Raw genomic sequence first — 72,089 nt, 5'->3', positions numbered from 1 at the left:
CAGTGTTTTGTTCTTTTGTACGTAGGGTTGATATGAAAGGCACCTAACAACAATAACAACACCAAAAAAAATTTTTTGAGTATCTGTGAGGGCAATCAACTGGCTTATGCTATGTGAAAAGTGGCCAACTTATCCAAAATTCCTTTCTATGACAATACTTTTTTAAATATATCGGGAGCACTACTTAGCCCATGTACTTTAAGTTGACCTGATAATCAAGTTAAAATCAGATATTTCTTAGGAAAGTTCTAAGGCGAAACCACTAATACTAATAAAAGTATCTTTGCTCACATAGTATATACTAATGTTAGCCCAATTCTTTAAGTCTTCTTTGCAAAACATCTCTGAAATATTCTTAAGACAATGCTTTAGTGACTACAATATATATATATATTTTAGTACTTCCAGCTATAATTTTGAGAAATATGGAAGTGCACTGTCAATGGGGTTTGTCTGAATTTAAAGAAGTGCTCCAGCTGCAGTGCTCTGGGCAGCAAGGCAAAGGATGTCGTATTCCAGCTTCAAGGAACTGACAAGTAAAACATGAGTCTTCCCTCGCCCCAAGGTCTTTTAATTGTCTAGTCAGGGCAAGAAATGCAAAGTGCTAACAATAGTATAAGTGATAATTCTTTGAGGGTTCACTATATTCTTTTATGACCAAAATCATAAAATGTGCATTTCCGTGCATGTAATTATTTTTCCTAGCAGATTTGGCAGTCGAATAAATTATTACTTTTCCTCAATACCTTTATGATATCAAATAAAGGACTGTGTAACCCAGTGAGAACTAAATCTTTCATGCAACTCTGTACCTAATTAATGGTATGACCTTATTCATAAATAAAAATAAACATTTATTGTGTATCTGTTTTGTGTAAAAGGCACTGTCCTGGGTGTTGGGATATAGCAGTGAACACAACTCAAACCAAAATACACCAGACAAACAAAATAAAATAATTATCACACAACGTGATAAGTTGTATGATAAGGGTAAGCCCCACAAGCTATGGGAATGAGGAGCAGTGCACCCATTTCAGTCCGGGGTGCTCAGGGAAGCCCTCTCAGTTAGCTGGGGGAGAGTGTAGGGTGAAGAGAGGAGATGTTCAAAACCTCAGGAGTAAGAGACTATGGAGGGTTTGTTCGAGGAACTGTGGGTAGCTCATCATGTCTTAGTCCTGGACATGATGGTGTCACCAGACAGTAAGAAAGTACATGGGGCAGGGCTTGATGATAGTTTGGGTTGGCACAGGATGTCCGACAAAGAAGATGACAATAAGTGTCAGACACTTTAACTGGTGAGCTATTCCTGAGATAGACAGAACAGGAATACCAGGTTTCTGAAGGAAGATGATTTCAGTTTTGAATATTTTGGGTTTGAGATACATGTAGGACATCCAAAGGAAGATGGAAAATAAGCTACTGAAGTTAAGTTTATGAAGCTCAGGAAAGAGATATGAACTAAAACAGAGATGGTGAGGTAAATGGAAGTTCAGGAAATAAAGATACTTATTTTAAGTAGGTCCAACCCTGAAGAGTAAGAGCTAGAGAAGTAACTAGAGAGAAATGCCAGTTAAGAGTGGGTTTGCTATGGGAAAATTTTGAACACCTTGAAATGCTGTGACAATGGAAGCAGAGTTGGAGGTGGTAAAGATTCAGGAAAGAGGCAAGAACTGGTTGGTAGGGTGAGGTCCCTGAGGAGGCAGAAGGAAATGGGTTCACAGTGTTGGTGGGATGATTAGCCTTAGACAAGTGGGGCATCTCTTCTGTTGTGAAGGAGGGAAGCAGGGGAGGATGGGCTGTAGATGCTAGCAAGTGTGCAGGAGGAATGACAGGGAACTGTAGTAGTTTTTCTCTTAGAGAAAGAAGTCCGTTGTATTAGTTATCTATTGACATGTAGCAAATTACCCCAAATGTAGCCAGTTAAAATAATGAACACTTACTATCTCACAATTTCTACCTGGGGCTAACTTAGCTGGCGGTTTGGCTCAGGGTCTCTCATAAGATTGCTATCAAGCTGCTGGACTGGGCTGCAGTCAACTCAAGGCTTAACTGGGGGAGAATCCACTTCCAAGCTCTGTTACGTGGTTGCTGGCAGGCCTCAGGTCCTCATCCCATGGGCTTCTCCGTAGTCATTCTGAGAGTCCATGTGACATGGCTGCTGGCTTCCTCCAGAGTGAGTGATTCAAGAGAGGGAGTCTGACAGAGCACCCCAGGTCAAAACCACAGGCTTAGGTGTTAAGAGCCTAACTCTCATAAGTAACACACTATCATTTTCTGCCAGATTCTATTCTTTGGAAGGGAATCCAATCCATACTCAAGAAGAAGGCAACTAACCTCTACTTCTTGAATGGAAGAGTATCGAAGACTTTCTGGACATATTTTTAAAAGTACCACATCTACCTCATCTGCCAAAAGGAGACCATACAAAAAAGGTTTTAAAATATTGACTTGCCATAAAATTATATTTTTCTATGTCCTACAACAATGATATCCATCATTTAGGTACTTTTTTTTTTTACTAAGGAGGCCCCCTCCTTCCATTTCTGTAAAGTAAAATATGTTAATGACATGTTTGTGCATATTTTGAGGAAAGTCAAAGTGACTCAAAACTTTCATTACAAAGGCCTCAGTATCACCCCTGTTTGGCAGTGTTGGGTACGAGTTATGCAAGACAATTAGCAGATAAGATCTTTTCATTTTCCTTTGGTAAGAAGTTAGACTCAATGGAATTTGCCAAAGTTTACATTTGTACTGCCTGCCAAATACACAAACAGATGGGAAAAGTCTAGGTTATATTTGTACAAGATATCAAAAACCTTTTGTTTTATGTTTTTTTGTGGCTTCACTAAAGTTTTCATAATTTTCAAGAAGATGATTTGAAACGCCATTTTAAGAGCTAAGGGGAACATGCGTTGTTGTTGTTGCCTTAATTGGGCCCGTCATTATACACGCTGTACAGAGCATGATCAGTGGTAACACCTGACAGAATCAGCGCTCCTGTAAGGGGCCAACACACCTATTAACAACCTCTCCTCTTTTATGTGCTCATAGGACATTTTAGTTGTAACCTCTGAACCAGAAAAGGCAATTTTACTTAGTTTCTTGGAGAAAGCAAGGGAACAATATGATAATGTATATTTGTTCATGTGGTATGCCCAAGCTAATCCAGCAGCTGGTATTGTCAATGAACACTGGTGTCTTTTTGGGAGACAATAAATAAATAAATAAATAAATAAACCTTTTGATTGATCTAGAAGTACCTGTCTGTATATAATCTTAAATGTGTGAAATTCGGTCCCTGTGCTTTCAGGTTCCTTTCTCCACCACCCCCAATTCTAAATTCTTTTCCCCATATTGTACAATATTCTCTTTTGGCTATTTTCTTCCCTAATCCAGTTTTATGTGTCCTCTCATCTGTCATTAAAATAACACAGTTATTTAGCCTTCTTTTTCAGTGTGTCATGTTGACAGGTATTGGAATCATTCTCATTTTCATTATCTGAACATTTAGAAGACATGGTGACAAAAGGCACAGTGTTAACAAATAAAACTAACAGTATCTCAATACAAAGCACACTAGTAATCCACAGGCAAAGTAAAACATGGACTGTTAACACTTGTGATTATAATACATTAAATTGCACACTTCAGTCTTATACTTGAAGTAATGAAGCAATGAATGACCCATTATTGTGAACTACAAATAATGGTTGCCAACATCAGTGATTAGGGGAGAAAACAACAACAGTGACTATAAAAGGTAGATAATCTATGTTGTATACACTTGACACTAAAAAGTGTTGCTTTCAGTCCATAATTTTTGGGCCACTGTATGAGTTTGTATTTTTCCCCAATCTTCTACACCCATCACCATTAGGACATTTTGCATTCCAGAGAAGGATTTGCAGAGACATGGGAATTTCAATGCTAAAATGGGGCAGTCCCATTGATCATGCTACACTACAAAGGTCTTCATACTGTAAAAAAGTCATTATCCTCAAAATAGACTTTAAACTTAAATCCACCACAAAGGATAAAGAAGGACACTACATAATGATAAAAGGGACAATTGATCAGGAAGATATAACCATTTTAAATATTTATGCACCCAGTGACAGGGCTGCAAGATACATAAATCATATTTTAACAGAACTGAAAACTGAGATAGGCACCTCCACAATTATAGTAGGAGACTTCAACACACCACTTTCAGAGAAGGACAGGACATCCAGTAAGAAGCTCAATAGAGACATGGAAGACCTAACTACAACAATCAACCAACTTGACCTCATTGATTTATACAGAACTCTCTACCCAACTGCTGCAAAGTATACTTTTTTTTCTAGCGCACATGGAACATTCTCTAGAATAGACCACATATTAGGTCATAAGACAAACCTTTGCAGAATCCAAAATATCAAAATATTACAAAGCACCTTCTCAGACCACAAGGCCATAAAAGTGGAAATCAATAACAGAAAAATTAGGGAAAAGAAATCAAATACTTGGAAACTGAACAATACCCTCCTGAAAAAAGACTGGGTTATAGAAGACATTAAAGAGGGAATAAGGAAATTCATAGAATGCAATGAGAATGAAAATACTTCCTACCAAAACCTCTGGGACACAGCAAAAGCAGTGCTCAGAGGCCAATTTATATCGATAAATGCACACATACAAAAAGAAGAAAGAGCCAAAATCAGAGAACTGTCCCTACAACTTGAACAAATAGAAAGTGAGCAACAAAAGAATCCATCAGGCACCAGAAGAAAACAAATAATAAAAATTAGAGCTGAACTAAATGAATTAGAGAACAGAAAAACAATTGAAAGAATTAACAAAGCCAAAAGCTGGTTCTTTGAAAAAATTAACAAAATTGATAAACCTTTGGCCAGACTGACTAAAGAAATACAGGAAAGGAAACAAATAACCCAAATAAGAAACGAGATGGGCCACATCACAACAGACCCAACTGAAATTAAAAGAATCATATCAGATTATTACGAAAAATTGGACTCTAACAAATTTGCAAACCTAGAAGAAATGGATGAATTCCTGGAAAAACACTACCTACCTAAACTAACACAATCAGAAGTAGAACAAACTAAATAGACCCATAACAAAAAAAGAGATTGAAACGGTAATCAAAAAACTCCCAACAAAAAAAAGCCCTGGCCCGGATGGCTTTACTGCAGAGTTCTACCAAACTTTCAGAGAAGAGTTAACACCACTACTACTAAAGGTATTTCAAAGCATAGAAAATGACGGAATACTACCTAACTCATTCTATGAAGCCACCATCTCCCTGATACCAAAGCCAGGTAAAGACATCACAAAAAAAGAAAATTACAGACCTATATCCCTCATGAACATAGATGCAAAAATCCTCAACAAAAGTCTAGCCAATAGAATTCAACAACATATCAAAAAATTAATCCACCATGACCAAGTGAGATTTATACTAGGTATGCAAGGCTGGTTTAATTAGAAAAACCATTCATGTAATCCACCATATAAATAAAACAAAAGACAAAAAACCACATGATCTTATCAACTGATGCAGAAAAGGCATTTGACAAAGTCTAACACCTGTTTATGATAAAAACTCTCACCAAACTAGGAATTGAAGGAAAATTCCTCAACATAATAAAGGGCATCTATGCAAAGCCAACAGCCAACATCACTCTAAATGGAGAGAGCCTGAAAGCATTTCCCTTGAGAACGGGATCCAGACAAGGATGCCCTTTATCACCGCTCTTATTCAACATTGTGCTAGAGGTCCTAGCCAGAGCAATTAGGCTAGACAAAGAAATAAAGGGCATCCGGATTGGCAAGGAGGAAGTTGAATTATCTCCATTTGCAGATGATATGATCTTATACACAGAAAACCCTAAGGAATCCTCCAGAAAACTACTGAAACTAATAGAAGAGTTTGGCAGAGTCTCAGGTTATAAGATAAACATACAAAAATCACTTGGATTCCTCTACATCAACAAGAAGAACATCAAAGAGGAAATCACCAAATCCATACCCTTCACAGTAGCCCACAAGAAAATAAAATACTTAGGAATAAACCTTACCAAAGATGTAAAAGACCTATACGAAGAAAACTACAAACTACTAGTACAAGAAATTAAAAAGGACCTACTTAAGTGGAAAAACATACCTTGCTCATGGATAGGAAGACTTAACATAGTAAAAGTGTCTATTCTACCAAAAGCCATCTATACATACAATGCACTTCCGATCCAAATTCCAATGACATTTTTTAATGTGGTAGAGAAACAAATCACCAACTTCCTATAGAAGGGAAAGAAACCTTGGATAAGCAAAGCATTACTGAAAAAGAAGAAGTGGGAGGCCTCACTCTACCTGATTTCAGAACCTATTATACAGCCACAGTAGTCAAAACAGCCTGGTACTGGTAAAACAACCGACATATAGACCAATGGAACAGAATTGAGAACCCACATAAATCCATCCACATATGAGCAGCTGATATTTGACAAAGGCCCAGTGTCAGTTAATTGGGGAAAAGATAGTCTTTTTAACAAATGGTGCTGGCATAACTGGATATCCATTTGCAAAAAAATGAAACAGGACCCATACCTCACACCAAGCACAAAAACTAACTCCAAGTGGATCAAAGACCTAAACATAAAGACTAAAACGATAAAGATCATGGAAGAAAAAATAGGGACAACCTTAGGAGCCCTAATACAAGGCATAAACAGAATACAAAACATTACCAAAAATGACGAAGAGAAACCAGATAACTGGGAGCTCCTAAAAATCAAACACCTATGCTCATCTAAAGACTTCACCAAAAGAGTAAAAAGACCACCTACAGACTGGGAAAGAATTTTCAGCTATGACATCTCCGACCAGCACCTGATCTCTAAAATCAATATGATTCTGTCAAAACTCAACCACAAAAAGACAAACAACCCAATCAAGAAGTGGGCAAAGGATATGAACACACACTTCACTAAAGAAGATATTCAGGCAGCCAACAGATACATGAGAAAATGCTCTCGATCATTAGCCATTAGAGAAATGCAAATGAAAACTATGATGAGATTCCATCTCACTCCAACAAGGCTGCCATTAATCCAAAAAACACAAAATAATAAATGTTGGAGAGGCTGCAGAGAGATTGGAACTCTTATACACTGCTGGTGGGAATGTAAAATGGTACAACCACTATGGAAATCTATCTGGCGTTATCTTAAACAGTTAGAAATAGAACTACCATACAGCCCAGAAATCCTACTCCTCAGAATATACCCTAGAGAAATAAGAGCCTTCACACAAACAGATATATGCACACCCATGTTTATTGCAGCTCTGTTTACAATAGCAAAAAGCTGGAAGCAACCAAGGTGTCCATCAACGGATGAATGGTTAAATAAATTGTGGTATATTCACACAATGGAATACTACACATCGATAAAGAACAGTGACGAATCCGTGAAACATTTCATAACATGGAGGAACCTGGAAGGCATTATGCTGAGTGAAATTAGTCAGAGGCAAAAGGACAAATATTGTATAAGTCCACTATTATAAGATCTTGAGAAATAGTATAAACTGAGAAGAACACATACTTTTGTGGTTACGAGGGGGGGAGGGAGGGTGGGTGGGAGAGGGTTTTTTACTGATTAATTAGTAGATAAGAACTGCTTTAGGTGAAGGGAAGGACAATACTCAATACATGGAAGGTCAACTCAGCTGGACTGGACCAAAAGCAAAGAAGTTTCCGGGATAAACTGAATGCTTCAAAGGTCAGCGGAGCAAGGGCGGGGGTTTGGAGACCATGGTTTAAGGGGACTTCTAAGTCAATTGGCAAAATAATTCTATTATGAAAACATTCTGCATCCCACTTTGAAATGTGACGTCTGGGGTCTTAAATGCTAACAAGCGGCCATCTAAGATGCATCATTTGGTCTCAACCCACCTGGATCCAAGGAGAATGAAGAACACCAAGGTCACACGACAACTATGAGCCCAAGAGACAGAAAGGGCCACATGAACCCAAGAGACAGAAAGGGCCACATGAACTTAACATCATCCTGAGACCAGAAGAACTAGTTGGTGCCCGGCCACAGCCGATGACTGCCCTGACAGGGAGCATAACAGAGAACCCCTGAGGGAGCAGGAGATCAGTGGGATGCAGACCCCAAATTCTCACAAAAAGACCATACTTAATGGTCTGACTGAGACTAGAGGAATCCCGGCGGTCATGGTCCCCAAACCTTCTGTTGGCCCAGGACAGGAACCATTCCCGAAGACAACTCATCAGACATGAAAGGCACTGGACAGTGAGTAGGAGAGAGATGCTGATAAAGAGTGAGCTAATTATATCAGGTGGACACTTGAGACTGTGTTGGCATCTCCTTGTGATGCATCAGCCTTCACTTGGTCTGGGAACATCTCAGCACAGGAACCTCAGGTCCAAAAGATGCGCTCTGCTCCTGGCACTGCTTTCTTGGTAGTATGGGGTTCCCATGTCTCTCTGCTCGTTTTTCACTTTTATATCTCAAAAGAAATTGGCTTAAAACACTACCTAATCTTGTAGACCTCATCAGTATAATTGCCACTGATCCATCTCATTACATCATAGTGGTAGGATTTACTATGTATAGGGAAATCACATCAGAAGATAAAAAGGTTAGACAATCATACAATCACAAAAGGGGAATCATGACCTAGCCAAGCTGACAGATATTTCTGGTCGATGGAATTCAATCCATGACACCCTGATTGTTTGTTTGATGGACCAACTCGATTGCAGTGGCTGAATTATGGCTGAATTGATGGTGCCATATACGCCAGTTAGAGAAGATTATCTACTTTTCAGGTCAGAAGACACTTTATAGATTTCCTGATTCAAGGACAAAATAATATGTAATCAAAACTACCTGAACACAGCTAGTCTACCAACTAATGATGAATGTATAGAGATCAAAGTTTATTAGTAGTTACCAGGGGTGGGAGGGAGAGGAAAAGAAGGGTCATTGCTGAGAAGGCACTGAGCTTCTGTTAGGGTGATGGAAACATTTGGAAGGGATAGTGGTGATGGTTGCCCAACATAAGGAGTGTAATTGGTGTCACTGAATTGTACATGCAAAACATGTTGAAATGGTAAATGTTTTGTTATATATACTTGCCACAATAAAGCAACAACAACAATAACCAAACCCATCCTGGAGGGAGTTTGGAAGGACTTAAGGAGCCCTGGTGGCACAGTAGTTAAGAGCTATGGAGAGGAAGGAAATAAGGAGAGCTGTTACACTGGTGGGAAACCCTGGTGGTGTAGTGGTTAAGAGGTTGGCTGCTAACCAAATGGTTGGCAGTTTGAATTCACCAGCTGCTCCTTGGAAACTCTATGAGGCAGTTCTACTCTGTCCTCTGGGATTGCTATGAGTTGGAATTGATTTGATGGAACAAGTTTGTTGTTTTTTTTTTAAAGGCGCCCTGGTAGCAAAGTGGTTAAGTGCTCAGCTGCTAACCAAAAGGTCAGTGGTTTGAATCCACCAGCCACTCTGTGGGAGAAAGAGGTGGCAGTCTGCTTCCGTAAAGATTATAGCCTTGGGAACCCCATAGGGCAGTTCTACTCTGTCCTATAAGATGGCTATGAGTTGGAAATGGCTCTATGGCAACAGGTAATGATAACTTTTGGCAAAATGTGACATATGGCTCTTGCAGGTACTGGAAAGAGCTTGGGTATTGGGGTTAGAAGATTTGCATTCAAGTCTTAGTTTTAGCCCTTATAGCTACACAAATTTGGGCAGGTCAGAATTTCTTGGTACCTACTTTCTCATTTGTAAAAGGGGAGCAACGATATCTACCACCCAAGTTAGTGGAAGATTGAAGCTATTGTTTGCTATAATCACATTCATTGGTAAAAATCAAGTGTCACTTACCTGTCCTGGGGCAGAACTGGCCTTGGAGATGGAGGTGGATTTGGGTTGGAACCTCAAGCTCAATACATATTTGACAAACGAATGAAGAGACAAGCAAATGAAAAGTACACTGTCTCTCAAATCCTGGAAAAGCTTTCCTTCTATTCCCAGCTATCTGGAATATTTTCTTTTTCAAAAACTATTTGAGTTCCACATCTTCCATTATTAAGCCTTTGGCAATTAAGCCTTTCATCAGATCTGCAGTACTTAGCTTCTAAGTTTCATATTTGCAGATTTAAAAAAAAAATAGTTAGCATAAAACACAGGGGCAAAAGAAGTTATGATGTTGCAGGGTCACTCATGAAGGCCATCTAGCCCAGTCTTAAAGAGATCAAGTAAGCCAGGGAATAGGGAGACAGAAGGCACCAACGCTACACCATGGAGGGCATTTCTCTTTGTTAAGACGTTGAACTTAAACCGATGCACTATGGAAGAGTTGAAGGTATCTATGCTAGAATAATTCCTCTGACAGCTCTTGTATGTGCTTTTGTTTCTACTCAAATCCTACTTACACAGAATGAAGACTAGTTCAAAAGCAGTTGCAATAGTCTGGTAGAGAGAGATGATGAGTTCAGCTGTGGTTACTTTTCATGGGATTACAGATTTTCAGATATTGGAAAGCACTTCTTTCACTCTTTAAATATTTAAATAGTTCATAGTTAATAAATGCTAGCTATATGCTGGGCACTGAGTACAAAGGAATAAAGAGAACATTTAATTACTGTCAAAACACAGGGAAAAAGAAAAGTAGGACAAGTGCTACGATGTAGGTACAATCAAATGCTTAGGTGTTCTGACGGCACCAGGGAATACAGCCCTGAGAGTTAGCCAGGGAAAGAAGGTACAGACACAGAAGACACAGAGGTATCTGGGCACGGGGATGTTGTTGTTGTTCGGTGCCGTCGAGTCACTTCCAATTCAGAGTGGCCCTGTGTACAACTGGTCCTGCGCCATCCTCACAATTGTTGTTATGCTTGAGCCCATTTTTGCAGTCACTGTGTCATTCCATTTCATTGAGGGTCTTCCTCTTTTTCACTGAGCCTCTACTTTACCAAGCATGACGTCCTTCTCCAGGGACTGATCACTCCTGAAAACATGCTCAAAGTATTTGAAATAGTGTCTCGACATCCTTGCTTCTAATGAGCATTTCGGCTGCACTTCTTCCAAGATAGATTTATTCATTCTTCTGGCAGACCATGGTATATCCAAAGCATAAACATAAAGGGACTTGGTCTTTTCAGTGAAATGTAAATAACCCCCCTGGCTGGGGCATGCATCGTGGGGGCGGAGCATGGAGAGCACAATGCCGTTCAAAGCAATGTGTGTTTTTCCTTGGAAGGTGTTTAGGAATTACAAAAAAGTTTTAAGCAGGGATGCAATATTGAGTTTGTGTTTTCAAAAGGTTTTCCCCAGCAGATGAATGGATTTTCTGAGGAAAAGACTGGGCTAGGGAGATGGAGAAGCAATGATAAGAGTCTGATTTAAAGGTGGTAGTTGTAGAATGGTTAGAGTTCAAATTCAACAATTACTTAAAACCCAGAACCAAACTCATTGCCATCATGTCAATTAGAAGAGTAGACTGCCACATAGGGTTTCCAAGGAACAGTTGGTAGATTTGAACTGTCGACTTTTTTGTTTAGCAGCTTAGTTGTTAATTACTGGGCCACCAGGGCTACTAAGAATTACTTGGTGAAAATTACACCCAGTGATTCCATAGTACTCAGAGCACGTATAAACACATGCCCTTCCCCCAAAGAAGACTGCAGGGAAAGTGTCTTAGTTATCTCGTGCTGCTATAACAGAAATACCACAAGTGGGTGGCTTTAACAAACAGAAATGTATTTTATCACGTTTTAGAAGGCTAGAAGTCTGAATTCAGAGTACTGGCTCTAAGGGAACTCTGTCTCTCTCAGCTCTCGGGGAAGGTCCTTGTCTCTCTTCAGCTTCTGCTCCTGGGTATCTTGGGGATCTTCATGTGGCATGGCATCTGTCTTCCCTCCGTTTATGCTTGCTTGCTTAATCTGCTTTTATACCTCAAAAGAGATTGACTTAAAACACACCCTACAGTAATACTGCCTCATTAGCATAACAAAGAAAACCCATTCCCAAATGGGATTATAACCTTAGGTATAAGGGTTAGAATTTACAACACATATATTTGGGGGACACAGTTCAATCCATCACAGGAAAACATGGTTGAGTTAAGGTGAAGAGGTGAGGCAGGAGTCTACGAAAAGACCGAATGTGTATGGTTAGTCTCTCCCCCTGCCTTTTTTTGAAATCATGGGATAGAAATTCTAAAGACACATGTTAAAGTTTGGATATGTGAGGATGAGAGCAACAGTGAAAGAATATCATGGGCAGAATGTGGATGAAGGGTATGGAAGAGAATAGATGAGTGAAGGGGCTGCCACGTAGAGCAGCAGCCAAGAATAATCAACTGAGTCATTCATTTACTCAAATGTTTATTGAGTACCAACAATGTACTAGGGACTCTGCTAGGTGCTGGAGATACAGTGATGAACCATGTGTACCAAATAAGCTCTGATGTTAAGTAAAAATTCCACTTGCTAAAAAAAGTAAGAAGGTAAGCAAATCCACAGCAACTTCAACTCATGATGTCCATGCCGGCTGAGGCCTCAGGCAATGACAGAAAAGATCACAGCAATAGCAGCCCATGGCATTGCCTATAGAAGGGAGTCTCACAGGGTAGTGGTGGTTCAGTGATGGAATTCTTGCCTTCCATGGGGGAGACCTGGGTTCAATTTACGGCCAATACATCTCACGTGCAGCCACTACCCATCTGTCAGTTGAGGCTTGTGGGCTGCTATGGTGCTGAACAGGGGAGCTTCCAGACTAAGACAGGTTAGGAAGAAGCCCTGGTGATTTTCCAAAAATCGACCAATGAAAATCCTATGGATCACAACAGCCTGACCCACCACTGGCTGATTATGGGGATGGTACATGACTGGGCAGTATTTCGTCCTATTGTACGTGGGTCCCCATGAGCTGGGGACTAACTTGGCAACTAACAACAGGAACAGCAACATACTGGAGTCTCAGGATCACATAGCGTCTTAGGCTGGGTTATGTAGAGAAGTAAAACCAGTAAAGTGTATAAATATATATAGAAAGAAAGATTTATATCAAGGAAACAGCTCATGCAATTGTAGGGGTTGGAATGTCCCAAGTCCTTGGATCAGGATAGAGGCCTTTCCCAATTCATGGAGCCACAGAAGCAGAGGCAGGGCTCCCACTCACGGCTGTGAAGGTCAAGGAATTCCAACGTCTTCAGGCAACATTGCAAGGTTTCTCCTGATTCATGTAGCTGCAGGGGGACCAGTAGGCCGGGTAGCAGGACTCTTGCTTGGAGGCCGTGAAGATCTACGAATCCCAAGACGGACAGGTAAGCTGCTAGCTCAAGTCCTGAGAACCAGAGGTCAGACAAGAGACAGCTGCTGGATCCAGAACAAGCCAACAACTTTTGCCAGGCAAGCAGGAAGCAAGTAGGTAGTGGAAGGTGGCGAGATGAAGGATGAGGGGGCAGTAAGCCACCACAGGCCCCATCCCCACAAGTACTACTCAGCAGATTCCATTATGGGGATAATTACATATCAAATTTCAACAGGGAAGTGATCACAACATTATACAACTGCCAAAACACTGAGGATCATGGCCCAGCCAAGTTGACACACAATCTTAACCATCACACATAGTCTACACCAGAGCACCCATGCTCTGGAGTCAGCCAGGCCTGAGTTTAGATTCTGCTCTATTGTGTAGGTGTGTGGCCTTGAGAAAGGAGCCTAACCTATCCGACCCTCAGTTTTCTCATTTGTAAGATGAAGATAATGGCAGCCACCTTGTAAGGCTCCAGTGAGTATTCAAATGAGGTATATACAAAGGCTGAATAAAGTGCCTGGCTCAGGGTACGCACAAAAATAATTGTCATCATCATCACTTGGTGTATACACTTACAGCCACGGTTGAATCAAAGACCTGGCCACTCCAGGAGATAGAGACCTGCTCTGTATTCACTGAGGCCAGTGTGGGTTGAAGCTGCACATAATGTCAGAGGCAGCTACCTTCATATTGACCTCACGCAGAAGGGCACCTTGGGATGCAGATACTACGAATTTGCTTATCTTCCTATTTTTATAAAAAAATAAAATTTGTTTGTTGTTAGGTGCTGTCATGTTGGTTCCTACTCATGCGACCCTATGTACAGCAGAACAAAATACTGCCTGGTCCTGTGCCATCCTCTCAATCATTGTTATGCTTGGGTCCATCACTGCAGCCACTGTGTCAATCCATCTAATTGAGGGTCTTCCTCTTTTTCACTGACCCTTTTCTGTACCAAGTATGATGTCCTTCTTCAGGGACTGATCCCTCCTGATAACATGTCCAAAGCATGTGAGATGTAGTCTCACCATCCTTGCTTCTAAGGAGCATTCTGGCTGTACTTCTTCCAAGACAGATTTCTTCATTCTTTTGGCAGTCCACGATATATTCAATATTCTTTGCCAACACCATAATTCAAAGGCATCGATTTTTCTTTGGTCTTCCTTATTCATTGTCCAGTTTTCACATTCATATGAGGTGATTGAAAACCCTATGGCTTGGGTCAGGTGCAACTTAGTCCTTAAAGTGACTACTTTTTAACAGGTTGAGGAGATCTTTTTTAGTGGATTAGCCCAATGCAATGTGTTGTTTGATTTCTTGGCTGCTGCTTCCTTGGACATTGAGTGTGGATTTAGAGATTCAGTCTTTGTTTATCATGATATTGCTCATTGGTCCAGTTTCAGGATTTTTATTTTCTTTATATTGATGTGGAATCCAAACTGAAGGCTGTGGTCTTTGGTCTTCATCAGTAAGTACTTCAAGTCCTCTTCACTTTCAGCAAGCAATGTTGTGTCATCTGCATATCGCAGGTTGTTAATGAGTCTTCCTCCAATTCTGATGCCCTGATCTTCTTCATATAGTCCAGCTTCTTGGATTATTTGCTCAGCATACAGATTGAATAGGTATGGTGAGAGATACAACCCTGATGCACACCTTTCCTGACTTTAAACCATGCCGTATCCCCTTGTTCTGTTTGAACAACTGCCTCTTGGTCTAAGTATAGGTTCCTCATGAGAACAATTAAGTGGCCTGGAATTCTCACTCTTCACAGCATTAACCATAATTTGTTATGATCCACACAGTCGAATGCCTTTGCATAGTCAACAAAACACAGGTAAACATCCTTCCGGTATTCTCTGCTTTCAGCCAGGATCCATCTGACATCAGCAATGATGTCTCTTGTTCCATGTTTTCTTCTGAATCTGGCTTGAATTTCTGCCAGTTGCCTGTCAATGTACTGCTGCAATAGCTTTTGAATGATGTTCAGCAAAATTTTACTTGTGTGTGATATAAATAATGTTGTTCAATGATTTCTGCAATGTGTTGGATTACTTTTCTTTGGAGTGGGTACAAATATGGATCTCTTGCAGTTGGTTGGCCAGGTAGCTGTCTTCCAGGTTTAAATTAAAAGGAAAAAAATTTTTTGCTTAGCAAATGGAATCTTTACAATGTCTAATAGAGCTGAGGAAACCCTGGTGATATAGTGGTTAAGTGATACAGCTTCTAACCAAAAGGGTGAGAGTTCGAATCCACCAGGTGCTCCTTGGAAACTCTATAGGGTGGTTGGTTCTACTCTGTCCTATAGGGTTGCTATGAGTCAGAATTGACTCAATGGCAATAGGTTTGGGTTTTTTCGGTTAAATAGAGCCGAGCTATGTTATTCCAATTTCTTAGATTAGGTGTTCAAATTCTTTCACTGGGAGTTTAATGAAAAATAATTTATATGTCTATTGAATCTATTATAACTACCAAACTCCAGTGATGAATTGGTTTATGGTGCAGGTGACCTTCACGCTCTGAGCTAACGTTGGAAAATAGCCTCATGAGATGAGTTGGGCTAGAGCTCTGATATCAGCCCAGCACATTTCTGCTAATGGACCAAGTATCCTAGGGTTCGGTCAACTGAAGAAAACAGTAGCATGTATTGAACATGCTGATTAACTAGGTAGGAAGATACTCAGCGCATACATAGCAAAGATGGGCAAGGCTGTGTCCCTGATGCAGTACTGAAATAATTGTGGAGCCCAAGGGACCAAGCAAAAGCAATACAGTCTTGGTTGTCAGAGCAAGTCTGCTTAGTTGGGTTAGATTGAGTTTATGGAACTGAGGGTTTGTTATTTAGGAATTGTTTCAGAAAGCAGACAAGAAGAGCTATTGTAAATGTAGGAGATGTTGAATCTGTGCCTGATTTTATTACAATGAGTAAGATCTATGTTAATACGAAAAAGTAGAATAGCAACACGATGATTTTTCCGATCACTCGCCTGGCATTTCAGGCCTCTCACAACAATCTCCAGCTGACCTTACATTATCATCTCTCTCTCCAAAGGTAATCTTTAAAAGACCGGAATAAACCTAAGAATAATTCCTTCACTTGGTGCAATATTTAACTATGGAACTGTAAATGCAGAGGGTAGAAACTTTAACTTTTGTATTCCCAGTGGGAACCCTTGACTTTAGGCTGACATTGCAGAGGAAACCTGGGCTTTAAAAACAGCCAGGCTTGAGTTCAAATTCCACTAGCTGTGTGGCCTTAGGCAAGTTACCTACTATTTCAGAAATGCTGGACCCAACCTATAAAATGGCAGTAAGCGTTCTTCTCCAGACTACCTGCCAAGCATTCAGTGGGAAAGCAGGTAGAGCATGGAGTGCAAGGGTCACAATGCAGGCTAGCTCCCTTGCCCTTTGCCTCACTAAACCACTGGACAGTGCCTGTCAGAGTCCTGAGTTCTAGACCTGGCTCTGGCACTTACTCATAGGGTGTCTTTGAGTAAGCCACTTGCCCCAGTGGGCTCCAGCTGTGAGAAGTGGATCCGTGAGCACCAAGGGTCTCCTGGCGCTGTGACCCTGTTCACCGTCCTGAAGCACACCTAAGCAGCCTCGCTCCCATATTTGCTCAGACAGTCTCTGCTACTACTGGCATAAATGTCCTTCTCTTTTCTACCTCTCCTAATCTCTTCTATTTCACTGGCCCATTGTCATCTTCCTACCTCTGCAGACAGTATAAAGTTACTGGGACTTGATTGGAATGAGCATGTAAACTCAGTGGGAGTACCAAGAGAAAAACCAAACCCAACCCATTGTTGTCGAGTTGGTTCTGACTCACAGTGACCCTATAAAAAAAAAAAAGAGGGACGTAAAACCTATATTTATCCCTTTAGTTGACGCATTTTGATTTTTTTGACAGCAGGTGTTTTCAGTGTGGGAATACATGCTCACCATCCAATGTGTTTATGTTTTTGGTTGGTAATATGGATTTGGAGAAATATGGACTAGGAATACAATCCACCAGTGAGGCTAGTGGCACTTTGAGGCCATTGATCTGTGGTAGTAGGACAATATACCAAGAAGAATTAAACAGAAAATTTATTGTGGGTGCCTTTCCATTAAGTTGCATGGAGAACCTTTGGTTTTCCAAATATGACACAGAAAAAACAAGACAAAAAAAAAAACACTTCAGGGCTCCCTATCACACAGGGAAGCCATAATTATACTTGCAAGCCTCATCTCACAGAAATGAAGGAAAAAAGGCAAAAGTTTATAAGACTAACACATCCAGGTAGCACCACCTAACAGAATGCTCAACCTACGCAACAGTGAGGCTCTAAATCTGGTCTACTGAGCTTTGCGCACTTCCAGAGGGACTCACCTTGATGCTAAATGCATTAGAACTGGAATAACGTATTACTAAGAGATCAGCTGCTAACCGAAAGTTGGCAGTTTGAATCCACCAGCTGTTCCTTGGAAACTCTGTGGGGCGGTTCTACTCTGCCATATAAGTTCGCTATGAGTCAGAATTGACTCAACAGCAACAGGTTTGGTTTTGGCTTTAAGAGGTCCAGAGGCATAAAAAGTAGCTCATATACCATTATACCAGTGGTAATGAAAGGGTTATGAAGTCATAAGCTATGTGTCATGGATTGAATTATGTCCCCCCAAAAATGTGTGCATCAACTTGGTTAGACCATGATTCCCAGTACTGTGTGGTTGTCCTCCATTTTGTGATTGTAATTTTATATTGAGAGGATTAGGGCGGGGATTATAACACCACCCTTACTCAGGTCACCTCCTTGATCCAAGGTAAAGGGAGTTTCCTGGGGTATGGCCTGCACCACTTTTATCTCTCAAGAGTTAAAAAGAAAGGGAAACAGAGAGTTGGGGACCTCATACCACCAAGAAAGCAGCACAAGGAGCAGAGCAGGCTCCTCTACCAGGGGAAGATTGAGGAAAAGGACCTTCTTTCAGAGCCAATAGAGAGAGAAAGGCTTCCCCTGAAGCTGATGCCCTCCTGAATTTGGACTTTCAGCCTACTTTACTGTGAGAAAATAAACTTCTCTTTGTTAAAGCCACCCACTTGTGGTATTTCTGTTACGGCAGCACTAGATGACTAAGACACCGTGTTTGGGTTTATCTTGGGCCTCTACATTTACTTATTTGTGAAATATTTGTTGAATACCTACTCTGGGTCAGTCTTTCTTCTAGATGCAGGGGATACATCAGACAAAAATCCATGCCCCCTAGAACTCACATGCCAGGTTAAGACTTAACAACAGTATCCAAATTAATATAGGCTTACACCTATTTTACCAACTAAAGCTCTGTCCCTTAGTCCCCAGTCTGCTCGGGGCTAGTCAACAAGGATTTAACTTGTGTCTACCAAGTACCTAGTACTGTGCTAATTTTGCTTAGATGTTGATTTCAATACAGGTTCGTTGGTAATAAAAACACCAAAATTCGCATTCAGTTTTGCAGTAGGATGACCTAATACTTTCTGAGCGTGTAGTGACTACTGTGAACACCTCTATCAGTTTGTCATACTGTGGTGGCTTGTGTGTTGCGGTGATGCTGGAAGCTATGTGGCCAGCATTTCAAATACCAGCAGGGTCACGTACGGTGGACAGGTTTCACCGGAGCTTTCAGACTAAGCCAAATTTGGAAGAAAGGCCTAGCAATCTACTTCTGAAAATTAGCCAGTGAAACCCTATGGATCAGAACAGACTATTGCCTGACTTGCTTGCTTTGGATACATCATCCAACAGCCACCCCCGCACCAAACCAAACAAAACAAAAAACAAACCCACTGCTGTCGAGTCAATTCCAACTCACAGCTACCCTGTAGGACAGAGTAGAACTGCCCCATAGGGTTTCCAAGGCTGTAAATCTTTATGGAAGCAGACTGTCACATCTTTCTCCTGCTGAATGGCTGGTGGGTTTGAACTGACAACCTTTGGGTTAGCAGCCGAGCACTCTAACTGGTCTTGGGGGGCGGGTGGAGTGGCTCAGGGAAGGTTTCGAGTGGAGCTTACAAGTCAGACTTCTCCAGTGAGTGGAGGGGGTGGAAAGGCAGATCTCCAGGTACTGTTTCATGGACTCGTTTCTCGCTGGCCATATGACAGGCCGAACATCTGTTCCCTTGTCTCTGGGGATGGTGAGAGATGTTGGAAAGAGCAGGTAATTCTGCATATGAAATTATAACCCACTAGGCGGCCGTTAGATGAAAGGGTCTGGCTCTACAATCTCTCTTTCCATGAAGTCACCATATGCTCACTTTTCAGCTAGAACACCATTCCGGAGCTGAGCTGCTTGGCAGCTGGTAGCCATTTTTGTTCCGTGAAATTAAAATTACTTTTCTTTTCTGTTTATAAACATAATCAATGGTAATTGTTTTTAAAAGTTGGGAAAGGCAGAAAAGAATTAAGAACAAAGAAGTAAACAGGAAAGTTACCATCCAGAGTACGTTCTGGAATATTTCTCTTCAACATTTTTCACTGATACAGGTACATACGCACACATTCACACTGACAACTGGGCCCCTTCCAGTCCATAGGGCCTTTGTTAGGGCAAAGAGAAGAAGGAAGTGGCACACTGGGAGATTTCCAGTGCCTGAGTAGGTGTTTTAAACACTTGCAGGGTGGCATCTAATAAATGTTTTAAAGCTAATGTGGAGGTTTAGTCGGTTTTCAGTTTCTGTGAGCTAATGGATGTTCCAGTCTGTGAAAAGCTACGAGCCCCATGGAAGTCTGAGCCATGTATGAACATATTATTATTATCCCTTATGATGACTTTAGAGGTGAGTGTGTTTTCTTACCCTTGTTTACAAAAGAGTAAGTTGAGTAAAAAAAGATCCAACATGTTAACGTGTAAAGGACAACACACCCACGTAGGTTTAGGTACTGTTTTGTAAAAGGTCCTGTTTACCTGGCCTCACCAATTCCAGACACCAGGGTGGTAACCTGGTTTAGGTACCACTCCTTAACAGTAACAAAAGTCGCTTCATGAAAGTTGATCGAGACTTTATAAGGTGAGTGCATGCTGCTGGTGACATGGCCTCTCTTCTATTACTGTCCTTGATGTGCACAAAAGTTTGGGAGCAGGCTCCATTGAGCAGCACCGTCCCTGAGTAATAGGGGGAGAAGAGTTCAGGAAGAGGAGAAGAGAGCCAAGTAGGCTGGAGGCCACATGGGTGACCGCCCAGAGACAGGGAAACAACTGATTGCATGTGAAAAACAACAACGACAAAAAAACTTAAAAGAACGGAAACGTCCAATGTGGATTTTTAAGTTCTTTTTCTGAGTTTGTGCATTTACTGATGCTTTCGTGAGGATAGAATTTTCTGAAGGAACTCAAAACAGTGTTGACTCTTTTGGTAGTCAAGCTGCTTTGTGCACGAAGATGCAGGACAGAAGGAGGACTTCCCCAGGCATAGAACTGAGGGACTCATGGAATCCCCCATAGATTTTTAAGGCCAGGAGGCTCCAGCTAAAGTGTGACCTCCAGATAGATACAGTGAATTACAATTAAAATGTAAAAATAGTGAAATGGCATCGTGCTCATGTGAGCTACCAATCCCTCCTTAGGCTATTTGAATTTCCTGTTGGGCCTCCCAGACCACCTTGTGTTACCTGGGAAACCTTCCTGAAACCAACATATCCTTTTATGCCTTTGATAATATTGTTTCGACTGCTTGGAATACCACCATCTCCTTCCCCATCCTAACCGATCATCACCTTCTACTGAAATTATACCTGTCACATACCTACCAGATTGTGCTGCGATGGCTTATTTACCTGTCTGACTCTTAGTTGATGACTCCCTGGGATGCAGGGACTGTGGCTAGCTCAGTGGTTGGCATACAATTAAAAAAAAAAAATCCCATTGCCATCGAGTCTATTCCGACTCACAGCGAACCTATAGGACAGAGTAGAACTGCCCCATGGGGTTTCCAAGGCACACCTGGTGAATTTGAACTGTCGACCTTTTGGTTAACAGCCATAGCTGTTAACCACTACACCACCAGGGTTTCCAAAAAGCACTCAGTAATTTATTGATTAACGCAAAATAAGCACTTAATCATTTGTTGATTTAGTGACTGAACAAAGGAATAAATGAATGGATGAAAGCCAAATTTAACTCCCGCCTCTTTCGTAAATTTTCTCTTTATCGACCTATGCTTATAATCCATCTTAGCTGATTAACTTCATTTCTAACATATCCTATGAATACCGCCATTCCTCTTACTATGTTTCTTGGGTACTTAAGTGCAAGACCTAAGCAATGCACATTTAATGCTGGCAGCAGCCCCGTGGTGCTGGAGCACATTCTGCAGCAGTCTGCCTTCCTCGTCTCGCCCCTTTAGACTGCAGGCCCTGTGAGCCAGGTGTCCTGTCTTTTCTGCCCATGATCTCATCTTTTTGCGGCTACCATCTGGCAAAGATATCGGGAAAGGAATTCCTGTCTGTCTGTACTGGGTGACGAGGAAGCTGTGGCTTGGGGACTTGCCTAGTATCACACACGCACTCTCTATCAGTCCGGGCTAAGACCCGGGTCTTCAGCCCAGTCCCAGGGTCCTTCACCTTGACAAAGCCCCTTACGAATAATTCAGGGCAGATGTTAGTGTTCATGGAATTGCAAGAAGCTGCAACGATTACCTAGACAAATGTTCTCATTTTTGAGATCAAACCTAGAGAGGGGAAATGGCTTATCCAAAGTTGTGGAGCAGGTTAGTAGAAAAACAGATTTGAGTCATAAAAGCACAGAGAGCGCTTGGGATTTAGTCCTCACCCTGACATTTAGTTCTTACTGACTGATACATAATATAAAGCATAAACCAAGTTGATACTCTCTTTACTGTCATTGTCCTTGGCCTATATGCAAAGAATAGTTTTTTCCTCACTAAAAACTTCTCTATCCCATTTGACGCCCTTCCCCCAAAACAAACAAACAAACAAATAAACCCATCGCCATCAAGTTGATACTGACTCATAGAGATCCTATAGGACACGGTAGTAGTCCCATAGGGTGTCAAAAGCCCCTAGGGTTTACAAGGCTGTAAATCTTTATGAAAGCAGACTACCACATCTTTGTCCTGTGGAGTGGCTGGTGGGTTCAAGCCACTGATCTTCTGGTTAGCAGACAAGTGCTTAACCACTGCACCACCCAGCTTCATCCATTGGCCCAGACATCCCTTACTGAATTACTTTATCATTGTTCTTGACTTGTGTTCTTTTGCAGTCTCCTGGACTGCTTCTCCCAGCAGCAGGCCTCTCCACCCCCACCCACCCTACCCCCTTGCCCTCTGACAGCCTCTCACCAGCCTTTCATTTCCTCAAGGCTACCAAGTCAGCCAATCAGGATTGCTTGTCTTCATTCCAGCTGTGCTCCACACAAAAAGGCCACTTCCTGGCTGCTGTGGTGAACCAGCTCTGCAACTGCTAAAATATCAATGTATCCCTTTGTGAAAAATAGCACGGTGAAGACTCTTGTTGTAAATTAAAATTGCCAGACAGATGGAAACAATGATGTAGAGGAAATAAAGCAAAATCAAAATTTTAAAGCAAAGGAGGATACCCTTGTCTCCGCTTTCCCCATCAAAACGCTGGGCTCTCACAGTGGAAAATATATTCACCATCTTGACCGGGTAGATGGGATGGATAACAAGGCAGATGAGCTGTGTGGCTTTGCCAAGTGGGGTCCACTGGATAAGAGGAGGAGGGAAGGGCAGGTAGACCAGAAAACAAAAGTAAGCCATGTGGATAAAGGGAACAGGGGATTCCTGTAATTAATAGTTCATGTGACATGGTGGTGGAAGAGGGCTGAAGGATGTTAAGAAAAAAACCCAGATAGCCTCAAATGCAAAGAACTGAGTTTCCCTCCTTTGTTCAGTCCTTCATCAAAGCACTTAGCACTATATGTTTTAATCATATGATTTCCCAACCACACTCTGTCATTGTCATCAATGTACCCCTGGTGTTTTGCACAGTGCATGGCACAGATCGCAAAGTTCAGCTCTATTTTCTAAATGAATGGATGAATAATTGGAAAGGGCAAAGGTAAAGAGCAACAACTGACCCTTAACATTTGCAGCATAATAAATGTCGATATTTTTATTCTTTTTATGATGAAGAGAGTACAAAGGGTTGCGAACAGAGAAATCACAGGATGAAGAAAGAGAGTGTACTTTTTTCCAAAACACCCCTAAGCTACACATAGAAGGAAACTGGAATCCCAGGGCAGTCTTCCCTACCCAGCCAGTCAGGACCAATCCAGGTTGAGTTTGCCAGTAGCTCCTTATGGCTACAGGGCATATGCCAGCCTTCCTAGGAGTCCTAGGCATTTCTCCAGGTGGCAACCAAACCCCCTTCTCTGCTGCCCGGAGCAACCTAGCACTCTCTTCTCTCCAAGCTCCCAATCTGAGCTCGGTGCTCTGATCCTTTCTCTTCTTTCTTCTTTTTATCCTACTTGAGACTGATTCTCACAGGCTCCTCTGGCTCCGGCACACATTTTCATTACTGGGTTTATGAAGATTCTTTCTCTGATTGAGGAAATTCTTCCAATCCTCTCAGCTCTGCTTCCAAACACTTCCACCTCCACGTTGCACCTCCCATAGCCCTTGTTGCTAGACCACAGAGGTCCGCACTTGAACTTCTAAGCATGTAAGCCTCGTGTGGAGGGGGATATAGAAGCATGTCCCCTCAAGGCAGGGGAGCTGCCCTTGGTGAAGACTCTGGGTTTCATTTAACAGATACAGCTCTGGAGAACCTAGAGGCACCCCTCTCCAGGCTCTGGCCCTGTGCCCCACCACACTGACACTTTTCAAAGGCACAGCTCAGCATCAGGCCTACTTGCAGCTCATTTTGCCATGAAGGGAGGAGCAAAGTTGTGATAGGCGCTCCTGGAGCCAGGCTTTTCCCTAGCTGTGGGCATTCACCCCGGATATGTGATGTGCAAGGAAGCCATTGTCAGTCATATACAATGGTTGCTATGGAACGTGTTGAAAGTGAGAAACATGGTTTAATTGTGGATTTTATTATAAGTGAAATACTAATCAGGAAGGCCCAGGAAGCTGGCATTGCAGCTACCAGCTCAGGGAGAGGAAAAGAGAGCAGCAGAAACAGCTATAGGTGTCCCAACTGCTGCGAACATATATGGACACCTTCAGGTCCCCTGCCCCCTTTTTCTTCACCCAGGTTTGATTCGAGGCAAACCTAAACGTTTGCAAATTCACAGTCATAGTCAGTCATCCGGCACATTATGAACTTCCACTGGCGATCCCTGTGGGGAGAGAGTCAGAAAGCTAATGTCAGCGAGAAAAGACACCAAAGGAAGGACGCCTGCTGGGGGAAAAGCAACGAAGGACAGTTGGAGGATGCAGGAACTAAAGGGACACCAAACTTCACTTTGCTTTTAGAAGACACCTGACAGACCATCAGCTGGGAGGTCAGGAGTCCTGGACACCTCCTCACCCTGTTCAGGTGACTAGGTGATGGGTGTGGAGATCCCTGCTCATCACTAGGGCTCAGTTCACCACTGCTCCCTCCCCGAGGTGCCCCGAGGGCATACAGGTTAACAGCTTGGAGAAATTTATTTAACATGGTCTCCATTTCATTCTTAAGAGCCCTTTTCTAAATAGGCCCTCCCTGGGTGAGGCAGACAGTTAAAGCTTCAGCCAATGAAAATCCAACGGAGTTCTGCTGACACACTCGTTGTCATGTGTCAGAATCAGCTTGACAGCAACTGTTTTATTTTTTTTTCCCCGTTTGCTCATGTATTCTTTCTTTACTGAGTATTTACCAAGAGGTAAGTTCTGCATTATGCACTATATGTTTCCCTTCAGAAAGCACCATTACAGAGAAATGAAGTGAGGGGAAACAACTCTAATATCTCTTAACATGGAAAAGAAACTGCCTGCCATTTTGCACAGCAGGAATTGGACTGCGTATCTGTTGCAGAGGGCAGGATGGGGGTGGGGGTGCACAGGGTTGCTCAATTTTGAATAACGTGGTGTGGCTACATTTCAAGGAATGCTCTTCGCTAAGGGCAAGTATATGTTCTTTACTCATTCACTGAAGAAAAAACACACTGAGTGCCTTCTCTGCATGGCCCACCTGCGTCCTCGCCTTGTTTAATAATGATAACAGCCATGACAACAATGGCTCTAACAACTGGTCACTGCGCACCTCCAATAAGGCCGGCACCGCACTAGCTGCCTCGCCTTAACCCTCACACGGATTCTTCGTGGAGATGCACTTCGAGGCTATTTAGTGCTGTTTTTAAATTCTAGGCCATATTAAATACATTAGCTCCCACTGAGTAAGATGGCATTTCGTATGGAAAGACGTTGTGCACCAACGACCAGGCTCCCTCAAGTTCACCCCGTTCCACTATCTAACGAGCTGGTGTAAATCCTACTCGGCCGGCAAGACATTCTCTATAACTTTTCAAGAATTCATTTGCAGTGTGAAGTGATTGCCACCTGACAAAAAGTAGGCCAAGCCAGCCTCTAACACCTGTACTTACCCAGGCCTTTCTCTACACCGACAGGTGGAACCCTTGTTTTCTCTTACTGTTTTGTACCTGAGATAGGATTGGGAGCTGGTTGCGAAGAAAAGGGAAGGAAAAGAGCTGATGCTGTTTATTTTTTAGATAATTTAAATTCTCCCGTTTCGCTCCTAAATATGGTTAGTAAGTTTTATGGGTTCCTTCTCCCCAGCCTCCTCCCCTTCTTTTCTCTCTCCCCTCCTACAACCCAAAGTGGGGGTCACACAGGGCCAGGAGACCAGAGAAAGTTCTTGTCTTCTCTTTCTGAGGACAAAGCGCTCTTGGAAATGAGTGAGGGGATGAGCTTAGAGCATGATGGGACACCACATTTAGGATTCTCTGCTCTGGAGCAGGCCTAAGGTCCATCCTCATCTCCAGGGGTGACTGCTCCGTGAGGTGGGCTCATGAGACCTGCTCACTCCCCTTCGCTTCCCGTTGTTGCCAAACCCCAAGTTAGTTCCAGACCAAATAGAAAAATAAATTAGGGAACCTGAGATCAAAATTCCATACGTGGAGTTAGTCTCTGGATCCTTTAAGCCCACACCCATGAGAAAGACGTACCTTTCCACTGCAGAGAAAGTGGTCGCTGCTCCTCGGATATAATAATCATAATTGTAGGAAACCATGTCTATCTCCTCACCATAGTGGCCTGGGTACTCTGTTGTCAGCCTATATGGAGAGAACAAAGCATTAGAGGATGAAGATAAAACACCTTATGACTGCAGGGAGCAACCAGGAAACATGAATGTAGCAGAGGGAAAGTTTGAACGTCTTGGGAGACCCAAACTGGGGTTATATGGCCTCCACCATTCCAGGCTGTGAAAAGACTGACAGCTCTCCTCCAGCTTCTCACCTTTTTCCTGCTGTTAAACTCCGCACTGAAAAAGGTGCAGATAATTCCCAGGCCTTGAGGAAAATATTGATTAAAGTCAATATCAGTATTAGCCTCATTCCGCTGAAATCAACTACAATGGTGTTTTCAGACTGTGAATTATGACCCATTAGTGGATCATGAAATCAATTTAATTCATTACATCTAGCTTTAAAAAAGAAGAAAAAAGAAATCAGAATGTGTTGCATGCAAGAAGGCTAAATTTGTGTGTGTGTATAAACAAAGTGTGTTTATATAATGTACATATCATGTGGTAGTTTAAAATCTATTTCTTACTGTACATCATGATCAAAAAAGTGTTTGAAAAATATTATAAGGAAAATGTGAGCTCTGTAAGGGAAGGGATCTACCCTTTGCTATTGTTTCTCTGGCACCTGAAACAGTAATAGGGACATAGGAAGTGTCCGCTGAATAAATAAATGACCTTGAGAGTCACATAATCTCAATTTACTGATCTATAGAAGATTTTGGATTCACCAGCTCCTGCAACCCTGTCGGCCAGCAGCCTACTGACTGAGCTGCAGAGTTTGGGTTTGTCAGCCCCTGCAAACACGTGAGTCAGGAGAAGCCTCTAGCCTGCCAGCCTCCACAATCGCATGAGCCATTTCCTTGAAACAAATTCCTCTCTATCTATTTATGTGTGTGCTCCACTGGTTTTGCTGCTCTAGAGAACCCAGCCCAAGACGTTACAGGTTTATTGTTGGGACTAACACAAATACGTGTAATATACTGGTATGTGGTAGGTACTGAAACGTTAGGAGCTATTTTGTTTATTCTTTCTTCTCCTCTTCCTTCCTTCTTTCTCCTCGGAGGTTATAGTCAGTCCTGGGCCTCCCAATGAGTAGGTCCATGGTGATCCATCCTGGAGTAAATCTACCCATCTAGCTCTTCCCAAAATTCCATGGTTTCCATAAGGCACTGAGGACCTTCAGAATCAAAATAGTCCTTTTGAGGACCAAAAAGGTTTCCCGAAGTTTTAAACTGAATCCCCCAGGCTGCTCTGAAAACAACTACTTAACGAATGCAGTTTTATCTAATTTGGGTTCACCAAGTCATTATGTATTGATAATAGAAAGATCTTCCCCTATGAAGACTGAATAATCTTTCTTTTATTGTAAAGATTGTCATAAAATCTAGAAATGATAGATTTTTAAACTGTAAGGGCTCAATGGAGGATTTAAGGGAAATCAATGGATAGCTCAAGAACACCTGGAGTTAGCTAGAACCCTGGACTAAAACCTCACTCTCTTGATCTGTAAGTGTTCCTTTTTCAGTATCATGCATCTCTACCTTTCCTTAAGACATGGTTATGCTATATTGGGGTGCCAAGTCCAACCAGAGTGAGCTGCCTCTGTTTTTGCTTAATGTGGCCATGAAAGGAAATAAGGCCCATGAAGGGAAAAAAGTTCCGAAATCCATTTTGTGTTTCTAAAGAGACCAAGAGCCAGGACTTCCTCTTTCAAGTGAAAAGTCAGAGAAATATCTCATAATTGGACCTAGTAGGGTCGCTATGAATCGGAATCAACTAGACGGCACTGGGTTTGGTTTGGTTTTGGTTTAGGGCCTCACTTGGGCTCCCATTGGTTTGTGATCTACTTATCCAGAGAAGAAAGAGGAGTTTGCTGAGAACATGAATAATGTAAATAGGATTGCAAAAGATTGGGCTGGGGTGCGTTTTCCTTTTCAGAGAGTGCAAAACATTTTCCATAACTTTTTAAGCCATCTTTGGAGACAGTATAAAAAAGCTAAGGAGCAAACATTTCTATTTCTGCTAAGACAGCATCTACACATGGCAGTGCTGCAGTAGGCTAAATGCAATCAGCAAATCTATTTAGAAACAGTCAGGCTAGGTTTTTATTTTCTAAGTTTTCTTCACCACTCTGATCTGCCCTCAGATTACCTAGCCAGTTAAACACATTTGAAATAGAGAGGGAAAGAATTGCATTTCTTTAAAACATCAGGCAACTTTAAACTTCAAAGGGGGAAGAGTTATCCAATGCTCTCCTTTACTAGCATTCTCTATTCTTCATTTTTGGTGGTAACCAGACACAGGCCCTTGCCCAGTTGGACAGTTTGTGTTGTGAAGCCTCTCTGTGGAGGATTGCTATTCAGGGCATTTCCAGAACATTCTTGAGAAGGTGTGGTACATGTCTATCTGGGTCCCAGTCAAGTTTTTGTTTTGTTTGTTTGTTTTTTGTTGTTGATTTGTTTGTGGTATAAAACCATGACATCAAGTTTATAGTGTTTTATTGAACCCTAGATTAAGGGGGACGGAGGGAGAGGTTGGATGTTGATGGAAATCACCTTTACTTTGTGAAACCAAAAATATACGGGCAGAAATGACCCCATTCATTGACAGACAGTGAATGTCCCAAATACCATCCTTAGCAAAAACTGCTGTTCAATATGGCCCAGGATTCTGTGTCTTAGAACTAGATAGATGTGTCTCCACTGACATCTTGATGATATGACCAAAAAAAAAAAAGTCACAATAAGTGAAAGCTCCTAGTAAGAGTTCCTCAGAGACAACAGAATTTAAACTTTCAGAACTAGACACTGAGGTAAGGGCCTAGGAACTTGCCAGGAAACAAAGAGACTAGGAGGGAGCAGAACAACCAGGGTTTCACACCCCAGGCCCCTGGACTTTCTGAGGGTGGATGGGGAGGTTTCAGTGTGGGTGTAGCTCCTTGTGAAATTACTAGGCCACTTCGGGCAGCTTTTTGGCAAAACACTTTTCATACTGAGCTCTACCACACATTCCTAGACCAATTAAAACAATCAAACGAGCCTTCAGCTTGGCACAGTGAAGGGTAGGGCAGATCAGGAAGGTGACTTTATTCGATTTATTCAAATGAGTCTATTATTTAAGCTCATTTATCCTGAGCCTTATTAATTCCTTTTCAAAAAACTACTCTCCCTTTCTTTCTCTCTCTGTATCCATTCCTCTTTCCACTTTTGGATGAGTGGCTATTCGGGGGAAACTTCTCACTTCACAATCCTTTTTCTTTCTTCCACAGGCAAGACAGATAGGCAGATAGATAGATAATTTCCAAAGCTAAGTGAGAACGATAACATAGAACCACTGGTACAACTCTTTGGGTCAAATGAGGTTGAACAAGATGGAACAACTTTAAGTAATATCTTAGTTATAAGCTGAAAAAGGCCCATTCGAATTAAATAAATTTTTAAGATTGACATAGGATTTTCTCACCTAAGATTCTTAAAACACAGAAATTATCAACAGATCCAACTAGACTCTCAATAAATGTTTGCTGACCAATACAATCGCACAGACTGGGCTGCTGATCGATGTCCTAGCTCCTTTGTGATGAGGATAAGGGAGCACAGAGCCAAGCCCTGACATGTGCCACCACATTCATTTTAAAAAGAAGAATACAGATACAGTCTAGTTACATGCGGAGGCCAATTTTACTCACCATCAGAGGTCTACCTGAGAACAGATTAGGTTTTTAATCATTAAAGGCAATGGTATTTTAATCTATTTCTCAACAGAAAGTGACTCAGTTTAAGATTTAGCGAAAACTCGTCTCGCATAAGCCCTATTGATTACTAAGTGGTTGCCCCAAAAGCCAAATTTCATAGCTCTGGGATCTGTTTGTTACAATTGTCTGACGAGCCAGCAATTCAACCAGTTGCAATTGAGTTGATTCTGACTCGTAACGACCCCGTGTGCGTCAGAGTAGAACCGCGCTCCACAGGGTTTTCAATGGCTGATTTTTGGAAGCAGACCAACATGCCTTCCTTCCGAGGTGCTTCTGGGTGGACTCGAACTTCCAACTGTTCATTTAGCAGCCAAGCGTGTTAACTGTTTGCATCACCCAGGAACTCTTGCCAGAAATTAGGACAAGTGGTTTACCGAGAGTCATCCTGGAGACCTATGTTGCTGGATGTGTGCCGCGACTGGTGTGCCATGGACAACTGGACCTTGTCTCTGAGAGGAAGCTTTCATGTCCCAAGTCAACAAGTGTCACATCCTCAACCTCATCCTACTTTATGGGAATACCAGAGAAGCACACATGCAGGCTCTCTACCATAAAAACTGGAAAAAAAAACTCAGCATTTGTATGTTAACAAACCAGAATAGGATACTTGAGGTTTTTGTTTCTTAATAACAATAGAATGAGAATGTTTTCTAAATTATTAAGAGCTAAGCTCAAGCTCAAACAACATCTTGAAAAGCTGCTTCTGGATGATCCCATTTCTTAATTCTGTTTTGCTCCTATTATCTCTACTACCCAATTATCACCTTATTTTCATTATCTTATTCTGATGTCCTATTATTTGTCAGCATCACATATTTAGCATTTTATTTAAAAAATAGAATACTATATAACCTCTTGTTTCATGATGATGACCAATATATTGAGGTTTTTGCATCATATGTACCTTTTATGATCTGGATGGAAGTTCCTTAGTGGTACAAAGTGGTATAAACAGTTAATGTGCTTGGCTGCTAACTGAAAGGTTGGCTGTTTGAGTCCACCCAGAGGCACCTTGGAAGAAAGGCCTGGTGATCCACTTCCAAAAAAGTCAGCCACTGAAAACCCTAAGGAGCGCAGTTTTACTCTGACAAACATGGGGTCACCATGAGTCGGAACTGACTGAACAGCAACTGGTAATTTGGGTTTTATGACCCAGATCAGCAGTGGGCATGGGGGAGGAACTCAGCGTTTGTGGAACTGATGTGCTGATGTTGGCCTACATTCTACATCGAGGTAAATAGAGGATGTCCCTTCCCGACAGTCAAATCATTGAGAAGTCCACTTGGCCAGGGCAAAGTCACAGAAGCTTCACAGACATATCCAAACACCCTGAGAGACCAAACTACTGATCTGAGGGTTGGGGATCATGGTCTCAGGGGATATCTAGCTCAACTGTCATGACATAGTCCATACAGACTATGATCTACATCCAACTGCGGTAAGCAGCAGCTGGAGTCTTAAAAGCCTTTGAGCAGCCATCTAAGATATTATCTACTGGTCCCATCCCGGCTGGAGCAAAGGGGAATGAAGAAAACCAAAGACACAAGCAAAGATTAGTCCAAAGGACTAATGGACCACAACTACCACAACCTCCGCCTTACTGAGCCCAGAACAACTAGATGGTGCCCGGTTATCACCACTGACTGCTCTGGCAGGGATCACAAAAGAGGGTCCTGGACATAGCTGAAGAAAAAGGTAGAATAAAATTCAAATTCACACACACATACACACAAAAGACCAGGCTTGCTGGTCTGACAGAGACTGGAGAAACCCAGAGAGTATGGCCTCTGGACAATCTTTTAAGTCAGTACTGAAGTCACTCCTGAGGTTCTCCCTTTAGCCAATGATTAGACAGGTCTATAAAAACCCGTTGGACAGGAAAACTGGACAAATGCAAACAGGGAACCTGGAGTGGAGAAGGGGAGAGTGTTGACACATCGTTGGGTTGGCAACGAATGTCACAAAACAATTTGTGTATTAACTATTTTGTGAGAAACTAATTCACTCTCCAAACTTTCACCTAACTCACAATTAAAAAAAAAAAAGAGTATGTTTGTGACCAACCCTTTTGCATGATGCCTTTCTAGGTGAGGTACAAGGAATGAGAATATTTCAGTCTGGACTACTTTGTCCGTGGCATGGTATCCTCAGTAGGTGCTACATCAGAACCTGTTTGAATTATTGCTGCAAAGATAGGGAGAATAAAGCCCAAATGCAGTTATGCGTAAAGGAAGGCATCCACATAGGAACAGGAACCCTGGCTTCCTTTCCCGGGAACTGAGGAAGCTGGCCGAGGGGAACTGAATGACAAGCAGCTCTGCTAGCACCGAAGCGCCCTCCTCTGCAGGCAGCTGAACCTGGGGGTGCATGGAGGGGAGTCCAGTGCTCACATCTCTTCTCTTTTGGCATTGTGAGTGTTTATAACTTAATCGTCCAAATATGTATCACAACACAGGACAACATAGCCCCAGGGATATTTCTGGCTTAAATTTTCCACATTTCTCCCTAAAGAGCTGAGTCTCCTGCTCACTGCCCAGGCCCAAAGCACATTTGTTTTGACTCACGCTGGCTTTCACCAGCAATGCTACATCATGGTCGCCCTGGGCCTGGACATTGATGGGACAGCTCCACCCCCAACATCTTCCAGCAACAAAAATAATCACTTCCTTCTCCGTTTCCCCACTAGGCACCTACCGTGCTGTTTTCTAATGCTTCACCTGTATACGTCCTATTTCCTCACCTGGGTTGATGCTCAACACTATGCAAATAGCCTGGGATTTGAAGGCAGAAGGACTTGTCTGAATCAAGCTTGGACCTTTGGACGAGTGACAGCTTCTGGGCCTCGGTTCCTTCATTTGTATGACAGTATCATAATTTTGTGTGTGAGGATTAAATGAGCAAACGCGAAGCGTGAAGCACGAAGCACAGCACAAAGCACAAAGCTGAATAAGTAAACGTTGTTATTGTTGTTGTCGTTAGTGTCAGCATCACACCTAGAAGCTCAGTGAAGTGCCATGAACTGTACTTATTCTGTATCTGCTGACACGCATTGACTAATTGGCTGATTAAATAAAGTAACAAATGAAGGAATGAATGATCGCCCCTAGAACCGAACAGAGGAGGGCCGACTACATAGACTGAAGCAACAGATTCTGTCTACAGTCGAAACATTTACTCTGTTTTAAGTTGCTGGCCTTGGATTAGCCAATGCATACCAGCCACGTCTCTGAGATTTCTGCCTTTGAAGTTTGAGCATAGGGAGGGGGGCATCACCCACAGGCAGGCAGCAAATCTATGTCTAAATTATAAATATGGCACAGTAATTGCGACAGCCACTCCAATGGATGAAAGGGACGAATGATTTTGCTCAAGTTCAGAGGGGTTGCTGTCTGCAGAATGAGTGCGCTGTGCATCGTGAAATGCAGGGAAACGGCTGTTAGAAGGACCCAGGAACAGCGAGAGCCATAGCAAGCTGCTTTAAAGTGGAACATCCAGTCCCGTGTGCTCAAAGTGTACATGCCTCCACCTCGGTAAAAACAGCTACCAGCATGCTCAGAGGAGAGCCTTTGGGAGAGGTGCCGCAGCGGGCCATCTGGGCAGGCCTGGGATGCTGGACACCACACTGAGGGGCCTGTGAGGTCATTCCTGCCCCAGTCAGGACTTCGCAGGGAGTGGACATGCAACCACTCCCCATCTTTTCTTAATTTCTGAAAAGCAAGGGTAGGAGAGAATGCCCTTGATTGAGTGCGTTGTCGTGGGGGCAAGCTGCTGCTGCTGTTAACTACAGCCAGGTAGGAATGAAGAAGAAAAACTCCGTAGCTTCTGAATTGAGCGCAAGGGAGAGGGGAGTGAGGCAGGAGACAGGGCCAAGTCAGGGTCTCAGCACTGAAGGAAAGCATGAAGGTCATCTGAGCTGATTCTAAAGAAAGGCTTTTTTTTTTTTTTTTTTTCAGTAAAATATAGTATCTGATGAACCTAACGGAAGGCCATGAATCTGGAAAAAGCTATCTTAAGAAGGAAATAGGTGCTCAATTCAAAACTGCCAGTTCCTGGGTCACGGCCGGGAACCTGGGTCTCGGCCAGGACAGCCCCAGCCCTGCTGGAAAACAGTCTGGTGTGTGACACGCAGCAGCTGGAGCTGTTTGGACAGGGGAGTTATTGCAAATGGTCTCTGAAGGGTTGTGGCTACTTCTGTGACATGTGTTTGTGGTTTGCAGACCACTGCGCTAAGCAGTCGGACTCTCTCTATATAAATAAATGAGTGTAAAATTCACATACTTATCCAGTCCAGTGGGGACCGTTCAGTAATGGCATGTCCACATCTATCAGGAATTCACTTTTCTGCCAGAGTTCAGTGATGGTATGATCTCTAACGAGAAGCCGTCCAGACTGAAATGAGGCCGGCACCTTGGTTCCCGCCAAACAAATAAACCCCACGCTGGCGTGGGAGACAGTTGGATGGTTTGTTTTTTTCCTGCACAGAGTGCGACATTTCTGAATCCTGAAATGTTTGCAGGTGCGGAGACGCTCCAAGCTCGCTTAACTCAAAACGGCACAGGCTTACTACTGCAGAACGGCCTTCAAAGAGGGGAGGGAAAGAGCTGCCCCCGTCCACATGTGTCCAGCTCTCTGGGAGGTAATCAGGCTAGTTAAAATGAGGTAAGGAGTCCTCGAGTAGCGCAAACGTGGTGGTTTGAACCCACCCAGAGGCACCTTGGAAGACAGGCCCGGCGAACTGCTTCTGGAAGTTCACAGCCTTGGAAACCCTACGGAGCACAGTTCTACTCTGCACACATGGGGTTTTCCTGAGCTGGAATCAACTTGACAGCAACTAAGAAAAACAACAACAACAACACAGAGATGCAAGGGAAGGTTTCAAATAGGACAGTTATCAAAAGTATTCACTGTGGGAAGGTGTGGAAAAACAGTTCCCACTCCATGGGGCTGTTGAAGGATCACATAAAACAATGCAGGTGGAGGCAGTCTTTATCAGCCACGAAACATCATCATGCGAGTCCAGGTTTCACCATCGTTACTGTTCCTAGGGACCTGCAACATTCAGTTACTAACTCCACAAATTTCTGAAGGGCCTATTTTGTGCCAGGAGCCCTGGTGGCCCAGTGGTTAAGAGCTCAGGCTGTTAACCAAAAGGCGGGCCGTTCAGATCTACCAGCAGCTCCTTGGAAACCTTATGGGGCAGTTCTGCTCTGTCCTAAGGCATTGCTATGGGTCAGAATCGACTAGATGACAATGGGGTCGGTTTGGTTTTTATTTTATTTTGTGCCAGGCGATACGCTGAGGCTGAAGGAATAAAACCTCATTTAAACCTAGAGGCTTCATTCAATCTAAAAAGGCACATAATATAATGGCATGACTCAGGTAATGTAAAGATGCCACTAAAACATCTAGACATACCAGTGGGGTGGTGACTCACACGCTCCTTACACTTCCAGCTCATTCTGCTGCTTCTCAAAGTTTCCCTCTGAAAAAGTACCCTTTCCTCTGACAACAGTGATAGCTTTCGGCTCTGTTAGAGTTGCTCGCTGCCTTCCAGTAGGTCCCTGACTCACGGCGACCCACGCACAATGGAATGAAACGCTGCCCCATTCTGTGCTATCCCCGTGATCAATTGCATATTGGACTGTTCTGATCCATAGTGCTTTCACTGGTTAATTTTCAGAAGTAGATCACCAGGCCTTTCTTCCTCGTCCATCTTAGTCTGGAAGCACTGCTGAAATCTGTTCAGCATCATAGCAACATAGAAGCCTCCACTGATGACAGATGGCTGGCATCTGTGCATGAGATGCACTGGCTGGGAATCAAACCCAGGTCTCCTGCATGGAAGGAGAGAATTCTACCAGTGAACTGTCAAGGTCCCCATGTTTTCAGCTCTAGCACCAAGCAATCTGAAGTGGAAGCCATCCAAGGAAAAGCCTACCATAGAGGGACTTGCTTCAAAGTTGACTTGCCATATTTTTCTGAGTAATTCTCTCCCCGAGTGATGTGTCTGGATGTCTGGAGGAGGAGGAAGGGGGAATGCCATTGCAGACCAAGGGCAGGAATAGATCTTGGCCGTGCTCACCGGGGATCTGAATGTCTCAGGCAATTTAAGAGAAGTTGCTAATCTCTGTCAATTATTAACCTCGGGAATGTGTTCCTGATTATAAAGCTCCGTGCTCATTAAATTCTTAGCGTCTTTCTTGGTGGGCTGCATCTCAGGAAGAGGAAGCAGGAGTAACCCAGAACCCAGGTCTCAGTATCCAAATAAACGGGATAAACTTTAAACAGCAAGGTTCGGACACCAACCACAGATGTCCACAGAGGATGTGGATCCGGGTGAGATTTAGATGTTTTTCTCTTTATCCCACCCTCACCACCACCCATCTTCCACCTCTGCTGTTTGACAGGGAGCTTCAGAATCTTGGTGGCCTTATCACCAAAAGCCTTGGACCCTCAGCACTCCCTGCTGCTGTTCCCTTTGGCCAGGAGCCAGTCCCCTGGCCGGTAACCATGCAGCTGACAGATGCAGCAGCCACTCCCATGGGCCTTGGCAGAGACCCCGGACCCCAGCAATGAGGAAGGCAGCTAACCCGGCTCTTGCCTCTGCAGCCCAGGGGGAATGACTTCACGCACATCCTGACAGACTGTCCAAGTGGACACTTTTCCCATTCCTCTGCAGGATCAACTCCAGTCCCAGGACTGCTTCCTGCAGGACCATCTGACCCTTGATGGGCTGACTGGCTGGCTGAAGGGCCAGTGAGTCAGTGAGGAAGCTGGGTTTCTCATGCAGCTGGGAGGGTAAAGTGGACCCTGTCCAAGGATGGGCCAGCTCTGTGTGGTGACCGTCTATGTATGCTGAGGTTTAAATGCCAGGCATGTAAGATTATCTCATTTAATCCCCAGGACACAGCTAGGAAGTTGGCTGAAGTTTTTCATTCATTCATTCATTCCACAAACATTACTGAGTACCTACTATGTGCCTGGTATTATTTAAGGGGCTTGGTATACATCAATAGTGAGAACTCTGCTTGTACAGAGCTTATATTCTAGGGCACAGTTGACATGGTGGGTGGAGATTAAAGAAAACTTTATAAGTAAGGAAATTATATTTTCAGGACCAACTTATCTTATTCTGGGGTCCTTCCAGAATCATTTATCCAACCACTCGCTCAATACTTATCAAGCATCTGCTGTGTTCCGAACACTGTACTAGGCTCTGGGGACACAAAGATCAATAAGCCCCATCTTTGGCAGAGAGGGAGCTGTACACAGGTAGTTAAGCCACATTGCTTTGTGTGCTGTGACAGAGACTTCTGTGAAAGGCAGTGGACAGACACCCACACCTAGTCACCTCCTGCCCCAGGCTTCCTGGCGTCCCCACTGCAGCCCACCTAGGGTGACTTCTCTTTCACTCCCTCTTCTGTTCCTGAACACACTCCTCTTGGCCTCCCAGGGTAACTCAACCCTGATCTCCTTTGGAGCTTAAGGGCGAGCCTGGCTAATGTGGCAAATAGATGAACTGGGTACTAGTTGGAGCACTGGTGGTGCACTGGTTAAGAGCTCGACTGCTAACCAAAAGGTCGACTTGACGGCAATGGGTTTGGTTTTGGTTTTGGATACTAGTTTGTTGATTGCCCTTTCAGATATTCCTTTACATTTGAAGTCGCTTTTAATGTCTTGCATCAAAGGGAGGCAGGTTTCATTGTGGGACATGCCATTCTGTTCGCGGATTGATGAATAGAAGGCTGGGGAGGCCAAGCTTCTCAAGCTGCAGTAGGCAGCTCTCACCAACTCTCCTCTTTCATCCTGGCTGACTCATCTTAGGAGCTTTCATTCAGTTCTGGGCATCTGGATTGTCCTTTGCAGAAGCATCTTCGGAATTAAGAAATTTTTAGGATTCAAAACGCCCACAAAGATCTTCTAGTCTTGAGGGTTTGAACGTGTGATCCAGGGTTCCTGGCAGGGTGTCCATGAATGGCCTTCAGGGAGTGTGACAACTCCTGACATTCTCTGCAAACATTTATGTGAACATGATGAAGCGTGTTTTTTCTCCCTGAAGACAAGTCCTACAGCTTTCATCAGATTCTTAAAAATTTCAGAGACCCAGTAAAGATTGCCATGATTTTAAGTGATGGATTTGAAGCTCCTCAGGGAAGTAAGTGTGCCTGGGGTAGCACAAGCAGTTTGCCATTGGTTGCTAATCTAAATGTCGGCAGTTCGGACCCACCCAGTGGCTCCGTGGAAGAAAGTCCTGGGGACCTGCTTCCATAAAGATTACAGCCCCAAAACCAGGAAAACCTGGAGCAGTTACACCTTGTAACATAGGGGTCGTCATAAATCAGAACTGGCTCAGTGACAGCCAGGTGGTTTGTTTTTGGAGAAGTCAAGGGATTGACCGGAGACAGCAGTTACAGGCCGAGGCAGATGTGAAGGGAGCAGGGCCAGGAAGGAGCTCCAGCTTCCTGTCGCCTACATCACGCCTCACCCACTCCCTTCACCGCGGAGGTCTTTAAGCTCCTTCGATGCCGGAGCTACCGCAGATGCACTGCACGCCGGAGTCATGCCTGCGCCGTCGCCACGGTGAAGTAGGAATGGCTATGTGGATGTCATTTCGGAGAGCTGAAGGAGGCGCCTGCTCCATCTCACAGCTTCTGATATCAGCTGACTTTCAACTCTGAGTTTACTATTTATCATTTAAAAAAGAAAAAAACACCATGCTTTTGGACCTGCTTATCCTTTTTTTTATCCCTAGAGACACCGTGCCCCGCTTTGGCATCTGTGGAGTAATGCTGATTACAGAGAGCAGGCATAGTCCTTGAGGCTGCTCTTCCAAGCATCACATTGTAAAGAGATAAATCACTAGAGCGAGCCAACCTTCGAATGTTGATGCTGTTGGAAACCATTGTCGAAGGCCAAAATGCCTAATTTGTTTGCAGATGAAAGAACTTGGGACAAGTTATGTAGTCAACACCCAGTGTAAGTTACCGGGGTAAATAAATATATACACTTTCTTGTAGTCAATTTGGAAACCCTGGGTGGCATTGTGGTTAAGTGCTATGGCTGCTAACCAAAAGGTCAGCAGTTCAAATCTACCAGGTGCTCCTTGGAAACTCTATAGGGCACTTCTACTCTGTCCTAAAGGGTCTGGACTCGAAGGCATGGAATGGACTCGATGGCAATGGGTTTGGTTTGGTTTGGTGGGTAGTCAATTTTTGAGAGAAAGATGTGGCAGTCTGCTTCTATAAAGATTAAAGATTACAACCTTGGAAACCCTAAGGGGCAGTTCTCCTCTGTCCCGTGGGGTTGCTGTGAGTGGGAACTGACTCGACGGCAGTGGGTTTGTAGTCAACTACGAAGCTGGGTCAGAGAATATTGTGCACCAGCCCTGAGAGAGGGACAGGAACAAAACCTCCCAGCCTGGCATTATAAATTGATCTAGAAAACAGTAGTCTTTTTCTGTCTATGTGCTATGGTTGAGACTCAGGCCCAGGAAAGGGTTGGTTTCCCCCAAAGAAGGTTTCTATCATGTTATGAGAAATTAGAATGGTAGAGTGCAGAGAGATTGAACAGGAGCCAACAGACGTCAGCGTTAGACTTGGCATACCCTTGAAATAGCTGGGTGACTTTAGGCAAGTCATTCCCTTGCTCTTCTTTTCTTCTTCTGTCACAAGAGGGGTTTGGGAGCATCAGGTAGGATAGCCTCTAAGGTCTTTCCCAGTGTGAACATTCTTCTAGCTTTTCCTTTCATTCATTCATCCGTTAGCTCATTCGCCCCCTTATATGGTAGCTGCTGCATTCCTGGCTTGTTTGCAACAGCCTAGGCCTATCTGAAGGCAGAACATTATCATCCCCTCCTCCTGTCCGAAGAATCTGTGTGGGGTTGGGGTGGCTGCCAGACTTACCAGCAGGAATATGGGCATCTCTTTCTGTAGCGACAGCAGTAAAATTGCCACTCCCGATCCAGTACCGACTCGAAGTATCGGCTCTGGAACCCTGCAACCAGTCCATTGTTGGAGCACGTCTGGTACCTGAAGAGAACAACCCGAGGAGCATGAGGACATTGATACACAAACAGGCCCCTTCCCAAGACCCAGCTTCCCACAATTACTGAATCATGCCACTATTCCACTGGCTCTAGAATCCTAACCAAAAAGCCAAGCCCACTGCTGTCAAGTAGGTTCCAACTCATAGTGACCTAACACTTCATTATATTTTTATTTAAATAATAAAGACCTTGTTATATTTGTAAAAATGACATGCTCACCATTAAAATTCAAACAATTGAGAATCCTTCAAATGAAGGAAACGTGGGGAACACTGTTCTTAATATCTATGAAGACATAATTAGATGGAAGAATGAATAAATGGATGGATGTGAAGACATAAAATTTTATAAATGCAGGATTGTGTTATTCATTCCATTTTAAAATAAAAGATAACAGAATTCAGTTTACCTGAATTTTAAAATAAAAAAGAGGCCAATGAGAAACACTATGAATTGATGAATATCAAAGAAATGTTTCTTCTGCTTGAGAGCAGAGCCCTAGAAATTTAGCACAAGAATGAGCCCCAGAAATTTAATGTGAGCCTACCCCTGTACAGCACATGAAGCTCACATGGGTGCAGTGATTTGTCTAGGCCAACCAGGTAATCTGGAGGAAGCTGTGACTACAATCCCAGTCTTGGGCTTCTGTCTTAACGATCTAGTGCTGCTATACCAGAAATATCACAAGTGGATGGCTTTAGCAAAGAGAAATTTATTCTCTCACAGTCTAGGAGGCTAGAAGTCTAAATTTTCTTTCTCTGTTGGCTCTGGGGAAAGATCCTTGTCATCAACCTTCCCCTGGTCTAGGAGCATCTCAGCACAGGGACCCCGGTCTAAAGGACGCACTCCCCTCCTGGTTTGTCATTCTTGGTGATATGAAGTCCCTCTGTTTCTCTGTTCACTTCTCTTTTTTATATCTCAACAGGGATTGACTCAAGATACAACCTAATCTTGTAGATTTAGTCCTGCCTCATTAACATCATAGAGGTAGGATTTATATCACATAGTAAAATCACATCAGATGACAAAATGGTGGACAATCACACAATCCTGGGAATCATGGCCTAGCCAAGTTGACACACATTTTGAGAGGACACCATTCAATTCATAACAGCTTCTTATCCAGGAATCTATCACCTACCCACTCTATTGTAACAGCTTCATGGTCAGGGAGTATTTTGCTCAGAACCCTATTCCCAGTGCCCACCATGGGTCCTGGCAAATGGATGCACTCCGTTCAGAGTTGTGGCAGGCCGACTGAACACCTCAAGTTCCCTCTACCTGTTCTAGCTGCTCAGTGCTAATTCTCCAAAAACATTTAACCACCCCCCGCTGCCATCCACAGACTCCTTAGGGCCACATGAATTTTCATTCTCTTTCATGCAGTTGCTGGTCTAGGAATTAGCCCCTTTTGTCTTCACAGACCTTTCTAACTAGCCTAGCGTCTCTTCCTGACCCCACCATGTTGGCTTAGAACAGGATAAATTGTCTTCCTTTCTTCTGTTGCTGGTATCACTGCCCCTAAACCCTGTAGTTGTTGATAGGTACTGTTGGATCAGTTTTTGACTCATAAAGACCCCGTGTGATGAAGTAGAACTGCCCCACTAGGTTTTCTAATCTTTATAAAAGCAGATTGCTAGGTCTTTCTCCTGCAGAGCTGCTGTGTGGGTTTGAACTGCCAACCTTTCAGTTAGCAGCAGAACACTTAACCATTCGCGCCACTAGGGTTCCTTCCTCTACCCTACCAGTGCCTTAAGACTTGCCACATTTTGCTATAATGATAATAAGGATGCTGTTTTCCACCTGGAGAACAGCGGGTTTCCACCTCACATGGATGACATCTTTCACAAGCCCTTCGAAAACAGGCCGTTAGCTACCTCTGATTCGTTTGTACTTCCTGCCCTCCACTGACATGGGTCATGCCTCCTTATGAGTGGGCAGAGTAGGCTGCTGTCTGTATGGCACAACTAAGGGAGCTGCTGGAAATATGCCACCATTTTCCAAGTAAAGATGAGTTTCCAGAAAACAAAATAGATAAAGAATAAGTGCCCTGTGCCAACCTGCAGCAGAAACCTCACTGACACACAAACTGGGGGTAACACCATCAGCAACTGGATTTTATTTTGTTCCTTTTATTGCTGGACATGAACTTGAGTACCTGAAAAAACTAGATATTAAATATATTGCATGTCTCTGATAGGAAAGCATCTCTCCTCATTCATTTAGTCATCCATTTATACATGCATTCAAATATGCATTTATTTATTCATTCATCCATTCAACAAAATTATACTTTGCTACTATTCTGTACCAATCAGTGTGCTACTGTGTTGAAAGATGAATAGAGAGATGGGCTTGGTACATAGTCAACCATGCAAATTAACATGCATTCCCTGTTCCCAGGACTTTTAAGAAGCTCTTACAGACTGTAAAGAGCTCAGGCTATAGGCGATCAATAACGCAAATCAAAATGTAAATTGAGACCTATGCTACTTTGATTATCTAGCCTTCTTTGCTGTACCATTGTGCCCATCTCATCAGGAGCATTGCCAATTGGAAAATGCCTGGCACATTTCAGGTGGCCACAAGATTGGAAAGGAATTCTAGGGTTATGGTACAGTGGGAGGGTAGCACCTGATTTTGTAGAATGGTCTATTATATTCTATATCCTTGTAATTGTGGCTGAGAGATAACTTCAAAGTAACCCCCTAAGAGTCTAAAACAAACCTCGCATTTGTCCCAAGAGAGAAGGCACCTTCTCTGCACCCTTCGCTCTTAGCGTCACTGAGATACTGCCTTCCTCTGAAGTGCAGCCTGCTCAGGAGGGAGCTGAGCCAAGCTTCACTTTCCCTGGAGCTGTGGGTTTCATTGTTTTGGTTTGTCCCGGGCACTCAGACCACCACAGGGGACAGGGTGCCCATGGTAGTGACTTCCCTGGAGTAAAAATAAGTATAGTAAGATAAGCTGACATGTTTCACAGGGTACAAGTTCTGAAGGCCATCCAAGTTCCCGGAATTCCCTGCCGGCTGTCAGCCAGGCGGCCGCCCCACAATACGGTGTGGGAAGTGTGTATCACTTTCCCACACACCACCTCAGATAACTCTGTCCTGTGAAGACTATTTGGACATTTACAGGCCCAAAGCTTAAGAACGTACAGTCAACGTTAGATAACTGAATGTAACCCCTTTCTCTCGGCTTTGGTCAGGCTGCTTTCACATTTTTTTTTTTTCAAGATATTTGAATTTTTTTAGTGTATTTTGCTGTTGTTGAGGATATACACAGCAAAACATACACCAATTCAACAGTTTCTACATATACACTTCAGTGACATTGAGAACATTCCTTGAGTTGTACAACAGTTCTCACCCTCATTTTCTTGTTGTTCCTCCCCCGACAACATACACTCACTGACCCTAAGTTTCCTATCTAATTTTTCGAACTGCTGTTGTCACTTTGATCCTATATAGATAGTTCTTAAAAGACCGTAATGCTCAAGGCAGACATTCTTTACTAGTTAAGCTAAACTATTGTTTGGTTTTAAGAAGACTTCAGGGGATATTTTTCATTTAAGGTTTAAAGATTATCTTAGGGCAGTATTTTCAGGGGTTCACCCAGTCTCCATTCCTCTACAGAATCCTTGCTCAAAAAGTTCAGTAATGTGAGCTGGGCACAGATTGCCTTCACATTTTGGTATAAAGAGTCTGGTTAGGGAGTTTGGGAGTAGATATGCCCAACACTGAAATCGTTCCTTCTGGAGTTGGATCTTCACACTCGTGTATGGAGCAGGATACCAGAGTGGTTAAGAGCACGGGCTCTGCAGTCGGACTGCGTGCTTCACCTCTCCTAGCTGAGCTTCTTAACCACTAATGGCCTTAGTTTCTTCATCTGTAAAATGGTCATAATAATAGCACCTACTCACTAAAGTCATTGTGGAGACCAAATAAGGCAATGCATATAAAATACCTGGAATAGCCACCTCCAGTGCTTAATGAATTGTTTACCTTTGTCGTCCTACTTTCATTTCATCCATACGATGATCTTTGTAGTCTGTGGAAACCTCTCTCGGCTCCCCAGTCTCTAGGCAGAAGACCTGTGGACTCATCTGCTTTTCTGAGCTGCTGCTTCTCTAAAACTAAGCTCACTGAGGTGGCCTATCTTAGCTGCTGACACCCACTTGCTTTGCAGCATTGTTACTTTTGTATGTCTTTCATCCCCAGTAGATGGTAAAGTCCTTGAGGGGAAAGATCATCTTTATATTCCCCCGCAGTGCCTAGTGTTCAGCAAATGTTAAATGGCCTTAGTTTCCTGTCTGTAAAATGGGCATAATAATAGCCCTCATCTGTAAAATGGACATAATAATAGCCCTCATCTGTAAAATGGGCATAATAATGAATGAATGATCAGGTCATCTATTACCAGAGGCAGAATTGACTTTTAAGAGACCATCACTCAAACCTCTGAAGGGCCTGAGGGTCCCCGCAAGTGGTTTCCGTGAAGCCTGAGTAAGCAGCTCTTATTCACACTTGCACCATCTCTCTCAGCGCCTGGGCCTTCTCTTACACAGAGCGCAGAACAAATCCTGCTCCAGGATAAGAATGGAAAATGAGAACAGCTTTGGGCACCCCTCTACTCCGTTCTTCTCACTGTTAACCATAGATATACACACATATATATTTTTAAGAATTTTATTTAATAAAACTCACCTGAACACTGACCACAAACGGTAGGATTAAAACACAGGAGACTTCAGGAGCCAGGCAGGTGAGGAGGGGTGTGAGGGCACCTGTGAATGGGAGGGGACAGGGGAGCCAGAGAGGTTTTCCCTTGGTAAAGCTACTCAAATTTAATTTTTAAAAATAAGATAAAAAAATGGGTGGCAGCCAGAAGACAAGGCTGGTGGCCCTGATTCATCTTCACAGCACCTTGGTTATCACTCCTGAGCAGTCTGTAGAACTGACTATCAGCCCAAACTGCTGATTTTCTGGTGAACTGTGATGTGATCCCATGGAGCCAAAGGCTCAGACTCCCAAAGAACATTCCCTTGAAGCATGAGAGTGCTGGTACCCCGCTTTAGAGACAATCTTCTCTTCATTTGAGAAGCCACGTTTCCTTTCTCACCATCCCATTGAAAGCTTAACAAACTAAAGAATCGACGGCAGTTGTTGTTGTTGTTAACTGCCATCCAGTCGGCCCCCAGACTCAAAGGGACCTTATGCACAACATAAAGAAACGCTGCCTGGTCTTCAGCCATTCATCCCCATGATTAGTTACATTGCAGATCGGACTGTTGTGATCCACAGAGTTTTCATTGGCTGATTTTCAGAAATAGATCACCTGGCCTTTCTTCCTAGTTTGTCTTAGTCTGGAATCACTGCTGAAATCTGTTCAGTGTCATAGCAACACCCAATCCTCCACTGTCAGGTGGGTGGTGGCTGCACACGAGGTGCACTGGCCAAAAATCAAACCCAGGTCTCCCGCACAGAAGGCGCAAATCCTATCACTGAACCACCACTGTTTCACCTAGTACTAGGAAATTTCTGGAAGGAAAATCGCAAAGCAGTTACTCTTCCTCTGGTAACAACATTCATGTATCTGTTCTGAGGAAGTAGCCTTTCTGAAAATGGTTTATCTCGGGGCCATCATTTTGAAGGCAAAGACAGAAAACCTTCTGCTACATCTGTGACAGTGGGACATAAAGGCAGCGGGACACAGGATGCTGTGAGTTCTAGTCCTAGCTCTGATCTGAACATGCATTGTGACCCTCGAGCCTCACTTACGTCACTGCGAGGCTCTTGGCCAAGACAGAAGAAGATGGACAAGCCATGACCCAAACTCATTCATAGGAGGCCAAAGCTCGTGTTCATGAGCTCTCATGGAGCACAAAAAATAGTTTCAAGGTTATCCTTTGGCTACAGGTCCATAGTCCTGCCATGCCTTCTTTCTGCTTTCCATCGCCCTGACCAAGCCCGAGGCTCTTGGACAGGCGGGACAACGAAGGCCAGAATGAGGAGGTGTAGGAGCATCTGGTTTTGTTTGTGAACTTCTCTTTGGAGTTTTAGTCTCTCCTTCCAGTCTCTGCTGTCTCAGTTCAAACAACATAGGAGGTCCAAGCATGTTGGGAATGACATACGGTCAGGGGTAGCATAAGGTAGAGAAAAACAGCACCATCTTGACCAAGAGCTTTCAAGGCCTCCTAAAATGGATGGGGCTGGTTGTGCTGGTCTTTTACCTCTCAGCTCCACAAATGTACAGATGCGTTTCCAGGGCTACTGGCCAGAGTCTCCAACCCCACTGCAAACATGGACCTAAGAGCAGCTTGGGGGAGCCACTGACTACCTCCCTGGGTTGGCAAGACCGTGTAGTATAGCCTCCATAACGCCACAAAATGCCACCCCCAACTGGATGAGGGCTTAAATTCTATCGAAAGCGATCCCTTCTTTTAGGTTAAAACTTTGACTCCTGTTGATTCTATTTCTCCCAGGATAATCCTTTGGGCTGCTATTAGGCATTTATAACATAGTCCACAGAATTTTAGAATGTTCATTAAGTCTTTCACCAAGTATATTTTGGACCTATAAGCATTTGGCTGTTACCCAAAAGGTTGATGGTTAAAACCCACCAGCTGCTCCATGAGCGAAAAATTTGGCCATCTGCTCCTAAAAAGATTATAGACTGGGAAACCCTATGGGGGAGTTCTGCTCTGTCACACGGGGTCACTACAAGTCAGAATTGACTCGATGGCATGCAACAACTTTGCCCAGTGCTGTACTTGCTCTGGCAGATACTACGATGACACAGATATTTGAGAAAGGAAGTAGGTTGGTACCAAAGAGAGAGGAGCAGAGAAATAGGAGTCTGGGTGGGGACAGTGGCGCACTGAAGTGACAAGGCGCAGAGACAAACCCAGTTTGGGGCAAGTTCACTGGTTCAAAAGAGCTTTTAAATCCTGGATTTCTCTCTTAAACCCCAGAAGAATGATTCTACAGTGCATCTTGCCCTTTCTACTAGCATTTATGTCTACTTCCACAAATTGAGGTGACAATTCTTTTTTTTTATTGTGCTTTAAGTGAAAGGTTACCATTCAAGTCAGTTTCTCATACAAAAACTTATACACACGTTATGTGATCCTAGTTGTTCCCCCTACAATGTGACAGCACACTTCTCCTCTCCACCCTGTATTTCCCGTGTTCATTCCACCAGCTCCCGTCCCTCTCGGCCTTCTCATCTTGCCTCCAGGCAGGAGCTGTGCACATAGTCTCATGTGTCTACTTGAGCCAAGAAGCACACTCCTCACCAGTATCATTTGATGTCTTATAGTCCAGTCTAATTTTTGTCTGGAGAGTTGGCTTCAGGAATGGTTTTAGTTCTGAGCTAACAGAGAGTCCAGGGCCATGTTCTCTGAAGTTCCTCCAGTCTCAGTCAGATCATTAAGTCTGGCGTTCTTACTAGAATTTGAGTTTTGCATCTCACTTTTCTCCTGCTCCATCAGGGATTCTCTGTTATGTTCCCTGTCAGGGTGATCATTGGTGGTAGCAGGGCACTATCTAGTTGTGCTGGACTCAGTCTGGTGGAGGCTGTAGTACTTGTGGTCCATCGGTCATTTGGACTAATTTTTCTCTTATGTCTTTGGTTTTCTTCATTCTCCCTTGCTCCAGATGGGGTGGGACCAGTGGAGTATCTTAGATGGCCACTCAGAAGCTTTTAAGACCCCAGAGGCTACTCACCAAAGTAGAATGTAGAACATTTTATTTATAAAATGTGTTAAGCCAATTGAGCTAGATGTTTCCCAAGACCGTGGTCCCCCGTAGCCCTCAGCCCAGTAATTCGGCCCCTCAGGGAGTTTGGAAGTGTCTACGGAGCTTCCATGGCCTTGCCTTGTTGAGGTTGTGCCAAGAACCATTTTTGCAAAGTTCAAGTTTCCCCAGGCAACCGATTCCTAGAACTTAGAAGAGTGCCCTAGATAGAAGGCTGGCAGGAGTCCTGGATCTGCCCTAATCCTGTTCTCTGCACTCAGCCTTCTTGGACTCTGAAGTCACTCTTATGTGGATTTGCTATCTTCTTTAGCCCAGCACTCGTTATGGCTTTATCTAAGAACAAAAACAATGCCAACATTTAATATTCACCTGCAGCAATGTGACATCAGACAGACTGGCTTGAGTTCTGGCTCTGCCGTTTACTAGCTGTGAGTGGGCAAATCTCCTAGAGCTTCTGAATCACAGTCTCCTCGTATGCAAAGTGGGGGCAATAGCATCATTCCTGCTTGCCTCTCGGTATTATTGAGGATATCAGATAAGATCAGACTATGAGTAATTCAGTGTCCTTGGGTGATGCAAGAGGTTTGAGCTCAACTACTAAACGAAAGGTTGGCAGTTTGAACCCACCCAGCAGCACCACAGAAGAAAGCCCTGGCAATCTGCTTCTGTAAAGATTACAACCAAGAAAACCCTATGGAGCAGTTCTACTCTGTAACACCTGGGGTCACCATGAGTCAGAACAGACTTGATGACAATGAGTCTAGGTTTATGAGTAACTCAAGGACACAGACTGTGCTATTCACCTGGAGCCTGGTAAAGTTTGTGGTAATAAGCATTTGGTAAAGAATGAATGACAAATAAAGGCAATGAGAACACTTTATAAACTGAAAATCACCACTAAGGTTAGGGGCAAAGCACTTGCACCCAAGGTAAAAATTTCATTGATTTTTCACTGGTTTTACTTACTTCATTCTCTCGGCCTTACTTTCTAGTCTATTTAGCAAGGAGGCTGCTCTAGTTGACGCCCAAGACCTGGTCCAGGGCTGCTGCTCTTTGATTCTGTTGGTTATTTACTCTTTAAACTCCCAATATTCACTCCACTGGTTGCATTCTTAGCTTTTTTTTTTTTAACTTTTTATTTTGAAATAATTTTTTATTTAAAAAAGAACTGTAGAGATAGTACATGCCAGTACCTGTTGCCATCGAGTCGATTCCAGCTCAGAGGGACCCTAAGGTAGTACACAGGATTCGTGTATACTGTTCACCCTGCTTCCTCGATGTTGTCTTAAATAACCATGGCGTGTTTTGAAAACTAAGAAACTAACGTTGATACAACTCTATACTCCAGACTTTATTTGGATTTCACCAGTTTTTCCACTAATGTCCTTTTTCTGTCCCAGTATCCAAACCAGAGTACCATGTTTCATTTAATCCTTGTGACTTTTGAAAATGAAGAGTTCAATATTCTATTTTGTAAGCTTATATAGACATGAGGGTTATTGGGAAAATGGACGTCTAATAAAGAATTCATCCTGAGGGAACCAAGTGTGTCAGCCCAGTGTGTCTGCATTACAATTTAGAGATACTCAGGAAATGTGAAAGGGCTATTTAGGTAAATGCCACAAACCAAAATGAGATGTAGTCAGTGAAGGTCAGCCCCACATGATAGGCACCGGGTACTGAGAGTCAAAGATGTAGACAAAATGGCTTACCCCATGGGAAACCTGTAGGCTAACTGTTGATGGAAGTAGGGACATGGGCTGGGATTTGAACTGACTGAAGCACTAACTTATAAGTCTGACTTATTTTTTCATTAAATATTTATTGGGGGCCTATTATATGCCAAGGGGCCTGGTAGCACAGTGGCTGCTAACCAAAAAGGTTGGCAGTTTGAATCCACCAGCCACTCCTTAGAAACACTACTCTGTCCTATAGGGTCACTATGAGTCGGAATTGACCTGACAGCAATACTCGTTACCCAGTGTTTTTGGACTATGTACCAAAGGCCCCTGGGTGGCACAAACAATTTGCAATTGGCCACAGAAGAAAATTTTGTTGGTTCAAGACCAGCCAGTGGTACTGTAAAAGAAAGGCCTGGCAACCTGCTTCTGTAAAGATTAAACCAAAAACCGTATCGGTTGCTGCTGAGCTGACTCCGACTCCTAGTGACCCCATATGCTGCAGGCTGTGACTTTTGAAAATGAAGAGTTCAATATTCTATTTTGTAAGCTTATATAGACATGAGGGTTATTGGGAAAATGGATGTCTAATAATTCATCCTGAGGGAACCAAGTGTGTCAGCCCAGTGTGTCTGCATTACAATTTAGAGATAACTCAGGAAATGTGAAAAGGCTATCTAGGTAAATGCCACAAACCCATTTTCAAGGCTGTGATCTTTCAGAAGCAGATTGCCAGACCTTTTTTCCAAGGCACCTCTGGGTGGGTTTGAACAACCAGCCTTTTGGTTAGTAGTTGAGCACTTAACAGTTTGTGCCGCCTACAGGCTTTCTCAGTAAAGAGCATCGTCAAGAAAATCCTGTGGAGCTCAGTTCTACTCCGAACACATGGGGACACTGTAAGTCAACAGCAGTGGGTTTTTTGTTGTGTTTGTTTGTTTGTTTGTTTACTATATACCAAGCACTCTTCTAGGCAGTGGGGATACAGTGGTGAGTGAGACAAAGCCCCTACCTTCAGGAAGCTTACATTTGATGTGAAAGACAAACGTTAAACAACTATAAACAGGTAATGGCAAGTGCACTGAAGGAAGCATAAAGCAGGTTGAGTGAGGATGCTGGTTTAGAGCTGTGGTCTGGGTAGGCCTTTCTGAGCAGGCAGGTGTGTGTATAATGAAGACTAAGAACCATGGATCAGGAGGGCCTGCTCTGAGCTATACAGAGCCCTGCTCTTAATTGCAGTCAGGCTTCCTGCCCAACATATCCAGCTTCAGATTGACCTTGATGCTAACATAGCTTGGTGGGACAGTTCTCCTGCCTCCTGTTCTCAGTCTAGTGGCTTGCCTTTGGTGAATTCATAAATTCAAATAGCCAGCTCTAATAAAAGCTGCCATTTTAAAATGTCTTCTAGGATCCTTTGAAGCCCAGGAAAAAAAAAACAATAAACAGAGCAGCCTTTGTCTTAATTCAGACTTGACTTAGAGCTGGCTGGCCCCAAACTGGCCTCCTCCAATCCCAGACTCACTAAAAGCCTTTACTGACTGCTTACGATGTGGCAGCTGTTTTCACTTACACGGATTCAGGCAACACAGTCACAGCCCCTAACAGCTTGTGAGGTGAGCATCGCTGCCCACGGCCGCAGAGCTAAGGCTCATGGAAAGAAGGTGTGAGTGGATCCAGATTACCTGGTCACAAGACCAGAGTTCTTTCCACTACTCTACAGCTTTGCCTCCCTAGAAAATTCCAGCTCCGTCTCGTTCCACACAGTCATCGGCGCCCCACACTCTGAGGCAGGCAGCCATCTGTCAGAAGGGGTTTTGCATAATTCAATCCACTCACCACAAACAGTGGGGGCAGATGAGGGCCCAATAAAGGTCTAAGCAACTGGGCAGCCCCGGCCCCCCACGTGCAGCCACCCCGCGGCCCCTCTTCCCACCCCCCGACGGTAGTAACCACTCTGGCCCCACCCCTGCAGCGACCTCACCAAGCCGCACCCTCTCCCAGGGCCGGGAGCCTCCGACCAGCACTGCGGCCTGTTCTGCTGACAGAGAAACCGCCATGGTTCAGAGCTCAGGCGGCCGAGGCAGCCGGCTCCTAAGCAGCACAGACGCTTGGGAGGTAAGACTTGCTGCACCCAAACAATCGGCTCTAGACGCTCTGGCTGAGAAAATACCTGATCACTAGGCTGCAGTTTGTCCACTTATCACTGACTTCTAGATTTGTTCTGAGCATTACCTGATATAACGCACGCACTTAACATGGTGCCTGCTTGGGGTAAGCACTCCACAAACGGTCGCTGTTTTTTTCCTCGGAGGTCTCCTCTGCTGCCTGGATCCCTCCACTCCTAGTGTCTTTTTCTTTGGACTTACCATTGTTGTGTCTGGTAACAGAGCGACCCCGTAGGTTTTATGCCTTTCGGTGACCCGTTCCCCCTCTCCACCAAGTGCCTGCTGGAATCGCACTAGAGCCCCCTTCACAGACACCACGGGCAACCTGCCTGCTGGGCCTGCCTCCCCCAGGGCCGGCCTCTACACCCACCGCATAACGCCACCCAGGGGCCTGGCCCTACCCAGGTGCTGTGAAAAACCAGGTCCTGCTTGCCCTGTGGAAACCCTGGTGGCATAGTGGTTAAGTGCTACGCTGTTCAAATCCACCAGGCGCTCCTTGGAAACTCTATGGGGGCAGTTCTACTCTGTCCTACAGGGTCGCTTTGAGTCGGAATCAACTCGATGGCAACGGGTTTGGCCTGCCCTGTTTAGTCCCTGGATGGTGCAAACATTTAAGGCTGACCGCTAACTGAAAGGTTGGAGGTTTGAATCCACCCAGAGGCACCTCGGAAGAAAGGGTTACTTCCAAAAACTCAGCCATTGAAAACCCTGTGGAACACAGTTCTTGTCTGACACACATGGGGACGCCATCAGTTAGAATTGACTCCATGGCAGCTGGTGGTTTGGCCCGTTCCTTGGAAGGGCAAGACAGATCTCAATCAGCTAACTTGACCCCCCCCCCCACACCCAATGTCAAAGCAGATTAATGAAGAGTCTCAAATGTAAGTCCCAATAGCCTGGCAGTCAGTAGCTGCCGGGACAGGCTCCTGACATGGCACTGGGCTGGGACCTGGCTATGTGGTTGACCAGGGCCGAGCTCAGCTAGGTGAGGGCCACGCCCGGCTACAAAAGCCTTTAGTACACTATTTTCCAGCACTGGAACCCTTTTTAAATGCAGACAGAGATAAGGACCTTCACAACTGAGCGAGCACATTTAATACAGGGAGCAGAGAGTTACTTAATTTCAAGTTTCTTGCCTATTTTCTTTGTCCTCTCTCCTCCATTCCCTTGCTTTATTTATTTCTCCGACTCTTTGTGGTGTGGGACCAGTTGCTTATTTTTCTCAAACTTTTGCAGACCAATACTTTTATAAAACAGTAAAAGTAAGTTACTACAAAACTAAAATGTCATTTGGATATTGTTGCAGATTGAATTGTTTTCCTCCCCGAAAACGTGTTGGAATCCTAATCTCTATATAAAAAAAAATCCCTATCGTGGATATAATCCTGTTGGGAATAGGGTTTTCCTTGTTATTTTAATGAAGCCGTACCAATCCAAGGTGTGTCCTAACCCAATCATTTCTGATTTATAAAAAGAGCAGATTTCACAGATGAGAGCACAAAGAGGGAGGGGGATAGATGCCCCATGAAGGTCACCAGGAAACCAGAGAATACTGGGGCTACAGAAGCTGAAGAGACAAGGACCTTCCCCCAGAGCTGACAGAGAGAGAGCCTTCCCATAGAGCTGGTGCCCTGAATCCAGGCTTCTAGCCTCCTGAACTGTGGGAAAATAAATTTTTATTCTTTAAAGCCACCTACTTGTGGTATTTCTGTTACAACAGCACTAGATAACAAAGACATGTCACCTGCTAAATGGCTATAGAAGTTTTGGAACACTTTTAAGTTTTGTACCTATCTTGTTGCAGGATGATAAACATTTTACAGACTCATCCCAGTCTCCAGACCAAACTTAAGAGTAGGGCTGCTTCTAGAAGGAACAAAGCACAAAGGAGTCCTTCTGCCCTGGACACCCCATCCTGGGGTTTCTCCTATAGCAGGGCCCACTGGCAGCAGCCCTGCCCCACCCACAGCATGCACGGTAGCTTTGCATGGTAACTTGGTAAGGCTCCTGGTAGGACTTGCCCAGATTTTGGGCACTGCTATTACCCGGGGTAAAGCAGCCCACAGGGGTGGGCTGTGCAGAAGTGTCCCCACCCCAGCCCAGAGGGCTACCCCTTACCATTCCATCCCAGCCCTGTTGATCTCCTCCCACCAGCACTCGGAAGGCTCCCCGAGGCTCTGGGGCGTGGGCATGCAGGCGTAGTTCCACTGTCTGTCAGAACCTTCCTTCTTGCTAAAGATGCTCCTCACGGCCACCACCACCTGCCCATGGGGACACTGGTAGCTGAAGCCCTGCCGATTCAGATTCACCCATCCGTCGTCACTGTAATCGTGGTACTGCTGGTAGGAGTACCCGTAGTCGCCGTACTGGCCCCAGGCCACAGTAACCAGTGGCAGAAGCACCCACAGAAGAGTGAGGTCCATGCTGCCTGGCTTCTGGCAAGATATGTCAGTCTGGGTTTTCTGGGCTGGCCGTTTTGTACGGCTGCCCCTGACATGTGGCTTCCAGATGTGGGTGAGCAGGCTCCAACTGCAGTGTGTCATCTCTTAGGCAAAGCTTTTCGGAGCGGGGATGTTGGCCACAAGTACACGTGGCTTGTTTTAAGGTGGAATTCTAGCAACATGCAGAGAACATGCAAGATCAAGAAACTTCCCCGGAGAAAGAGGAATTTCACAGATAGGATACCAGAGCAAACTGCTTTCACACCCTTAGAAACCTTCACCTGGGAAAAAGGTTCTGCAACATATCTGCCCCTCACCTTTCAGCAGCCACCCCACATTGTGCCCCACTAGCAAGCCCCTCTGTTCTGCAAACCACCCTGCCACGACTGCACAAATACCCTGACAGAGAAATCAAAATGCCAAAATAACAGAATGAGGAACACAGCCATCTGGATTTCTGCTGGGCTGGTCTCCGCGTTTCCTCAACGTTCTCAGCCTGGCATCTTGTAATGCCGGAACATAAGCAAGGACACGCCAGTTTGCAGGCCTGCTCTGAGAACCCTTTAGTTGCATCGTGGAAGTGCATGTGGGCTCATGGGGAGACAAGCTGGGCATCATCCATATGTAAGTGTCCTTCCAGCTGCTGAAAATGGACCCAGCCAAGCCTAGACACTGTGCTCTTCACTCCACAAGGCAACGGGGTTTAATCGAATAACCACACTTCTTATACTTTGGTGTTTTTTTTCTTTCTTTTTTATTTACTATGCTTTAAAAAGTTTAAAAGTTTACAAATCAAGTCAGTCTCTCATATAAAACTTATACCCACTTTGCTATGTACCCCTAATGAGACAGCATACTCCTCCTCTCCACCCTGTATTCCTCATGTCCATTCAACCAGCTCCTGTCCCCTTCTGCCTTCTCATCTTGCCTCTTGCCTTGCTGCCACATAGTCTCACGTTTCTAATTGAGCTAAGAAGCTCACTCCTCACCGGTATCGTTTGCTGTGTTATAGTACAGTCCTATACCTGTCTGAAGAGTTGGCTTCAGGAATGGTTCCAGTCTTGGACTAACAGAAGGTCTGGGGACCATGCCCCTCCAGGGTCCTTCTAGTCTCAGTCAGATCATTCAGTCTGGTCATTTCATGAGAATTTGGGGTCTGCATCCCACTGTTCTCCTGCTCCATCAGGGATTCTTCGTTGTGTTCCCTGTCAGGGCAGTCATCTGTTGTAGCCGGGCACCATCTAGTTCTTCTGGTCTCAGGCTGATGTAGTCTCTGATTTATGTGGCCCTTTCTGTCTCTTGGGCTCATAATTACCTTGTGTCTTTGGTGTTCTTCCTTCTCCTTTGTTCCAGGTGTGTTGAGACCAATTGATGCATCTTAGATGGCCACTTGCTGGCATTTAAGGCCCCAGAGGCAGCTCACCAAAGTAGGATTCAGAACGTTTTCTTAATACATTTTGTTATGCCAATTGACCTAGATGTTCCCTGCAACTGTGGTCCCCAGAACCCCATCCCTGCTACTCTGGGCTTTGAAGTGTTTGGTTGTATTCAGCTGTGCTGACCTCCCCTGTATTGTGTGTGGTCTTTCCCTTCACCTAAAATAGTTCTTGTCTACTATCTAATTAGTGAGTACCCCCTTCCTCTCTCCCCACCCACGTACCATCAAAGAATATTTTCTTCTGTGTTTAAACTTTTTCATGAGTTCTTATAATAGTGGGGCTCATACAGTATTGTCCTTTTGCAACTATTAATTTCACTCAGCATAATGCTTTCCAGATTCCTCCATGTTATGAGATATTTCATGGATTCATTGTTCTTAATCATTGTGTAGTATTATACGAATATAACATAATTTATTTATCCATTCATCTGTCAGTGGGCACATTGGTTGCTTCCATTTTTTTGCTACTGTAAACAGTGCTGCAATGAACATGGGGTGCATATATCTTTTTGCATGAGGGCTCTTTTTTTTATTAATGACAAATATTTTATTAAATGTGTCTTTTTTAAGAATTTTTATTGTGCTTTAAGTGAAAGCTTACAAATCAAGTCAGTCTCTCACACAAAAACTTATATACTCCTTGCTACATACTCCCAATTACTCTCCGCCTAATGAGACAGCCCGCTCCCTCCCTCTACTCTTTCGTTTTGTGTCCCTTTCGCCAACATCTAACCCCCTGTACCTTCTCGTTTCCCCTCCAGGCAGAAGATGCCAACATAGTCTTAAGTGTCCACCTGATCCAAGAAGCTCACTCCTCACCAGAATCCCTCTCCAACCCATTGTCCAGCCCAATCCATGTCTGAGGAGTTGGCTTTGGGAATGTTTCCTGTCCTGGGCCAACAGAAGGTCTGGGGGTCATGACCACCGGGGTTCTTCTAGTCTCACTGAGACCATTAAGTCTGGTCTTTTTATGAGAATTTGAGGTCTGCATCCCACGCTCTCCTGCTCCCTCAGGGGCTCTCTGTTGTGTTCCCTGTCAGGGCAGTCATTGGTTGTAGCCGGGCACCATCTAGTTCTTCTGGTCTCAGGAGGATGTAGTCTCTGGTTCATGTGGCCCTTTCTGTCTCTTGGCCTCGTAATCGCCTTGTGTCCTTGGTGTTCTTCATTCTCCTTTGATCCAGGTGGGTTGAGACTCACTGATGAATCTTAGATGGCCACTTGCTAGCGTTTAAGACCCCAGACGCCACTCTTCAAAGTGGGATGCAGAATGTTTTCTTAATAGATTTTATTATGCCAATTGACTTAGAAGTCCCTGAAATCATGGTCCCCGAACCCCTGCCTCTGCTACACTGGCCTTCGAAGCATTCCGTTTATTCAGGAAACTTCTTTGCTTTTGGTTTAGTCCAGTTGTGCTAACATCCCCTGTCTTGTGTGTTGTCTTTCCCTTCACTGAAAGTAGTTCTTATCTACTATTTTTTATCTAATTAGTGAGTACCCATCTCCCACCCTCCCTCCCTCCTCCTTCTCGTAATGACAAAAGAATGTTTTCTTCTCAGTTTAAACTATTTCTCAAGTTCTTATAATAGTGGTGTTATGTAATATTTGTCCTTTTGCAACTGACTAATTTCACTCAGCATAATGCCTTCCAGGTTCCTCCATGTTATGAAATGTTTCACAGATTCCTCACTGTTCTTTATAGATGTGTAGTATTCCACTGTGTGAATATACCATAACTTATTTGTCCATTCATCCATTGATGGGCACCTTGGTTGCTTCCATGTTTTTGCTATTGTAAACAGTGCTGCAGTGAACATGGGTGTGCATATATCTGTTCATGTAAAGGCTCTTATTTCTCTAGGATAAACTCTGAGGAGTGGGATTGCTGGATCGTATGGTTGTTCTATTTCTAGCTTTTTAAGGAAGCGCCAAATCGATTTCCAAAGTGGTTGTACCATTTTAGATTCCCACCAGCAGTGCATAAGTGTTCCAATCTCTCCACAGCCTCTCCAATGTTTATTATTTTGTGTTTTTTGGATTAATGCCAGCCTTGTTGGACTGAGATGAAATCTCATTGTAGTTTTGATTTGCGTATCTCTATTTTTTTTTAATGGCCAATGATCGTAAGCAATTCCTCATGCATCTGTTAGCTACCTTCATGTTTTCTTTAGTGAAGTGTCTGCTGATATCTTTTGCCCATTTTTCAATTGCGTGTTTTGTCTTTTTGCAGTTGAGTTTTTGCAGTATCATGTAGATTTTAGAGATCAGGCGCTGACCAGAAATGTCATAGCTAAAAACTTTTTCCCAATCTGTAGGTAGTCTTTTTACTCTTTTGGTGAAGTCTTTGGATGAGCATAGGTGTCTGATTTTTAGGAGCTCCCGGTTATCTAGTTTTTCTTCTGTATTCTTAATAATGTTTTGTATACTGCTTATGCCATGTATTAGGGCTCCTAACATTGTCCCTATTTTTTCTTCCATGATCTTTATCGTTTTATATTTAAGTCTTTGATTCATTTTGAGCCCGTTTTTGTACATGGAGTAAGGTATGGGTCTTTTTTCATTTTTTTGCAGATGGATATCCAGTTATGCCAGCACCATTTGTTAAAAAGACTGTTTTTTCCCTATTTAACTGTTTTGGGGACTTTGTCAAATATCTGGATGGATTCATGTCTGGATTCTCAATTCTGTTCCATTGGTCTATGTATCTGTTGTTGTACCAGTACCAGGCTGTTTTGACTACTGTGGCTGTATAATAGGTTCTAAAATAAGGTAGAGTGAGGCTTCCCACTTTGTTCTTCTTCTTCAGTAATGCTTTACTTATCCGGGGCCACTTTCCCTTCCATATGAAGTTGGTGATTTGTTTCTCCAGCTTATTATAAAATGTTGTTGGAATTTGCATCAGAATTGCATTAAATGTATAGATCGGTTTTGGTAGAATAGACATTTTTATGATATTAAGTCTTCGTATCCATGAGCAAGGTATGTTTTTCCACTTACATAGGTATCTTTTGGCTTCTTGCAGAAGTGTATTGTACTTTGTGTAAGTCTTTTACATCTCTGGTAAGATTTATTCCTAAGTATTTTATCTTCTTGGGGGCTACTTTAAATGGTATTGATTTGGTGATTTCCTCTTCGATGTTCTTTTTGCTGGTGTATAGGAATCCAGCTTATTTGTTTATGTTTATCTTGTATCCTGATCCTCTGCTGAACTCTTCTATTAGTTTTGGTAGTTTTCTTGAGGATTCTTTAGGGTTTTCTGTGTATAAGATCATGTCATCTGCAAATAGAGATACTTTTACTTCTTCCTTACCAGTCTGGATGCCCTTTGTTTCTTTATCTACCCTAATTCCTCTGGCTAGGACCTCCAGCACAATGTTGAATAAGAGTAGTGATAACGGGCTTCCTTGTCTGGTTCCTGTTCCCAAGGAAAATGCTTTCAGGCTCTCTCCATTCAGGATGATGTTGGCTGTTGGCTTTGTAAATGTCCTTTATTATGTTGAGGAATTTTCCTTCTGTTCCTATTTTGCTGAGAGTTTTTATCACGAATGGGTGTTGAACTTTGTCAAATGCCTTTTTCTGCATCAATTGATAAAATCATGTGATTCTTGTCTTTTGTTTTATTTATGTGATGGATTACATTAATTGTTCTTCTAAGTTGAACCATCCCTGCGTACCTGATATGAATCCCACTTGGTCATGGTGAATTTTTTTTTGATATGTTGTTGTTGCATTCTGTTGGCAAGGATTTTGTTGAGGGTTTTTGCATCTAAGTTCATGAGGGATATAGGTCTGTAATTTTCTTTTTTTGTGGTGTCTTTACCTGTATTTGGTATCAGGAATATGCTGGCTTCATAGAATGAGTTTGGTACTATTCCGTCCTTTTCTATGCTCTGAAATACGTTTAGTAGTAGTGGTGTTAACTCTTCTCTGAAAGTTTGGTGGAACTCTGCGGTGAAGCCATCCGGACCAGGGCTTTTTTTTTTGTTGGGAGTTTTTTGATTACCTTTTCAATCTCTTCTTTTGTTATGGGTCTATTTAGTTGTTCTACCTCTGTTTGTGTTAGTTTAGGTAAGTATTGTGTTTCTAGGAATCATCCATGTCTTCTAGGTTTTTTAATTTGTTAGAGTACAATTTTCCATAGTAATCTGATATGATTCTTTTAATTTCAGTTGGGTCTGTTGTAATATCGCCCATCTCATTTCTTATTCAGGTTATTTGCTTCCTCTCCTGTTTTTCTTTTGTCAGTTTGGCCAATGGTTTATCAGTTTTGTTGATTGTTTCAAAGAACCAGCTTTTGGTCTTATTAACTCTTTCAATTGTTTTTCTGTTCTCTATTTCATTTAATTCTGCTCTAATTTTTATTATTTGCTTTCTTCTGGTGCCTGAGTGTTTCTTTTGTTGCTCTCTATTTGTTCAAGTTGTAGGGATAATTCTTTGATTTTGGCCCTTTTTTCTTTTTGGATGTGTGCATTTATCGATATAAATTGATGTCTGAGCGCTGCTTTAACTGAGTTCCAAAGGTTCTGATAGGAAATGTTATTATTCTCATTGGGTTCCATGAATTTCTTTTTTCTGTACTTTATTTCTTCTATAACTCAGTAGTTTTTGAGCAAGGTATTGCTAAGTTTCCATGTGTTTGATTTCTTTTACCTTCTTTTTCTGTTATCAATTTCCACTTTTATGGCCTTATGGTCAGAAGAGATGCTTTGTAATATTTCAGTGTTTTGGATTCTGCTAAGGCTTGCTTTATGACCTAATATGTGGTCTCTTCTAGAGAATGTTCCATGTGCACTAGAAAAGAAAGTACACTTGGCTGCCGTTGGGTGGAGTGTTCTGTATGTCTATGAGTTCAAGTTGGTTGATTGTGACATTAGGTCTTCCATAGCTTTGTTTAGCTTCTTTCTGGATGTTCTGTCCTTCACCAAAAGTGGTATGTTGAAGTCTCCTACTATTATTGTACAGCTTTCTATTTCACTTTTCAATTCTGTTAGAGTTTGTTTTATGTATTTTGGAGCCCTGTGATTGGGTGTGTAAATATCTATTCTGGTTATGTCCTCCTGGTGTATTGACCCTTTAATCATTATATAGTGTCCCTCCTTATCCTTTGTGGTAGATTTTACTTTAAGGTCTATTTTGTCAGAAATTAATATTGCCACTCCTGCTCTTTTTTGATTGTTGTTTGCTTGATATATATTTTTTTCCATCCTTTGAGTTTTAACTTATTTGTGTCTTTAAGTCTAAGGTGTGTCTTTTGTAGGCAACATATAGACGGATCATGTTTTTTGATCCATCCTTCCACTCTCTGTCTCTTTATTGGTGCATTTATTCCATTTACATTTGGCGTGATTATGTATAGGCATGAGTTCAGTGTGGTCATTTTGATGTCTTTTTTTTTTAGTGTTGTTGACGGTTTCTTTTTTCCCTTTTATTTTTTGTGCTGAGTAGTCTTTCTTTATAAATTGTCTTTTTCTCTTTTTCATTGTTGTTGATTTTGTTTTCACTGAGTCTTTTATGTTTTTGTTGTATTTTATTTTGGTGTGTAGGATTGTTAGTCTCCTTTGTGGTTACCTTAATATTTACTCCTTTTTTTCTAAGTTTAAACCAAACATTTATCTCTTTATGTCTCCTTGACCTCCTCTCCTATAGAAGATCTATGCCTATTTTTTAGTCCCTCTTTATTGATTTAATGTTGTCATCTTTTACATAATGACATTGTTGTTTCCCTTTTCTGAGTGTTTTAGCTTTGATTTATTTTTTTTATTTCCCTTTCTGGGTTGATATCTTGTTGCTCTGTCCTGTGCTCTAGTCATGGGTTGTTATCTGATGTTATAGATTTTCTAACCAAAGGACTCCCTTTAATATTTCTTTTAGTTTTGGTTTGGTTTTTGCAAATTCCTTAAACTTCTGTTTATCTGGAAATGTCCTAATTTCATCTCCATATTTGAGAGACAGTTTTGCTTGATATATGATTCTGGGTTGGCAGTTGTGTTTTTTTTTTTTTTTTTTCTTCAAGACTTTATATATGTTATCCCATTTCCTTCCTTCCTGCATGGTTTCTGCTGAGTGGTCTGAGCTTATTCTTATTGACTCTCCTTTGTAGGTGATTTTTCATTTATCCCTAGCCACTCTTAAAATTCTCTGTCTTTGGTTTTGGCAAGTTTGATTATAATATGTCTTGGCGACTTTCTTTTGGGATCTATCTTGTGTGGGATTCAATGAGCATCTTGGCTAGATATCTTCTCATCTTTCACAATATGAGGGAAGTTTTCTGCCAACAAATCTTCAACAATTCTGTCTGTGTTTTCTGTTTCCCCTCCCTTTTCTGGTACTCCAAGGAGTTGTAGGTTATTTCTCTTGATAGTGTCCCACATGATTCTTAGGGTTTTTTTTTTTTTTTTTGGCTCTTTTATCTGATTGTTCTTTGAATATATTGGTGCCAAGTGTTTTATCCTCTGTCTCACTAATTCTGACTTCATTTCTTTAATTCTGCTCTGACTGTTGTCTAGTTCTGAAATTTTATTGTTAATCTTCTAGATTTCTGTTTGCTGTCTCTGTGTGGATTCTTGCAGCCTATTAAATTTTTCATTATGCTCCTGAATAACCTTCTTAATTTCCTCGACTGCTGTATCTGTGTGTTCCTTGGCTTGTTCTGTGTTTTGCGTGATCTCCTTCCTGATCTCTTGAAGAGTTCTGTATAGTAATCTTTTGTGTTCTCCCTCTGGAAATTCCAGAAATATCTCTTCATCTGGAAGAGTCCTGGATTCTTTGTTTAGGGAGCTTGTTGAAGTGATCATGATCTGCTTCTTTATGTGATTTGATATTGACTCTTGTCTCTAAGCCATCTACATAAATAAAAATTTATTTTTATGTTTGCTTGCTGTGTCCTAGCTTCTTGCTTTGTTTCGTTTTGATATGCCCAAATAGGGTGCTTGAGTGAGCTAGCTTGATTATTGGTGCTTTTGAAGCTCTAACATCCTGTCACCAGACGGCTAGAGGTGTTACCAGGTATATGAGCCTAGGAGTCCATTCACTTTTCTTGCATGGATTCAGCTCATGTGTCCACATAGTTGGTCATAAAGTGTGTGGTGCAGACTCTCACCTACAGATTTAGAAGAGCAGGGTGATTGGTATAGGCACAGGTGTCTGAATGCAGCAGGGGTTACACTCTGAGCAAGGCAGGGGGATGACAAGCATCCCCCATGTGTCTGTGAGGAAAGCATGTCACTGTTCCCTAGAGTACACAGGGGGTGGGCTCTGCAGCTGGACCACGGGCACCCAGTGCTGTTGGCTGTAAGGACTAGGAGGCACGACTTATCCTTGGACCTCTTTTGCAGGTGGCTAGTTGGCATGGGTGGAGCCACCAGACCTCAGACCCTTGATGGTACTAGGTGAAAAAAGAAAAAAAAAAACTAGGTGAGGACCCAGCTTAATAGGCATAGCTGTGTCAAACATCAAAAATCTGCCTCTCCACCACACAGCTGAAATCGTTGAAGTCATACCACAGGCACGTACACCATTGCACTTTGCCAAAAAGGGCCAAGCTGCTGAAATGGGCCCACACAGAGGTGGAAAGCATTCAAAGTCCGTGGACCATTTGTGCCTGGACAGGAGCCGCTTCAGCCCTGAATTCCCAGCTTAGGAGAGCTGGCAGATTATTTTTTCCCCATTTGTTAATTTATTCTTTCTCCAAGGCTGTAAGAATGGCTCAGGGAATGCAGCAGTACCTATCTCAGGGCCAGGGAAATCGACCGCCACTAAAGCCAGCTAGGGGAAGGATGGATCAGATAAATGGGCGAGAGTTCTTTCACAGGGGTGATTTTTATCTGTGTGGTAAATTGGATGCAAGTACTTAGCTTTTGCCAAGAGCACTGTTCTTCACTGATTCCAGAAGCATGAGTAGACTCTGTGCCACTCGCTCTCTCTCGCAATGGAAAATGCGTCCCAAACACTACTGCCAGCCCAGCCTCAGTCACACCAGGGTATCGGGCCTGAGGGGCACTGGTTCCTGCCAAGTCAGGTCCGGCAACTCTTCACAGCTTCTGAACCATCTCTACCTCCTCCTGCTGCTCAGTCCAATTTCTTAACTTTGTCTTTGATGTTCAGGGGTCCTAGCTTGTCATATATATAAAGGATTCACTTTTTTTTTTTTTTTGGTCTTTGTTGTAACAGGGACCACTGGAAGCATCTGAGTACTCTGCCATCTTAGCGCCACCTGTTTTTTTCTTTCTTGTTGAATTTTCATTTTATTTAGGTGTAATTTGTATGTAATAACATTTATCTTTTTAAATATTTAGCATACAGTCATGTAACCAGCACCACAATCAAGACACTGAACAGATCCATCAACCCAAAAAATCCCATCATGCCATTTTATAGTCAACCCTTCACCCTGCACCCTGCCCCAGTCAACAACAGATCTACTTTCTGTTTTGCTTTTTCCAGAGTGCCAAGTAAATGGAATCATACAGTACATAGTCTTTATGTCTGTCTTTCATTTAGCATAACTTTTTTGAGATTCATCTATGTTATTGTGTATATCAGTGGTTCGTTCTTTTTTTTTTTTTTGAATAGTGTTCCATGGTACAGATGCACCACAGTTCGTTTATCCACTCACCAGTTAAAGGACATTTGGGTTGTTTCCAGTTTCATAATTATGAATAAAGCTGCTATAAACATCAGTTCACTGGCTTTTGTGTGAACACATCTTTATTTTGTTTGGGAAAACACGTAGCGGTGGGATTACTGATTGCACAGTAAGTATATCTTTAACTTTATAAGAAACTACCAATCTGATTTCCAAAGTGGCTGTACCATTGTGCAAATTATTGTTATTTTTTAAAGCCATTCTTTTTTTTTTTTTTAATAGCTATGTAGTGGTATTTCAGTGTGGTTTGATTTGAATTTCCATAATGTCTAATGATATTGAACATGTTTTCATGTGCTTATTCTCTATCCATATATTCTTCTTTGTCGATGTGACTTGTTCAAATTTTTTGAACCTGTTGGGGGTCTCTAAAGTACATAGTATTTCCATTTTTCATCAGGGTTGCCTTTAAGGAAGTTTCTTAAAATTTTGATTGTAGACCAATTATATCAGATTGTAGACCATTGTATTATATGAAGTTTGTTAAAATGCAGACTCCTGGGCTCCACCCCAGACCTGCTAAATCATATCTCCAGAAGGCATGCTTAGAAATCTATGCTAGGAAAAAAAAAAACAGTTTTCCAGGTGATTTTTATTCACACCAAAGTTTTTAACAACCACTTTTCTAGAGGAATGCGGGTGTAAGGAAAAAGCACAGTATAAACCCTTCCCCTACCAACGCTGTGATCAGAGTCAGACTAGATTAAACATCAAGGAGACCCTGAAGAAGAAAGTCACACATGGGGATAAAGCAACCGTGGCGGGGGGGGCATGTGGGGTGTGTGTGGGGGGGGTATGTGTGTGGTGTGTGTATGTGTGTGCAGTGTGTGTGTAGTCTATGTAGTATGTGTGTGTAGTGTAAGTAGTGTGTGTAGTGTATGTAGTGTGTGTAGTGTATGTAGTGTGTGTAGTGTGTGTAGTGTATGTAGTGTGTGTAGTGTATGTAGTGTGTGTAGTGTATGTAGTGTGTGTAGTGTATGTAGTGTGTGTAGTGTATGTAGTGTGTGTAGTGTATGTAGTGTGTGTGTAGTGTATGTAGTGTGTGTGTAGTGTATGTAGTATGTATGTGTGTATTTTGAGAGTGGTGTGTATTTCTCTGTGTGTGTATTTTGAGGGTGCAATTTGCTCTGATAATGGTGGCTACTGAAGGAAGGAGGATAGGCCCTGTGTTGAACAGGTATCTGCGTCCCAATTTTGTTTTTAGCACCATTTCCCGCCACCACCCCCCCCCCCGCTGCCAATTCTATCTCTAAGTATCTTCCCAGTACTGGAGCCCTCCAAGCTTAGGATTACCATTCAGACTTGTAGTTACCTAAGGAGTTTTGTAGAACGCCAGTGCCTGAGCCTCACCCCCAACCTATCACATTAGAATCTTCTGGGTGAGATCTAGCCGATAGTATTCTCTTAAACCTTCCCGTATGATTGTCATGTGCAGCCAGATTGAGAACCACTACTCTAGAAATTTTTTTTTTTTTTTTTATCATTCTGTGGCTCTGGAGATGTATCCTGCATTCTTGGGGGACTTATCAGTAACTTCAAAGCTTAACAAGCTCCAAGAGACAATGAAATCATTGTTCTCACTGATTGTATCATTTACATTTTATTACTTTACAACAATCTCCAGGTCCCTCCTGGTCCCTGCTCTCTGCAGACCTCTCATCCTACAGCTGGAGCTATCCTGAGTGAAGTCCCTGTAAACATCTTTCTAGTTCAGGCTAGTTTGGTCAGATTCCTGTTACTTAGAGCTAAAGCCATCCAAACTCATGCAGTGACTCAGGGGATTAGAGGAACTGCCCAGGCCTCTGAGTGAGGTTGTGGAGGGCTCACAGAGAATAAAAAAAATGGCTACCATTAAATAGCCGTTAAGAATCTAAGTTTAGTTCCGGGGTACTGCATTTCTGTCTTGGGGGATGAAAAGCATTTAAAAACGGAGAGTGGTGATAGTTAGACAACATGGTGAACATAATTAATGTCACTTAAAATGGTTAAAATGGAAAATGTTTTGGTATATATATTTTACTACAGTGAGAAAAAGAATGTAAGTTTAGGAAATTTACAGTTTGCCATGTATTTTTGGTTAGGTTATCGCGTTACCTTCCTCACAACCTTATAATGTAAACCTGCTGATTCACTCTAGGGATGGGCCTCAGGTGACACAGTAAAGTGAGAACCACTGTGTAGGAGATAACTCAGAAAACTGTCCAAATCCCAGGAGTCATTTCTCCCTTTCGCTCTCCTTCTCCTTCTCTTTTTCCACCTCCTCCTTCCGCTCCTCCTCCTCCTTCTTCTCCATAATAGCTTTATTTATTTAAATTGTACAATTCAATGGCTTTTAGTGTTGTCTTGGTTATCTAGTGCTGCTGTAACAGAAATACCACAAGTAGTTGGCTTTAACAAAGAGAAATTTATTTCTTCACAGTAAAGTAGGCTAAAAAACCGGTACCCAGTGCCATCGAGTCGATTCCGACTCAAAGTCCAAATTCAAGGCATCCACTCGAGGGGAAGGCTTTCTCTCTCCGTCGGCCTTCTCATCAATCTTCCCCTGGACTAGGAGCTTCTCTCGGCAGGGACCCTGGGGCCAAAAGACATACTCTGCTCCCGGAACTGCTTTCTTGGTGGTATGAAGTCCCCCATCTCTGCTCAACTCCCAAAGTGGTGTAGGCCACACCCCAGGGAAACTCCCTTTACATTGGATCAGGTGACCTGGGTAAGGGTGTTACAATCCCACCCTAACCCTCTTTAACGTAAAATTACAATCACAAAATGGAGAACAACCACACAGGACTGGGAATCATGGCCTAACCAAGTGGGTGCATATTTTGGGGTACACAGTTCAATCCATGACAAGTATAGTCACTGCAATCAATTTTAGAACATTTTCATCACCCCAACAAGAAACCCTGTGCCATTAGCAGTCACAGTATTTTCACCAAAGTTCATCCATGTTGTAGCATGTGTCAGTAATTCATTCCTTTTTATTGCCAGGTAATCTCCCATTGTATACAGCATTTCATTTCTCTTTTACTTATCCACTCATCTGCTGGTGGATATCTAGGTTGTTTCTCTCTTTTGACTATTATGAATAATATTGCTATAAGCATCTGTGCCCAAGTTTTTTTTTTTTTTTTTTTTTTGTGGATGCATCTTTTCATTTCTCTTGGGTATATGGTTGCTATGAGTCGGAATCGACTTGACGGCACTGGGTTTGGTTTGGTTTATATACCTAGAAGTAGAATTGCGGGGCTATATGGTAACTCTTTTTAACCTTTTGAGGAATTGCCAAACAATTTTCCAAAGCAGCTGCACTATTTTATATTCCCACCAAAAGTGCAAGGAAGTTTCAAGTTTTTCACATCCTTGCCAACACTAAGATATGGGTTCTTCTGAAAGCTGTGGAAACCAACAGCCGTTCTGGAGAGACTTTTTGGGAACTGGATCCACTCCTGTCTGGCATCTTCCTCAGAGCCACATCCCTTCTCTAGAGATGCTGAATATACTGCTTTGGCCTGATCTCAATGGGGAACTCCCATATTGGCCCTAGAATCAACTCATTCCTCCCAGCTACTTCTACACTTTCAGGATTGGGGCAGATCGTGTTGTATGTTGGCAGGGAAAAATATAGACCCAAGGGGTCACCAGAGGGCAGATCTAAATCCACGGGAGCGTTCTGACTGAGACCTGTTGGCTCCGTGAACAAACTACTGGAAGGGCAGAGGACATGGCTGTTCTTAGTGCCACCGTGAAGCTGGTAACCCCTTATGAACAGAAATTTAGCTGAAAATACTGTCTGGGAATTATTGGAGGATTCCATCTTTGCATGCTTTTTTTCCTTTTTAATTACTTGTGTATAATCAGGATTTTTACTATGTGGGTAAAGTACTGGGTCTTTATATAATGTACTGTCAGGACCTGCTTGGCAAGTGTCTGCTGACCTATCCATGTTCTCCATCCAAAAAGAATGTTTCTGGTTTCACAGTTTAGCCAAGTGAGGCCTTGAGTAGCCTCTGCATGTCCAGGGTGTCCTTCCTTTCCTCAAGCTCACCACCCTTTGCACAGTCCATTGCTTTCCTCAAATCTTTGTGCCATTTGGGGTTAGCCCTGAGGAGTACTAGTGAGGTTAACATGCTCATACTGGAGGCAGCAAGAGAAAGTGAAGGCTGAAGTTGAGGGAAGAGAGAAGATTGACAGAAGTAGAATAAGTTGCACTTACTGTGTGCTACATGCTCTACTAAGTGCTCATTTAATCTTTAAACAGTCCAAGGATAAGCATTTATGGTTGAAGAAAAAGAGGTTACGAGATGATTAGTAATATCCAAATTTTCACAGCTAGTACGGGTCACAAAACCCAAACCAAACCTGTCGCCATCGAGTTGATTCTGATTCATAGCAACCCTATAGGACAGGGTAGACCTGCCCCATAGGGTTTTCCAAGGAGCAGCTGGTGGATTCCAACTGCCAACCTTTTGGTTAGCAGCTGAGCTCTTAACCACTGTGCTGCCAGGGCTCCGCAGGGCACAAAAGGGTCTGGAATTCACCTGTGTCTCTTAGTAAGGAGATCCTATTACCCGAGGTGTCAGATGGCCATGTCAGGCCTCAGAGTGGTGGCAGATGGTCCTGAGTGGAGCAGGGAGCTCTAGAATCCAAACATCCGGGTTAGCATCCTGGTTCTGCAAGTAACGTAAATGACCTTAGACCAGGGCTTCTCAACCTCAAAAACATTCCTGTTTTGAGAAGGATAATTCTTTGTTGTGAGGGCTATGTTATGCATTGTAGGATGTTCAGCAGCATTCCTGGATTCCACCCACTAGATACCAGTAGTAACCACACCCGTTTGTAACCAATAAAAATGCCTCCAGACATTGCAAAATATCCCTTAGAGGGCAAAATGACATGTTTAAGAGTCACTCAGTTAGACAAGACGTGTAACCTCTGTTTTTATCACCTATAAATGGGGATGGAGGCCCTATATGGTGAGGATGGTTAACACATTTATCTGCTTACTGAAAGGTTAGAGGTTTGAGTCTGCGCAGAGGGGCTTTGGAAGGAAGGTCTGGTGATCTACTTCTGAAAAGTCAGCCACTGAAAACTTTATGGAGCAATTTCTATTTTGATACACATGGAGTTGCCATGAGTCTGAATCAATTTGATAGCAACTTTTTTTTTTCCATTTGTGTAACATTTTACATAATGTGTTTAAACCACCTGCTCCAGCACATAGTAAGCACTCAATAAAACTTGCTTCCTTCCATTTGCAGGGCTTCAACATGATCTTGGAGCCTTGGTGGCACAGTGGTTGAGAACTGATCTGGTAACCAAAAGATCAGCAGTTTGAACCCACCAGCCACGCTTTGGAAACCATATAGGGCAGTTCTACTCTGTCCTATAGGGTCGCCAGGAGTCAGAAATCAACTCAAAGGCAAAGGGTTTAACATGAGCTCAGTTTGTGTTTTCATTGATGGAGGTAGTAATGCTAGCTTTACTATTTCCATTTTACCAATTTGGAAGCTGAGGCTTTGAGTAGTAGAGTGATGTCCAGTTACAGAAATATTGTGTGACAGGCACAGCCATGTCCCCAGCTCCAAACCAAGGATCTTGTAGCATAGCACATTGCTTTGACGCCGACCCCAGGCAACCGTGCCAGGTGTCTGCAGGATCTGGAGAACTTGGCATGGAGAGATTTGGTGAGCATGTCCTTTAGGGAAGAAGGTGTCCAGTCTTAGCGTGCGTTGGAAAAACCATTTTATACGCATTCCCTAGCCCTTTCCTCTGACCGCCCTGAAGGCAAGGCCGTGGAGGCCAGTTATTAGCCAGGGACCTAGCCTCCCTGAAAGTGACCTAGCCTCCCTGAAAGTGATTTTAGCTACTTCCTCTCTAGAGAGCCAACATTTCCACTGTCCCTGTTAGCTGGCTTCTCCAGTACTCTATCTGCTGCTTCCACTGACCACACCTGGCCTACTCTAAGATTCCTGCTCTTGCTCCCATTCCTGTACACACTTGCATTCCCTGTGGCAATGTACAATCACTTAACATCAGTGGGTTTCAGATGTTGGGACTCAAGTTACCTAAAAAGCCTTTCGTCTCCACCAAGTCTGAAAACACACCCCCACTGCTAGTTAGTACTTCTCAAAGCAAAGCCATAGACCACCTGCATCAGCCATGGAGGAGTGTGCTGAAAGGCAGGTTCCTGGGTCCACCATCAGGCCTACTGAAGTGGAATCTCTGGAGGTTGGGCCCTGGGATCTACATTTTTAAGCTTTCCCAGGTGGCCGTTATGCATACCGAAGTCTAGAACCACAGGCTGAAGTGCACACTTATTCCCGAGACTGCTTCTGATTTTGTATTCTTCCCCAGTATGAGGCAGAACCAAGAAGGTGTCCTCTGCTAACAACCTGGGTGTTGGTCAAAGGCCAGGTGTGCTCCTGGCTCAGGCACGTGGGCTGCTCAGAGGGCTCTGTCGCTAATCCTGCTTTCATGATTGGCGCCTGCCTCCTGCTCACACACTGCCCACGTGCACAGTGACAGAGCAGAACTGGGAACTGCAGCCAAGACAGCAGCAGCTCAGCCTTCCTCCCTTCCCCGTCAACTGCCCGGAGCTGAGCACGCTAATTAGTACTATTTTCTACCCCAGCTTTTTTAAACGGTGTAATATTAACACCTACCAAAATTATTCAGTTCTCTTTGGCAGTGAAGGTTCGAAACTACCAGGCACTCACAGGCAGAAGGATGTGGCAGTCTGCTTCCACAGAGATTTACAGCCTTGAAAACCCTATGGGGTGACTGTGAGTCAGAACTGACTGGACAGCAGTGGTTTTGGGTTTTTGGCAGTGGGCTGGTCCACCGGAGCAGAAGCACAGACAGAGGCTGCAGCATTGCTGGTGTGGTTCCAAAGCCCTGCAGGGTGTGTGTGTGTTTTGTGCATGTGTGCATGTGATGTACACGCAGGCATGACGTGCACATATACATACATGTACATTGTAATCTTTCATGAAAATTAAATGAGATAATACCTGTAAAGTGCTTAGAATAGAGCCTGGTGCTCAAAAAAAAGAAAAAATGAGTGAAATTATTTTGCAAGGTGCTGTACTGAATGTTCTCCATTTCACATTCGAAGTCTCGTCTCTCTCCCGCCCTGGGAGACTTCACGCACCGCACTTGTGGGCTCTCCTGTTTTTGGTTCTGGTTGTGATGACCCGATGAGAAGCATGAGCAGAGTGTTGAAGGATGAGAGCCTTCAAAGCACTAATTCTCCTGCTCCCTCCCTGCTGAGCCCCACTTAGCAGTGGCTCCGGTCTCTCCCCAAGCAGTCACCATCTCTTGGCTGGCTCCTCCTCCAAGGCCAAAGCTCCTTCTGGATTCCATGACCCCAGCCTCTCACCTCTCCACTTCAGGCCTCGGGCTGGTGTTTCAGCAATTCCCAGCTGTAGCTAGTCTGGGTGTTCCCTCTTAACCCTGGGCACCCTTTTGGAAGTAGTTTCTTTGTTATTCTTTCCAGTCATCTCTTTTGAGTATGCACCAGGTTCCTGCCGGGACCTGACTGATACAAGTGATGATGGGCTGGTTCCGGTACATTGAAATCCTGAAACAATGTGCCTGCCCTAGGACTGGACGCCTGTCTTCTTCCTCTCCT

General features: G+C 43.3%; 1 protein-coding gene across 1 annotated transcript; it reads right to left on the bottom strand.

Annotated features, from left to right (window-relative positions):
* Window positions 1–23,450: 23,450 nt before the first annotated feature.
* Window positions 23,451–54,410, bottom strand: DPT (dermatopontin). The gene is made up of 4 exons (XM_049881313.1): window positions 54,058–54,410; window positions 40,202–40,327; window positions 26,466–26,573; window positions 23,451–24,638 (listed from the first exon to the last, which is right to left on the bottom strand). The coding sequence occupies exons 1-4, from the start codon at window positions 54,360–54,362 to the stop codon at window positions 24,572–24,574; spliced, it is 606 nt and encodes a 201-aa protein (XP_049737270.1). The 5' UTR covers window positions 54,363–54,410; the 3' UTR covers window positions 23,451–24,571.
* Window positions 54,411–72,089: the final 17,679 nt, after the last annotated feature.

Source organism: Elephas maximus, chromosome 3 (assembly GCF_024166365.1).
Source record: "Elephas maximus indicus isolate mEleMax1 chromosome 3, mEleMax1 primary haplotype, whole genome shotgun sequence".
NCBI classification, from domain to species: Eukaryota; Metazoa; Chordata; class Mammalia; order Proboscidea; family Elephantidae; genus Elephas; species Elephas maximus.
The sequence above is the reverse complement of the archived record's forward strand: the minus strand, read 5'-3'. Positions and strand labels throughout refer to the sequence as shown.

What these genes read in the sequence shown, in the direction of transcription:
- DPT (XM_049881313.1), bottom strand. Translation starts at nt 54,362, where the DNA reads ATGGACCTCACTCTTCTGTGGGTGCTTCTGCCACTGGTTACTGTGGCC. An exon ending in AACAGGGCTGGGATGGAATG is followed by an intron (nt 40,328 to 54,057) that starts GTAAGGGGTAGC and finishes TGTTCTCTTCAG; the next exon opens with GTACCAGACGTGCTCCAACA. An exon ending in AGATGCCCATATTCCTGCTG is followed by an intron (nt 26,574 to 40,201) that starts GTAAGTCTGGCA and finishes CTCTCCATATAG; the next exon opens with GCTGACAACAGAGTACCCAG.